General features: G+C 34.4%; 4 protein-coding genes across 8 annotated transcripts in view; all 4 read left to right on the forward strand.

Annotated features, from left to right (window-relative positions):
* Positions 1–2,548: 2,548 nt before the first annotated feature.
* Positions 2,549–22,765, forward strand: LOC110101427 (electron transfer flavoprotein subunit alpha, mitochondrial). The gene is made up of 6 exons (XM_028699683.1): positions 2,549–2,790; positions 4,664–4,836; positions 5,680–5,838; positions 21,255–21,307; positions 22,412–22,552; positions 22,652–22,765. The coding sequence occupies exons 1-6, from the start codon at positions 2,570–2,572 to the stop codon at positions 22,763–22,765; spliced, it is 861 nt and encodes a 286-aa protein (XP_028555516.1). The 5' UTR covers positions 2,549–2,569.
* Positions 22,766–29,512: 6,747 nt separating this feature from the next.
* Positions 29,513–36,510, forward strand: LOC110101424. The gene is made up of 6 exons (XM_020829317.2): positions 29,513–30,261; positions 34,433–34,650; positions 34,816–34,992; positions 35,067–35,222; positions 35,601–35,877; positions 36,209–36,510. Exons 1-6 carry the CDS (start codon positions 29,916–29,918, stop codon positions 36,442–36,444), a joined length of 1,410 nt encoding a protein of 469 aa, XP_020684976.2. The 5' UTR covers positions 29,513–29,915; the 3' UTR covers positions 36,445–36,510.
* Positions 36,511–42,924: 6,414 nt separating this feature from the next.
* On the forward strand, positions 42,925–64,195 carry LOC110101430 (ubiquitin fusion degradation protein 1 homolog). Of its 3 annotated transcripts, none has more exons than XM_020829331.2 (11): positions 42,925–43,108; positions 43,368–43,560; positions 46,794–46,832; positions 54,879–54,956; positions 57,078–57,102; positions 57,203–57,235; positions 57,345–57,466; positions 57,567–57,697; positions 57,835–58,052; positions 63,391–63,644; positions 63,995–64,195. In XM_020829331.2, exons 3-11 carry the CDS (start codon positions 46,830–46,832, stop codon positions 64,076–64,078), a joined length of 948 nt encoding a protein of 315 aa, XP_020684990.1. In that variant the 5' UTR covers positions 42,925–43,108; positions 43,368–43,560; positions 46,794–46,829; the 3' UTR covers positions 64,079–64,195. The 3 variants fall into 3 exon arrangements, with proteins under 3 accessions (XP_020684990.1, XP_020684991.1, XP_028555524.1); XM_020829332.2 differs by having other exon boundaries at positions 42,928–43,108; positions 46,794–46,869; positions 57,835–58,058; XM_028699691.1 differs by having other exon boundaries at positions 42,928–43,108; positions 57,835–58,058.
* Positions 64,196–68,919: 4,724 nt separating this feature from the next.
* Positions 68,920–72,089, forward strand: part of LOC110101429 (protein LOW PSII ACCUMULATION 1, chloroplastic) — a 56,083-nt gene continuing 52,913 nt past the window's right edge. The window contains exon 1 of one of the 3 annotated variants that reach the window (XM_028699692.1): positions 68,920–69,226. In XM_028699692.1, coding sequence (XP_028555525.1) covers positions 68,963–69,226 — 264 coding nt within the window. In that variant the 5' untranslated portion in view covers positions 68,920–68,962. The remainder of the gene's footprint in view (positions 69,227–72,089) is intronic. The other 2 variants (XM_028699693.1, XM_028699694.1) reach the window with 2 other exon arrangements.

The raw sequence follows: 72,089 nt of genomic DNA on the forward strand, positions 1-72,089 counted from the left end.
TGCCGAACACAAAAAACGTCTTCTCAAATCTCACGGCAAGTTAAATTATCCTTTTTTCACTTTTTGATGTAAATTCCGGATTTAAAAATCTTGTACTTTGGTGGATTTACGTAATTTTGGTTGAAGAAGTGCGTGAACGGGGAGAAAGATGGTTATCTTTGTAGTGAGCTCCCGTTGTTGATAATCGTCGAACCGTCGTGATTTCTGATCTGACAGGAAGGGAGCATCGTTGAAGGAGGTGAAGAAGCTTTTAACGACTCTTTCAAAACTCTATCTCAGATTCTCACCTGAAGCAAATAAAGTCAAACAACAATGAAGAAATGGAGAAGAGGAAAAGCAAATCCTAGATAGGCTTAAGGCTACAGAAAGAGAAGATAAATAATTGAAATAGCTCTTTGATGTAAATCAATGTAAGAATTGCGATTGGGAATTAAAATGAGAATTATTCAAGCGTTGTCAAAACAAATTTTATTACCAATAAAATGAAGGATTAATTTGTTCTAGGTAATTGACTTGCTTAGGCGAAGATTTGTTTTGAGATAACCAAACAATTCATAACACTTCCAAAACAAAAAGATATACTTAATTGCTCATAACAAAATCCACAATTAATAATAAAGAAGTTCACCTTGAGTACCCTCTCTTTCTCTCTCGTTCACTCTTGGGCTTTAGCGGAGAAGAAAGAACCATGCGAGGATGAGGAGCACCACTACGATGAAGGCGACGAAAGACTTTGTTACCGGAGAGGTATTCACCGGAGAAGGTGGTGGCGGATGGCGTCCAATGATCGTCCAAGTGTAACCACGAAATTGTCGGTCGAAAATACTTGCGAGGATCGGGACGACTCGCTCCAAGTACTCTTCGATTGTGGCGTCGTCTTCAAATCCTACATCGAAGCAAGGAGAGCGTAGGATATCAATGCTCCCGTCGGCGTGGAATACTAATCCCCACTCAAGCTCCGGATCCGCCATTCAACATTGAGGAAGGGCGGGGAGATGACAAGGGAAAGTGGGTTGGGCCGAGAGCTAGAGAAGAACAAGAGGAAAATCTGAATTTGAATTTGAGATTTTCCTTTGGTTGGAGGGAGATTAATTGCAATGGAAACCTCCCAAAATTTGAATTAGGAGGGGCGGGTATTAGGGGAGAATTAAGAGGGGAATTAGTGGTTGCTTATGTGGCAAGTAGAGAGAGAATAAGAGAGATGGATGGCCGGCCAAGCAAGGGAGGGAGAGAAGGGGATTTGATTAATTAGTGGGGCCCATGGGATTAATTAAAACCTAATTTGAATTTCAGGTTTTAATCAATTAAAAGGAATTCAAAATTTGAAATCAAAACTGATAAGATTTTATTTAATCTCTCCCTAAATATAAGGCATTAATTTAGGAAGGATTAATGAGGGAATCAATGCAAGGAATTTGAATTTCCCTGGGCTAGGCGGCGGGATTTCCTGGACAGAGGAGGGGGACGGGCTAAGGGGGGCGGGATGCGGTGGCTGGATGGGGCCGGTGGCTGGCACAGCCGGCGGTAGAGGAATGGGGAGGGGCTGAGGCGGCGGGATTCTATGGGGAAGGCTGCAGGGAGGTGAGGAGGCGGGTTGGGCCGGTGGCTGAATCAGCCGGCGGAAGGGAGGAGGACGGCCTCCTATGCCGACGGGCTGAGGGAATTTTGGACAGGGTGGGTTGCAGGGAGGTGGGGAGGTGGACAGTAGGAAGGGTCGGGTACGGAGATTTAGCGGGGGAGAAGAAAACAACGAACTAATTCAAGAGAACCAAGAGCTCACCGGCATGGGCTGTTGGGTAATTCGGGTGGAACCTCTCCTAGGTCTCCTCTCTCTCTTTCTCTCAAGCTCCCAAGCAAGAAGACAAAGACAAGTTTCAGAAATTTTATTAATCATTCATCAAGCTCATACAATAAGAGGAGATCCCTTTATAAAGATCTCAAAGCATGAAACAAAAAGACTCACATGCCCCTTGGGCTACAATAAACACTACGCCTACATAAGGGCGAAATCGTCACTAGTACATGAAATAAAAGATACACAAAATAAAATAACATAAAAACGACATGATAACATCAAAAATATAAACTCCCGATCGTAGCCGTCGATCTACGATTCCTTCGCCGATAAACCTGCCTAAAATGTCTGCGATGACTTCATCACTCTTCTTACTAGGATTTAATCTAATTAGCTTCATTGATATAATTAGAAATATAAATAATTCTTTAAATTAATTGATAATCAAATTAGATTCTATATATATTATTTATAGTTATTAGTTATTGATGATAATTAAAATTGAAAATAGTATTTAACTCTTATATAATTAAGAATATAATCATGGCTGTTAAAATTTTGATAAGATTTAATTTTAATACTCATCAGCATATTATAGTTATGAATACATCTTTCTTGCCAAATATTTTTCAGGATTTAACAACCATAGGATTTAGTAAATCCAAATTTACAGGATTTATTCAATCCTACTGGAATCTAAACAACCCTTATTGTAATGATTGATCTAGTATTGTTTTCCCTCTGAATCATAGGTTGGTTATTCAAAGTTACTTGATGTTGCAGGTGCTGGTGGCAGATGCTAACATATTAATGCATCCTTTGGCTGAACCTTGGGCGGATCTTGTTCATTTGCTTCAGAAGAAGGGTGCTTACTCATATATAATTTCTGCCTCGAGTTCATTTGGAAAGAATGTGTTACCACGGGCTGCTGCTATTCTTGATGTTTCTCCCATAACTGATGTCATTGAAATATCTGAGCCCTATTTGTTTGTCAGGTTTAGTTCAAACAAATTTTGTTCGAAATTCTTTAATTTTAGGCTCATTAATTAGTAGATTTTATGGTATACTTCTTTCAAGGTCAAGATTAGATATTCATTGCTATGAGATTTTTATCTTCTTTTATTCTCATGGATCATGTTCTACTAAATTCTACTAATAATTATTTATAAAATGTATAACACATTATATTCAGTAAAAGAAATTGTTATAAAATTTTCTGGTATTAGTATATCTTATTTTAGCATTTTGCAAATATTCTTTTAAAGAAAGAAATATATCAAAACTTGCTACATCTTTGGCTGCTTTCGAAGTTTCTACGGTGGGGTTGGGGTTGGTATAGAATCTATAGATTAAATTACGATGGATCCCTCAATTTTTACTCCTATGTCTAGAAGATTTTTCGTAATGGAAATTCCCTATCTAAATCGCTCTGTGTGTCTTAAAGTCTAGATGAGATATTTATTGAGAATTGAAAAGTCATGAGGAATATTACAGTGACTTGGTTAATATATATTTTCAATAAAATTTTGAAGAATAAGAGGTCGTTAAATGATTGGAGAAGAGAATTTTAGTAGTAATATTTAAGAATGAATATAATGTTCAAGATTATGCCAGTTATAGAGTCAAACTTTTGAGTTATATAATGAAAGAGAGTAATGGCTTTATAGGAAACCTCAAAAGAGATGAACTAGCTTCTATAGAATCATTTTGTGCTCCATGAGTACTCGTGTAAGTAGTTAGACAACTTATTGATTTATTTGGCTGAAATTTCTCTGAGTTAAATTTTGTCCAAAAATATTGTGCATAATTGCTTTAGAATTCGAATAACTCAGGATCAATAGGATGCTTAGCGAACCTAATAATATTTTGATCAGTTCTTTTAAATAAGGTAGTCAATATTCGAAGAATTAAACCAAGTTCAACAACATAACCTTTGTATGAAGTTAAACTTGACGAAACAATCATTGTTAGAGTTGGAGACCTTGGTGGCATGCTCATGTGTATTCTTGGTGTTAGTAGGAAGAACTTTACAACAGTGTGTTGGGAGGTCCTCGCGGTTGAGTGGGGGAGCTTCTTGGTGCAAATATTGGATATTCATTATGAGATCAAAATACATTATATTCTTCAATCCAAGAATATACTAGAAACTGATTCTTTCTAACATATGAAATTCATATTATTTCTTCCCTCAAATGATCTGAATTCCATGTTATATTCTGGTATTTGAATTTCTCAATGATTAAAAGAGCTCTATTTCATCAAAAGATTGTAGCGGCATTAGCACTGGTCTGTTCAATTATTATTAAAGTTTAGTGAAGTAGCATTATTTTATTCATTTAACGTTATTCAATTTAATCATTATCATGGTCACCCGCATCTACATTATTCTATCAAAACATTATAGTTGCCCAACGTCATCAGTGATATAAAATTTTCAATAAATATATTTCAGCTTCAGTAACCTTGCTTTACTCTAAAGTGTTTTGGCATCATTATCTAATGGAGATTAGCCAGTTTATATAAAAGAGTTCTATCCCTTAACTGAAATTTAATTCTATTCAAACTATATGAGTTTCCAGCATCCATTAATTCTTGATTGGAAGCCAGACATCATTAATTCTTGATTTCGCAAGGACTGGTATTGTTCCTTTCCTAACTTGGGCATTTCTATATCGTCAAAATCAACATGAGCTCATCCAAATTAATGATGATTTTTTCGAGTAATTCTGAGAAATAAAATATCTAGTTGCAAGAAGGCTAAAAACGTGAGGAAACTGATTACAATTTTCCTTGCAAAAATGATTCTTCTTTTTGCTCAGTGACTAAGGTTGATGCCTATTTTATAATGGAGTATGACATCTTTGCCAGGCCTATTTATGCTGGAAATGCTTTATGTACTGTTCGTTATACGGGCTTAGAACCTTGTATGGTGACCATTCGATCCACATCATTTCCCCCACCATCTATACCAACTGCTGTGGAGTCTAGTGCAGGCTGTGCAGCACCTATCTCCCAGGTTGACCTCTCAACTTTTTACAAAGGTATTTTTTGTTCATTCACCTTTTATTATTCAACAAGATTGCACAATTTTTGAAATTGAAACAACGATTGTTATTCTTAGATCTTTTCATTATGGTTATTTATTGCTTGTTTCTTCTTAGATACATTAATCAATTGTGCTTCTACTTTTTTTAACCAGTTATGAAATTTAGTTTAATAACCATTAATTTGAAAAGTCCGCCAATTATTCATCTGGCATTTAAGAGATGTTTGTGCTTCACTGCGGGTAAACCTCAGAATGGGCATGGTTAGCATCATTCATACTTATTATCCAAACTATACATGTGAGCATCGTTATTCCTTCTTTCATCACCACTGGTTCCATATAAGGTTGCATTTATTTTCTGGGCTGCTGTAGTTCATAATACAATGGCTATTATCAATAAATTTAGAATTTTTAGATTGTGTTATCTAAAATACTTTTAACATACTACCCATATTTCCTTTGTGATTGTGTAGAGCAACGAGATATTATATCTAGATTCAAAATGGAGTTTGTTCTGCACAGACTATTCAGAACTTTAGACATTGTTCATGGTATCCATAGTGAAGTTTTGACTTGATGATTTTGTTTTCTGCAAACTATTTCTGATGCAGTTCCCATGGAGTAAATTCTTCCTTTCAGTCTTTATTGTGGTGCCCATTTAAAATGATAAAATCTAAACACTTTATTTATATCTTTGTTTTTCCGTTCCTCTTAACCATCTTGATGTCTAATGCCCGTTTCCCATTCTCTTGTTAAGATTCTAAGCTTAATTGATTCCGCTGAACTTTTGTTATGAGTTAAAGAAATCCAATGCATGTTTACACTTCTTTGAATGCAGAAACAGGGGGAAAGTCCCGGTGGTTAAAGCTTACCTCTCAAGAAACTGACCGTCCAGATCTTGGAAATGCACGTATTATTGTTACAGGGGGACGAGGGTTGAAAAGTGCAGAGAACTTCAAGTTATTGGATAAACTTGCTGAAAAGCTTGGCGCAGCAGGTAATTTTGTATGTACATGAAAAAAATAGCAATAGTAGCTGTTAGAATTCTATTTTTATACCAGGGAAGTTGTCTTATTATGGCTTGCAGTACTTGTAATTTGATGGTCCTTTGGGACAATATATTTTTTTCTCCTATTATAAATAGAAGATCCTCCTTTGAATAAAGGCAAATCTTTGTTACTATTAATATGATACTAGAGGGCAAAAAATATCCCCCAAGTAATTCTCTATTATATTTCATGCCATGGCCTAACAAATCGCTTGCATTCTCTATCTTCCCCCACATCCTTTCTACACGCTTTGTCACTAGGAATGGATGTTCAGACGAATATTTAAAATTTTGCTTATTAACTTTATTAATAGCGAACTACTTCCACATATTGGAAGAGCCTATAAAACTCTAAATTCATGATGCATTTTTACGTAAATAATTTCATTTGCATTTTCCATTATCATTTCATATCTTTGTATGTTGAGCATTATCTGATTTATGATAAATGATTGAAATATGTTAGAAAATTCATGTCAATTTAACATGACCAATCATTTATAACAGAGATAAATCATAAATAATTTGTAATAATAATGAGTGAAATCATTACAATTTACTTCTAACTATCAATAATAAATGATGCATCAAATTTAGAAAAAATAAAATCATTACTATAAATTAGAAATATGAATATCCACTGCAAGTTTATAATTTATGTCTTTTTATTCACTCCTTGAGCCTTGCCTTCTTTGTTTTAATACCTATAAAAACATATGATCTTTTTATTTATTAATATATATTCCTAATAAAAGAATTAATCTTTAATTTAATACTTAACATATCATTTATTTTACTCTTTTAGATTTCTTTAAAACTATAACCTATGTATGTAATTATATTTAATTTTTTTTAATATAACATAAAATCTCTTAATTTAAGTATACTCTTACTTAAACATAAAAATTGTTACCGTTTGAACAAAAATAATATTTGAATGATAATTTAAATTTTATATTTCATTAACTCAAAATAAATTATAAATTTTCTAACTTAAATGCATATCTTGATACACCTCTTAATTTGTTATGTGCTCTTTCTCCCCTTCACAATCACTCAAAATCCTACTAAATTTATAGCTTTAAAAATCATTAAACCTAATAAATCATGTTGTACGAAAAAAATAAAAATCTTGGTTTCTGGTAAAAGAAATCTAATTTAAAAAAAATTTATCCTAAAACTTTGAAGAAGAAAACTCTTACTTGCTCAAGCTCAAATTTGTGCACTCTCCAAGATCACCAATCTCATTTATAATTCTAACTTAGAACGTAGGCCAACAAATGTACACAACATCCAACTCAAAGCCTAGCAAATTTCATTCGAACCACCCAAATTCCCCACATGAGTTACAAGTTCGTGCAACTGAGGTTGGCAGCTGTTAGACCAATCCACGCGGGACTGGCCCGAGCACGAACGAGGCAAACTGCTTCTGCCTCTTTTTTGCGACCTACCGCACCGCAAGCACCGGAGGATCATTTTAGGAAGGATTTTTTAGGGATTTGGGAGGGAAATTTGAATGTAGGGACTGTTTAGGGATTTCCTTTTGATTTGTATGCATTAAATACTTTGTTTTCCTAGGGTTAGCACATCTTAAATTTGGCTGAAATTTGAGATCTCCTAGATTTAGGTTTTTTTTTGGGCTCTAGCGACGTCTAGAGATTTGGGAGAGTTCGATCCTCCTCTCGAATAGAGGATCAATTATATCTTGCTATTTTCCGTTTTCGTTTCAAATAATACAAATTATTTACTGTTTTTGTGATTCTGTGCGGATTTTTGCGGAGAACTCTCGTGGTTCACGAAGACTGATAGGAAATACTTGAGATCTACAAGTGTTTCCTATTAAATTAGTATCAGAGCAAGCCTTGGGTAAGTTCGTGGGTTGATTTTGGCGAAGTTTGGTGGCTGATTTTTGGTCGGGAAGGGACGGAGTTGCTGTTTTTGTAATCCAAATCCGAAATTTTTGGATTTACAAAAGTTCGGATCGAGATGGCGGCCAAGAAAGTTGATGCGCTAGAAGAAATGCTTAGAAGGGGAGATGAACAAAATCTAGACAACGATGGAGGAAAGAATTTCCTCCATGGAAGGATAAGTAGCCGATCTCCGGGACATGTGAAAAAAATGTTGGAAATTCACAACCAAACGGCGGCTTCTGTGGCTAAAGGGGAGGAAGAAAAAAATATGAATTCTGAAATTCGTAGGAAGGAAGATGAGGTGGACATCGTGGAGGGGGAAAGAAGAAAATCCTATATGGAGCCTTTCCAGAGGGAGGCTAGAGGAGGTAGGTACGGGGAAAGGCATGGGTATGGAGGGACGGAGCAAAGGGGTGCTAATTGGGAATGCCGAGAGGGACATTATGGTCGCCGAGGTGCTGAGTTTGAAGGAAGAATAGGGGAGTTCGAAGGGGGTTTGGGCTATGGCAGGGCAAGGGAAGACCGGAAGACGTGGGGTGGGCCGAGCACTTGGGAGAGGGAAAACTATGGAGGAATAAGGGGGAATGGTGGAGATCAGAAGGTGAGGAAGTTGAAGATGTCTATCTTCGAGGGGGAGAATGCGTATGGGTGGATCTATAAGGTGGAGATGTACTTTGTAATTAATGGGCTAATAAAGGAGGAGAAGCTGACATCAGTAGGCCTATGTTTGGAGAGGAAGGCACTGTCATGGTACCAATGGAGAGAATAGAGGAGATCTATCAGGTACTGGAGGGAATTTAAGGACTGCATAATAGAACGTTTCTAAATTGACCGAGGAGGAGATTTCTATGAGCAGTTTTTTGCTTTGGCACAGGAGGGATCAGTAGCAGACTACCGAGAGCAGTTTGAGCACATAGCTAGTAGGGTGGAGCGATTATCAGATACGGTCAATGTTTAAAATTGCGTATTCGGGTGTTGAGGCGTTTTTCATTCGTGAGGCGAGGCGTAAGCCTTAAGGCGTTTTGAGGCGTAAGTCTCAAAATCAAAAGATTGCTTAAACATAAAATGATAATTTTTTTATATACTAATGAGTGAATAATATAAAACATAAAAAAGCATAAGATATGAAGTGAAATCAAAATATCCCAATAATAAGACAACATGAAATATAGTTCAACTCAAAATTCTATCTTTCCTAAATCCCAGTATTCTTTTTATTAACATATAATTCAAATTTCCAAAAATAAATAGCAATGACATATCACATAAGAACCCATAAGTCATTAGCACTGTCATCACTAAGGGGTTCTTCATTTGAATCATCATTATGATGAACTGCTCTCTCCCCTTCCTCCTCTTTTATAGAGTCCAATGTCGGGCATTTACTTCAAGATTTATGTAAGTTTTAATATATATAGCGTGAAGCGTAAGCTTCATGCCAGTGAGGCAAGGCGGGCCTCAACCAAGTTGAGGCGCAAGCCTCATAAAAAAAACTCGAGGCGTAAGCATCGAGGCGTTTTTTACTGGAATTGAGCAAAGGCGGGCCTCAAGGCGAGCCTCATATTGCGCAATTTTAAACCATGGATATGGTATTGGAGGGGAACTTCATGAAGGGGTTGAAGGTAGAGATCCGAGCAGTAGTGAAGGTTTTGATGCCTCGTGACTTAGGGGAGGCCATGAAGTTGGCACAGTTGGTGGAAAATCAGAAGAATCTAGAGAAGGGAGCTAGGAGCAATAGCCAGGAGGCTCTTACAAGATGACGACCACACTTCTAGCACTTAAGGGGCCTGCATCTGGCAACATTAATAAGACAACCAAGGAGAAGCCAGTAGGAGGGAGTGGGGAAAATTTCAAGAGGCTGACAGAGAAGATGCAGGAGAGGAGGGAAAAGGGGTTGTGTTTCAGGTGCGAGGAGAAGTATACGCCAGGACATCGGTGCAAGGACCGAACTCTTCAGGTTCTCACCGTCTGTGATGATGAGGAAACTGAGGAGGCGGGTGAGGGGGAGTTAGAGGAAGAGAGTGAGGAGAAGTTGCATTTGGATTTGGCCGAGGTTTCCTTGAATTCAGTAGTAGGGTTCACCTCGAATCATATGATGAAGGTGAAGGGGGAGATAGCAGGCATGGAGGTAGTTATTTTAATTGATAGTGAGGCTGCTCATAATTTCATTTCCACTCAGGTTGTCAACCAACTAGGAGTGAAATTGGTGGACATCGATTAGGAGTGGTGTTGACCATCTATGGGATTCAAGAGAGGAATTTCTCCCACTAGAGTTAGGAAGTACTGATGTCATCCTGGGGATGAAGTGGTTGCAAACCTTGGGGGAAACCAAGGACAATTGAGGAGCACTCACAATGGAATTAATGGTGGATGGGAGAAAGATAGTTATAAGGGGAGATGCAGGGATATCCAAAGTCATGACATCACTTAAGATCATGGTTAGGGACATACAAGAGGTGGGGGAAGATTATCTGGTGGGACTACACGAGTTGGATGTGATCATTTATAATTCTATCTAACTCAGAACAGTAGGCCAACAATTGTACGCAACATCCAACTCAAAGCTTAGCAAATTTCATTCGAACCACCCAAATTCCCCACATGAGTTATAAGTTCGTGCGACTGAGGTTGGCAGCTATTAGACCGGTCCAACCGGTCCATGCGGGACCGACCCGAGCACGAACGAGGCAAACTGCCTCTGCCTCTTTTCCGCGACCGACCACACCGTAAGCACCGGAGGATCATTTTAGGAAGGATTTTTTAGGGATTTTGGAGGGAAATGTGAATGTAGGGACTGTTTAGGGATTTCCTTTTGATTTGTATGCACTAAATACTTTGTTTTCCTAGGGTTAGCACATCTTGAATTTGGCTGAAATTTGAGATCTCCTAGATTTAGGTTTTTTTTTTGGCCTCTAGCAGCATCTAGAGATTTGGGAGAGATTGATCCTCCTCTCGAATAGAGAATCAATTGTATCTTGCTATTTTCCGTTTCCCTTTCATCAAATAGTACAAATTATCTAATGTTTTTTAGGAGAACTCTCATGGTTCACGAAGATTGATAGGAAATACTTGAGATCTACAAGTTTTTCTTATCAGCAGCACACCACTTCCTCAACGATTACATCTCCTTATTTCTCTGACATTGTGCTCGTTCACCTTTTTCCATCTTTGTGCTCGCTTTGAAGTTTCTCAATCAATTACTCTCTGAATCGAACAGGAGTAGTATAGATACTTACAAAGACGCCTTTTCTTTCTTCCTCTTATACTGGCTTGTTGTTGACCTCATTTTTGTATGAGGTCATTAAGGATCCATCCAGATCCCAGATCAATCCAGACCTCAAATCAATCCTGACACCAATTCAAACCTGATCTCAATTCAATCCAACCCTTAATCAAAATCCAGACTTCAGTCTTGTTCAGAATCCAGACTTCAGCCTATATCATACCTTTGATCTAACATCAATCCTATCCAATCAATTATGATCATTTAAATGATCATGAAGGATTTAGATAATTCAAATCCAATCAATCAAGCTCAAAATCCAGACCAAATCCAAAAATCCAGACTCAAAACCTAAGTCCAAGGGCCTTGTCCTAAAGGCCTTTTCCAGGGATTTTTCAAACACTTCAAAACCCTATCAAATGACTCTGATTCAGGTCTGTCAGTTGCATACGATGGACATGTCTCTGGAGGCAACCCTCCAAATTTGATGCCCATTCTGATGGTCTAACCCAGAAACTTAATCAAAATCCAAAGGCTGCAAAAACCTTAAATGATTCACATAGCCTATTCATAGAAGATTATGATCTAGAGCTTTCTCCAAAGCCTCTAGTCACCTCCAGACCCTTGATTATGATCATTGAACATTAAACTGCATTTTTCTAGACCATTTTGACCCCTAGTTGACCATGGGGTCAAAATGACCAAATACCCCTATGGGTTCAAATAGGGATTTCAAACCAATGAACTCCAAATTAAATGCAACCACCTCCAATCAGTTTCAAATGTCATTTCAAACCTGTCGGACCCATCCCTAACCCCTGGGTCAACCTCGTTGACCAAGTCAACAGGTTTGACCCAAGAGGCCTCTTTAAGGGTCCAAACACAGTGTTTTGACCCAAATGACCATTTAAAACCTGGAACCACCTCTACAGACTTCAATATTGTATCAAACCTGCCCAGCCTACACCACATCTTGGGTCAACCTGGTTGACCCAGTCACCCCATATTATGTTTTGACCAAATCAACCCTTAAGCCTTTTCCACTTTGAATTAAATCCCAAATGCACCAGGTCTTTGTCAAACTTCTCCAGGCTTTTTAATTAATCCCTAAATGACCTTGGCTGCCACCTCACCTTTTGTTGATCAGTTAACTGGTCAACATGTGTCAACAAGCCTATATAAGAGGCTTAAATCTCAAACATGGGCTTGACCAAGCTACCATCCTAATATTAAATAATTCAAACATTCCAAAATACTTCTCACATGCCACCTCAGCACCCTTGAACCCATTCACTGGTCAAACAGTCAATGGGTGGTCAAATGAGCTCTTAAAAGCCTTAATTGACTCTCTTAAAATTTAATTTCACCTAATCTAAACCTTTACAGCTGTTAAGACATCTTCTAGAAGCTTCCTAGAACTCCTCTTAGCCTTTGGATGGAGATCTAATGGCTCTTGATCAAGCCATGTGTCCAAAGGGGCAAAAAGGAGATTTAACACCTCATGCCACCTCTTGTCCTTTGATCCTTGATCCATCAATTCCATGGACACTTGGCAACCATCAAAGAGCTCATGCAGTAGATCTAACCATCCAAATGCACTAAGATGGCTTGCATAGGGAATATTTTGATGACATGCAAAAGGAGACCACCTAGCTCTCTCACTCAATTCCTTTTGCTCCATAGCATTCCAGCCCCCAAACCTTCAGAAAAATATTCTCCAAGCATTTCCGCTCCAGTCTTCCCCACAAGATCAAGCCTTCAAAAACTCTCATTGGTGAAGAGAGATAGTTTAAGAGAGAGAATCAGAAAATTTTGAATAACTCCAGATCTCAGCAAGATCTAGCTCTTGGGGTCTTCACCAAAGTTGAAGAGGACATCTTCAGCTTTCCAACAAGACCAAGAACTCAAAAATCCGACGGTTGGATTGTAAGTTATTTCCTTTTAAGTTTAAATTAATTTGAAACTTAGCAAATCTACAATGCATGGAGCCTCCAAACTTCAGGCATTGTTTGATTATGTTGCCCTCTAGCTACAGTTCAAATTTCATCCAATTTCGTTGAGTATTTTGAAAGTTATGGGAATTTAAAAAATTTCCCTAGATCCCAGAAACGGCCACGTCGCCCTTCCAAACGCGCCATCTCCCTTGGATTCGAACCCGCGCCGTTTCAAACGCGGGTGATGGACTGGCGCAATCTGGGCGTCTATCCCCCCGCGGCTGATCGACGACTGATCTAGCGTCACGTGGTATAGTGGCGGACACCAGCCCTGCCACGTGGCGCGCTGCCACTGGGCGCCGCTCGATCCGGTCCAATATTGGCGCGGCGGTCAATTTGACCAAAAATGGTCAAAATAATTCAGAAAAATGTCCAGATTTTCCAAAATTCATAGAAAATCGAATCTTTCACCAAATTGAACGTTCTTGAGCTCGTTGGAAAGGTAATTGAAGTAGTATTTACTAAAATTAAAATCAAATTTATTTGGTTTCTGTATTGTGAGATATTTACAGTTGTTTAATTAAGTTTTTTGCAATTTTCTCACAATCCAGGTATCAATTGGAGGCCCAAATTTTGGTGGAAGATTATTGGGTATCTTAGGCATGTTCACTGATTTTTCTAGGGTCAGATACCCAATGAATTTTTGATGTGAATTTTCCAAGGTAAAGGGTCCATTTTGGACTCTAAATTTGGAAAAATTCATAACTCCTTAAATTCTTAGTATTTTGCTGCTGATTTTCTGTGGTGTGAATGCATTTGCATAAGAGTTAGACACACCAAATTTCAAGCCCATTTGAACAGTAGAGAAAACCTAGGGAAAATATTTAAGAAAATGTCTATTTAACTTAGAAAATATAGGAAAATTATAAACACACCCAATAGGGGTGAACTTGAACATAGTAAACCATAGTGACATTTGACACCTTAGGTTCAAATTTCATCCAATTTGGATTCATTAGGTCAGATAATTAGACAAGTCAAAGTTAACCCTTTAATTGAGCTTTAAAATTTCCAAAAATTCAATAAATCAAATTTAAATCTAAAAAATACAAAAAGAACCTCTAACTGACTAGAATCAGGTCCTTAATCAATGAAATTAAATTCCATCTATCAGACCTCAAATCAAATCTTAATTTAATTTAATTGAAAACCAATATTTAATTAAAATAAATAATTAATAATAATTAAAAAATTCCCAAACACTTGATAATCTCTTCTTGGGTTATTCCTGACACTTTGGAGTTGATTTCAAGAGTTTGGAATTCATTTGGAGCAAAATCAAGAAAACCTTCTAATTAAACAATTAAATAGATTTCCATTAATATCATAAAACTTCAAAAAATCATAACTAACTCTAGAAAACTCCAAATTGACCAAACTCAAAAGCATTCACTCAAAATCAAGTCTAGTATTTATCAAAAATTTCAAACCTTCAAAATCAGTCAAAGTCAAAAAGTCAACATTGGTTAAACCTAGGTCAATCAGGTCAAACTTCGAAACCTTCGTAAACAATTGTAGAAAATCCTGATTTCAGTGTACTTACCTTCTAACTGATCGTATTTAAGGTCTAGTATTTTAATAAAAATATTAACTTCTAGAAAACACTCATAATTGAAAGTCAACCCTTGATTAAGTGATTAGAATAATCCAGAAGATTCCCAAAATTCGAAATCACTCTATCTAACTTAAAACCTTAAATTAGCAATCAACCATAGTTAAAATCAATCTTAAATTCATTAATACTTGAACTCAAATTTAAATCTTTCCCTAAGCCTTTCAACCAACCAGACTTCAGACAACTTAACAATTTTGCCTCCTTAGGACATATCAAAACCACACGGCCTATCTCACACACTTTAGATGGTTTGCTAGGACAACCAACTCTAGTTTTAGGATAGGCCGGTATTTACTTTTTTGTTGTGTGCCGGGTTTTCGAGCTTTTACTGCATGCTGGTTGTTAGCTTAGAATTGATTGAATGCTCTGTTATTTATTTACTGTACTCGTGTGTTGTGAGAATTGAGCATTTTAAATTTCAAATATTAACTGCTTGGGATTGATTATATCTGCTTGAGATTAAATATTAACTGCTTGGGATTATTTATATAACTGCTGATTATTAGGATAACCCTGCAGGATCGAGTCTAGACTTTTCAATTTCGATTAATATATATTGATATATTTGAGTTGTATTTAAAGTGATTTGAGTTGGGATGTTTAGATCCAACTTGAATTCCAAAGAGGAGAAGACATCCCTAAAGGGGAGAGTTTTCGTCCTGGGAAGATAAGTTTGGATGCTTTCGCCTTATCCAAAGAGAAAAGATAACACCCTTCAAGGGGGAGTTTCTTTTCATTTGGATATCCAGAACCGACGATCAAGATGTTTGTGAGAAGACGAAGAAATGGACGACGAGAAGAATCCCAAATCTCAAAGTCACTTGAGTCCTAGGTTTAGAACCCGGGTTGTTGTCAGTGGTGCCCGGCCACTTTACTTTCGGCAGACCCTGGTTTGTAATAAGCAAGGCAATTTGCCTATGGACTTTCAATTTGATATTAATTATTAATATTTGTTGATGTTTGATGTGATTGCAGTATAGAATTTACCTGCTTTTCGTAGTTTTTTGGCGTTTGTGTGCCGCTTTTGTTTTGCTGGACTCGTGAGACTCGTGAGGGTGTGAAAATTTTATACTATAATTTTAAAGTTTAATATTTTAGCGAGTCTGAGCAAATAAAAAGAATAATGCATTTTAGGGATTAGCCGGGGATCGACCCGGGTCGCATTGCATATTTCTGCACTTCTTCTTCTCCTTGCTTTAGACCCTTCCCGCTGCGGGTAGAGTCCGGATAGTCTGACCTATTAGGACGAGGTGCCGAGACCTGGGGAAGTCCAGTCTTCTAAAAAATTATTTTCTAAGCCTGTTTTTTAACTTTCAAGCAATTTGATTTGGAGTTGTTAACTAGCAGTGCATTGCATTAGAAACAGATTTAAAAGTCAAAATTTTAATTGCATTAGTCTTAGCATTTTGCACAGCATAAGTCAAGGGGTCAAGTTAGAAAAATCTCTAGATGTCGGCCCCAACTCTCCAAAACTTTAAATAAAACGTCCCTACCACTCTTTCATAAAAGACTGGATTCATTTATTTTAAATCGATTAGGTGATCAGCTGGCTCCCAATCCAGGCCGGGGTAAGTCCAGATTTGCACTGCATTAGCTAGGTTCGGGTCACTTTTTAGTACCCAATATCAGACTTAGGTTCTGAGGCAAGCTCGGGCTATAAGACCTCAACTTCGGAATTGAGTCCCAATTTTCTAATAAAATTGGCCATTTAACTTAAAAATCTCTTTCAATCAAATTCAAGCCTAACACGTAGGATAGGCTGAGGCGTTTCTGAAGTAATTCATAATCCTAAAACACCTCCTACTTTCTCCTCCTTTGATTCAAAAATTAGTGTTCAAACATCGAACCAATCCCTATTGAAAATTCCTACCCTTTTTCTCCTTTGATATCGATCTTTGAAAATCTAAAATAAAATTTCTACCGCTATTTAATCGAGAGTTTTCGTAGAAACTTTTATTTCCTACGATGTAATTAACTACGAGGGCTTGCGCTCGTAGGAGATTTAAAAAAAACCCAGAACTGATTTTCAAAATCAACTTTTCAAAACCTCAATTAAATTCTCTTGGGAAAATCAAATACAACGATCATTATCGTCATTTTCGAGCGATCGATAATAATTGATACCTTCTTTCTTTGGATAGATATATCAATTATTATTGTAGTTTTGATTATGAGATTAATGGTCTTCTATCCGAATTATCATAGCAGACAATTGATTGAACTTCATTATGATCTTTCGAGATCATATGTTGTTTTCCCCTTGAGTCTGACTATAATAATTAGTTAAATTTAAAATTCTAAATTTGAACCCATTAGGGAATGATATGATCGCCTTCCCAAGGCGATTTACCGTTCATAATGATGATGTTTCAATTTTAAAATATCAAAATTTAATATTCCCAAAGATAATTAAATATTTTTCAAAACTATATAATTTAAATATATTTTTCAATCAAACACTATGTTCTCCAAATTTTTCTCTATGTCTGACTTTGTCTTTGTTCATCTGATTTTCTCTCGTCATTTAAATATACGAACCCATTTGTCCCCCTTCTACCTTTCTCTCTCATGACCTCCTATGATTTAAATGGAGACAGCTACAGTTAGCTCAATTGAACCGCAATAGTCAATTAATTTTTCAGCGGTATTACTAGGGCTGCAAATGACTGAGCCGAGCGAGCTTCGGCCTATTCAAGTTCAAGCTTGTTGCAAAACCGTGCCAAAAGCTCAACTCGAAGCTCGCCGAGCTTCTTGGACAGCTATTCGACTGTTTAAAACTCCCACGTTCAAAGCTCGCTTGTGTTCATGTTTGAGCTTGTTTAATTTCAAGCTTGTCAGCCTCTATCGAACAGCTCGTTTAAATGAGCCGAGCCAAATAAAATTTCACAAAATACTTTTATTAAAAGAAACCGAGCAACTCGTTGAGATCCTGCCCGAAAAACCACTCACCCGCCAGCTGCCCCTGTTCGCAAATGGCCTTCAGCTATATTTGTTTTTATATAGAAAATCACTCTCTCCAGCAGTGTGGACTAAACCCCCATTGTTTTTTTTTTAGTTTGTTGATGCCATGAAGGAAGTATATATATATATAATATATATATATTTATATATAGAGAGAGAGAAGAGAGAGAGAGAGGCAGGATAATGAAAACAATGCGAAATATACGGAGAGAGAGGGAGGGCGGGTCTGACGAGTGTTTAAAAAACGATATATTTTTTTCCTGAGTGGGAATTGAGGCGGGAGAGGAAAAGGTAGAATGGAGAAAATTTTTAATAAAAGATTTATTAAAATATTTCTAATTAATTAGATTAGTAGATTTAATAATATTTATTTTTAAAACTCTAATTGAGCTCTAATCGAGCTTCTTAGTCGAGCTCTAATCGAGCTTCTTAGCGAGCTTAAAGGATTCTGTTCATGAACATAAATGAACCGAATGACTAGCTGTTCAAGCTTGTTTATTTAACTATCGAGTATTTATCAAGAGTGTTCAAGCTTGTTTGTTTATGTTATCAAACGAACATGAACGAACTCTTATCGAGCCAAGCCACGAGCAGCTCGTCGAACGCTCGGTTCATTTGCAGCCCTAGGTATTGCACATTTGCTTATGCCCACAACGTGCTACTAGCATACTTGGCCGTTGCTACGCTAACCCACTTTACACATCCATGTTGCTTGCTTCTTGCTAATCACACTTTCTGTTCGCATCATGCTACCTTGGCTCACTTCACTTGTTTCTTGCTGTCTTCACCCTTTCACTGTTGTCCTCTATATTGACCTAGCCTTCCTTACCCCTTGCACCTTGCTATCTTTGGCCCTTTCACTCGCTCTCCTCATTTCCTCCTCTTTTTTCGAGCTGCTTATCTAACATCCAATTTGCCCCAAATTTTAAATTCTCATGCTTCTTCACACATTACATGTAAATATGTAATAAGTGATTGGATATTCTCTCTTGGCCTATCTCCTCTCCTACTTGGCTTAATTGTTGATGGTTTTTCCTTTAATGTTTCTAGCAAAGGCATCCAAAATTTACCACTCCGGAGTGTTATTTGTCCCTAAATTTTATATGAATTATTATCCATTCATTATCTCACTAAAACTCATAATTGTTCTTTAACCATTAATCTTTTTCATTATGTTTTTAAGGATTTCAGTATGAGGAAAATATTTTATAGCATCATTGAGCTAGAAATCTATTACCTGATGAACATAATCCCTTCTACATTCTTCTCCACCATTACTATATAGTAGTAGCATTTCCATATAGTTCATCCTCCACCACTATGGCTTCTAGATTTTGTTAGTGTTCCATCTTTCCTATCTAAGTTCGATTGTAATGGTTGTGGGCCTTGTGGCCAAATATCATTGAGTTTTTTTGCCCTTAACTAATTCTTCGAGTCACAATAGTGTCCTATTTGAGTTGGTTAATTATAATATTTGGGGTTTTGTCCTGGTCCTTTTCTTATTCATTTAAATTTAGATACTTTTTCATGTTATTAATGATCATTCTTTTGTTACTTAGGCATACTTACTAATATACATGTTTGAGTTTTTGTCAATTTCACTTCTTATGAAGGAAAAAAGTTCAATTTTTTACTTTGATTAAAATTCTTCACATTGATAATGCCCTTGGATACATGCAATCTTTATTTTACTGTGTTGACAATGTCATTGTTCATCTAACATCTTGTCCTTAAATGTACCAACTTAATGGGGTTATTGAATGTAGACATCGATGTTGCTTATACTCTATTGTATCATGCGAATGTTGTCCGTCATTTTTGGGGTGATGCTATTTTAGCTACATATTATCCTATAAATTCTCTCCTTGTTCTTGACTATATCTCTCATTTTTCATTCTCTATCCCGGTGGATTTTCTTTTTCTCTCCATGCACTACTTTCATACAAGGAAATAAATTCTTACCTAGGCTATTTGGTTAATTTTTAAGGTTACTGTTGTTCTTAGAATGACTATCAATTGTGTCACGAATCGGCCAAGAGACTAGAATTAACAAGACGGAAACGAATGGTCGGACGGTAAATGCATTTTTTTTTCCACAATTACATATAGCTATAATGACTAATATTCCTCAAACACCAAAGAGCCACTGACACTACTTATACATTGAATATGCATTTAAACATAAACACATTTTACCTGCTTTCATTTGAGCACTGTTTTCTGTAGACATTCCTCTCCTCTTTCAGTCATTTTTATTTTGCAGGAGGTTTACTTGAAATTTTAATTTAATAGGTTGAGTTTACATGAGTAATTATGCTAGTAACATAGAAATTTTGTATACATAAAAATGAATATGTTCCTTTGGCTTTCTCTTTCTTTTGCATTTACATGCATATATAAGTTTTATATATATATATATATATATATACACATACATATATACACATACTTGTTCTTTGTCTTTCTTACACATAAATTACTTTTCATTATTTTCCATTTCTCCATTTCCATTATACATTTATTCCATTTTCATTTCCATTAGTATAAGAGCACCGTCTAAATATATCAAAAAAGTACAACAATTTTTTTTTTCTCTTAACGTGCACGGGTACATTGCTTCCCTAGTCAGTACTATACGGGGATGAATTCCTGTAATTTGCATGCACATATATTTTCCTTTTACATTTATCCTTTCATTTACATATTACAAGTCTTTTCTTTTATCTCATTGTTCCTTACATATATATTTATATGTACTTTAAATAATATATGTATACTTTCCACCATATACACTTTCAATTTCACTTTCTTTTTCTTTTGCTTGTGTTTTAAATTGACATCTTTCACATATTCATATAAATTTAAATTCATACTTTCATATTCTTTCTGAAATGGTATCTCTGAATTGTGGAGATACAAGATATTTCATCGACACCATGCCACCAGATTAGAGTATGAGTTTTTTCTTGGATCTCTCCATCTTCCTTTTTATGCATTACTCATCATCATCATTGGCCTTAACCCAACTATCTGGGTCGGCTTATGTATGACTGCACTTATTTAGAACACGGAGCTCATAAGTTATATGATGGGCTGGACTATGATGTCCCATAATATCAACTGTCCAAGCCCTTTTTAATTTTCCTTTCACGATGTGATTTAAGCTGAAAATCTTTTCTGTGGGTGTTGCTATTATGCAACTATTTACTAAGTACCTATCTCATGTGATAATCAAACTTGGAAATGAAACATCATTTATAGCTCTCATCGAACATTTAGTGTGCGGACTTAGATATGTAGCTCTAAAATTTGACTCCTTTATTTCCGTTTAACTTTTTAAAGCACTTTCATCTAATATTTTCATGACCTGGTGGGTTGTCGTGATTTATTTGTGCAAGTGAGCTTGTACCGTGATTTCAAAATATGTTCAATATGAGTACCCTAAAATTTTCTGTTTAAGTTTTGTTGGATCGTCCCTACAGGAGCCTGAAATCTGCCAGACTCCATTGGTAGCATCTAATGGCGGGCATGCTCGTTTTTTTTTTCCTAGAAAAACTGGCCCGCACTGGAGCCCTAGGTTGATTTTCAGGGCTTGAACATCAATATCATATCTTAGTTTTTTAATGGCATTTGTTACTAGTAATTCCTTGTTTATGTTATAGTTGGAGCCACACGAGCTGCAGTTGATGCCAACTTCGTACCAAATGACCTCCAGGTAACTCTGTTGAAAATTTCATAGGAGAATGTTAATTCTAGTGGTACAAATCTCTCAGATATTATTCTTAAATTATGGTATTCCTGTGGACGATCGCATTATGAACTCTTTTCTTGATATACTTTCATTATTAGTGCTTGGCCTCTATAATTATAGCCTGTTACAGTGATTGTCACTGCGCCATAATTTTTGTAGTAACTAGTTGTTCACATTGCTGTTACAAGTTATGATTTTGGCTATTTATGCGTGCGAATAACTCGTTAAATAAGTTTAGGCTGTTAGACTTGTTACATAACTTCATTGATTCACGTTTCCTTATTTTCTTTTAATTTGCTTGAGGTTTCTAGGGTGGTTAGTGATTACCCAGTGGTAGCATGTAGGATATTGATAGGAAACACTTGAGTTCCCAAGTGTTTCTCACCAAAACTGAAGTTGAAGCGATGGAAACTGCTGTCCACAGCAGAAATACAGCAGAAATCTGCTGTTTACCGCAGAAATCTGCTGTTTACAGCAGAAAAACAGCAAAACCACAAGGAAATCTGAGAGAAAACTCAAAGAAAAGCTTGTATTCCACTAGTCGATGAATAAAATAGCAAGATACAATTGATCCTCAATTCGAGAGGAGGATTGATCTCTCCCAAATCTTTTTATTATGTCATATAATGCATTATTTCAACGTAAGAGTGACAAATTCTAGTTTTGTACCAGTACAAGGCTTTGAATGCCAACCAAGTGCAAGCACAAAGTTGGCACATAGACCCATTTTGGAATATATATATATATATATATATATATATAAAAAACATCAAAGAATTGCAAATTGCCGGATTAGAAAGCAGCATTTATCTTTGCATGCGTAAGTTATGCTAAAAGATTATGTAACAAAACTTTGCAATTTATTAATTTCTAGTATTCATGATTTTTTTTTGTATGACATTGTAACAATCCTCTGATGTTATTACTCTTCATTTTTTCCTATCTAGCTTTGCATGCTCTAGTTACACTAAAGCTTCTGTAAATAAGGTTGTAATTTATTCTTTTTAAGCCTTAATGATTTTGTCATCTTTATGAAAATCTTATGTTATTACCATGTACATCTTTCAGGTTGGTCAAACTGGAAAAATTGTTGCTCCTGAACTTTACATGGCTTTTGGAGTTTCAGGAGCCATCCAACACTTGGCTGGCATGAGGGATTCGAAGGTCATTGTGGCTGTAAATAAAGATCCCGATGCACCTATATTTCAGGTGATGGAAGTTCGTTTTTTTTTATATTTCAGTATCTTCAGGATATTATTGTTGAAATTTTTTTAAAGTTTTCATATCGCATATTATTATTATACACAGATTTGCACTTATGCTTCATGCCCTACTAGTAGAAAATTTGATGTGGCAAATGGTTCTCTTGCTATAGTTATAGGGTTAGGAGATATCTATGTGACAAACGTCTCCTACCCTTAAAATGCTTATGTACCAAAGTTGTCAACAACCCTTATTTCGATTCAAAAATCACAAAAGAGTGTTTTATAATTTTTCATCATTATTATGTTTTCAAGAGCAAGTTTTTGGGAGGAAGTTTGGACTTGCTAACTAAAGGGATTAACTTTAATATTTTGAAGCATCGAACACTTCAAATAGAGTCAAGAGTAGCTTGCTTTATCTCTTCTTATCTTGTCAAATACAGATGCATTTGGCTCCATTACTTCCGTCTTGGTCACTAATCACTCCTAGTTATTCAATGGATGTTTTATTTACTTTTCAAAGGATTAAACACATATATTTTCAATGTGATGTGTGTCAACCAGCAGAACATACTCTTGTATCCCTTTTTATTAGTAATAAAATAAACTCTTATTCATTTGAATTAATTTATGGTGATACATGAGGACCATCCATCATCCCAAACATTTAAGGAGCTTGATGACTTGCCTCCTTATTATCCGGATATTCTTATAATAACAATATCAACAACAACAACATCAAGCTTTTGTCCCACTATGTGGGCTCGGCTACATGAATCCTTTTTCTCCATTGTGTCCTGTTAAAAGTCAATTTCTCGTTTAAATCTAATAAGGAAAGATCATTTCTAATATTCTCTAACCAAGTCTTTTTAGGTCTACCTATACCTTTATTAAAATAAGTTAAATCTAATACTCTACTTTCCAAACTGGGTCATCGGAATGCCGTCGTTTTATGTGACCAAACCATCTAAGACAACTCTCTCTAATCTTATCTTCCACTGGAGCTACTCCAACTTTTTCACAAATATGCTCATTATGTATCATATCTCTAAGAGTAAAGCCACTCATCCACCTGAGCATCCTCATCTCTGCAACACTTAACTTAGTATTATGCTTCTCTTTTAATGGCCAACATTCGACGCCATAAAGCATTGCAGGTCTCAACACCATCTTATAGAATTTTCCCTATGTTTGATGGGGACTTTTCTATCACACAACAAGCCCAATGCATTCCTCCACTTCAACCAACCAACTTTAATTCTGCTGATAATATTCTCATATATTTTACCATCACTCTGAACAATAGATCCAATATATCTAAAATGTGTACTCTTATTAATGACTTGATCGCACAAAGTGACAATCCCCTCACTAGGTCTATTACTACTAAAATTACACTCCATATCTTCAGTTTTAGATCTACTCAAGCGAAAACCTTTAGACTTCAAGGTTGACCTCCATAATTCAAGTTTACCTTCAACTCCCTCTCTAGTCATATCAACAAGAAGAATATCATCAGCAAAAAGCATACACCAAGTTACATCCTCTTGCAAATGTCCAGTGAGAACATCCATGACTAAACCAAAAAGATACGGGCTTAAGGCTGATCCTTGATGTAATCCAACTGAAATAGGAAAATACTTGGTCAAACCACCTTGTGTTTGAACACATGTAATAGCTCCTACTCTCCAAAGCACTTCTCTTGAAACTTTATCATTTGCTTTCTCTAAATCGATAAATATCATATGTAGATCCTCCTTATTCTCTCTATATTTCTCCATCAAACCTCTCAATAAATGTATGGATTCCATAGTAGACCTACCCAGCATGAATCCAAATTGATTTTGAGAAACATTAGTATCACGCCGCAACCTACGCTCTATAACTCGCTCTCATAGTTTTGAAGTATGACAGATTAACTTAATTCCTTTATAATTCGCACAATCTTGATTTGATTGCCACAAACTACCCATGGTGAGCACCTGTTGAGGGAAATTTCAAGTGCGATTATGTTAGTGATGATCCTTAATTCTCATGAGTCTTTAATTGAATCTATCTATATGATCTACTTGTTCGCATGAGTTTTTTTCCCTTAAAACTAAACTAAGGAAGGTGGAATAAAACAGGATATTAACTGAGCTGTCGTTGTTGATCGTAATCCTTCTTATCATTAAAGTTGGGATCCCCAATCTCGGTGTTGACGACCAAGGAGTCAAATTTCAAGTGTACTCCTTTAAATCGTCAACAGTGATAGAGCAGCTAGGACAGAACTTTTTCAATGCTAGTTTCTTGGGGGTGCTAATAGGATTTTTATTTAATAATAGTGACCCTCCGGTGATAGTAGTAACCTCACCAACCAATTAGTGATCTTCTGGTGACTACCTTTCTTAATGTTACTCCCCTTCTTAATGTTACTACCCAATTTGTAGATATTTTAGAGGCCAACAAATTAGTTTCTATTAATGTAGTTCTATCTGTTGGTTGGAAAAGCTTTTAATATTTGGGCATAAATAATTCATTATTTAAAATGAATTCTATAGGAAGAAATTCATATCTATATTCCAATTTAAGTTTTGAGACTTTAAAAAGATTGACATATCTCAATGAGAGACTTAAATTAGGAAAAGTATTGAAATAAATTGGTTCATGATATATTGACTAGTTTCCATAACATCACATAAGAGATTATGCCCAATTCAGACATAAATCATTTTTCAGACAAGAAAGAATGGAACCATTTAAACCTAGAAAGGGCTAGAGGTTTAAAAAACTATCTGGTTTAATCCTATATGAATATATTTATATTTAGTCATATATCGCTGTAAATCTTCTTGAGATAATAATGGATTAATTTTTTCAATTCTATCCATAGTTATAGATTATTCTACAATTTTGATTGAGACTTTTCCTTTGAAATCAGATGTTCAAATTTTTGTTTGTTTATATCTAAGAAGATTTTTGTGTGAAGTGTGAACCACATGCCTATAGTAAAAGAGAAGCATAATACTAAGTTAAGTGTTACAGAGATGAGGATGCTTAGGTGGATGAGTGGCTTTACCCTTAGAGATAGGATACAAAATGAGCATATACGTGAAAAGGTTGGAGTAGCTCCAGTGGAAGATAAGATTAGAGAGAGTCACTTTAGATGATTTGGTCACCAATTAACGGAGGCCTGGATGGAACCCGCTTAGAGTTGAGGTTTTAGAATTTGACTTATGTAAAAAAGGTAGGAGAGCCTATAAAAAAAAAGTCTTACTTGGTTGGTTAGAAACATATTAAGAAATCGATTTTTTTTGTGTAGATATTATATAGAATTTAACTTCTAACATGACAACAATGGCGAGAAAGGACTTATGTAGCCGACCCCACACAGTGACAGATGCCTTTGATGTTGTTGTGTTGTATATCTAGAATATGTATTTTAACAGTTGACTATAAGTAAGTAATACCTCATCTTATGAAGGTCAAAAGCCTCCAATTTGTTGTAAGTGTACATAAGATATTATACATACTAAATATAATATTATTAAATAGTTAGATAGAATATTATATATATATGAGTGTGCATATTTTTATTTATATGTTAATGTAGCCTAAGTTAGTATGGAAGCCAAACCATGAGCACAATAACACCTTATTTGTGTTTAACTTATGAATATATTTTATCTATTAACAGTAATCAAACTCAAGCTAATTATCAGTTGAAACACCTAAGACAAGAACGAGCAATTTTGACAGACTACTGATATATATATATATTATAATTAAATATATATATATGTGTGTGCACTTGAATTTGTTAAAAATTCAGGTTACCAAGAACATAATGAGCAGCTTTCTCATTTCCTTTTGCAGTCGCAGATTACATGGACTTGTTGCGGTATTGTTTGAGGCTATACCCAGAGTTGATAGAAAATGCCCAAAAAAGAAAACGCTGGCTGGACAGCATTGAATTTTTGCCCAGAATTTCCAATTGATGGCCACTTTTATTAAACTAGCATGTACATAACAAAGTGAGCAGCAATTTCATATAAAAATCTTGCTGATTATTGCTGTTCGGTCATGTATTATTTTCCCACATTCCAGCTTAGCAGAACTAATCTGGGACAACTAGAGCCTGCGAGAATTGACTATGTTTTGGTGTTATAGCTGTAATTACCTAATAAAGTTCGATGCTTCATTGATAGCACCGAATTTGAGTTAAAACGCAAAATCTATGTTAAATTATATTAATGTTTGGTTGTAAGACTGTAACTATGGGCCTGTATGTAAGTTTAGGTTGATTATGACTTTGTTTGGAATGCTTGGCTCTATGTCCCCGGACTTTTTTATACTTCTATCTAAAGCTAGATTTAGTATAAAACTTCTAAAGATATGAATCAATCGACTTTGGACACATGAATCTGAAGAAGTAGTCAGCGGCAACCGGAGGTCGAACCTGCGATCACATAATATGCAATGAATTGTCTGTATTAATGCACCAATCACAGCTTATATTTACGTATGAAACTGACAATATATTAGAACACTTAGGCCGTCACCAATATTGAACCTAAGTTCACAACTTATTTTTGTATGGACGAATATTGGTGATTGTAGGCTCCATGATAGCAGATAGGTTTTTACCAGGCAGGTCCATCCCAAGGTCTATATGACATAAAGAGAAACCATTTCATTGGCTTGTTAGTTCGCCAATTGGAGTGATTACCCAAATCACAGCATAGAAATATATGGCAATGTTAGGAGTTAAGCAAGGCACATCAAGCCTTAAGCCACAGCAAAAAGCTTTTATTGACGCTCAACACTGACAGACCAGTTCTCAAGTTGATCAACATTCTAAAAAGGGTAGCTTCATCTTCTTACAGCCTAATGCAAAGTGTCATTTGTAGACTCAAGTACTATTTGATGATACAAGTATGTCAATTTTGTTCATCGAGCCTTCAAGACATGGCACCTCTGAATTAGCACATGTCATCATTGGATTGGCCCTCTATCATAACAATTTTGCCATTGTGCAGGCAAGCATGGTGATCAAAGAAGATTTAAGGAGGGCAATTCCATTATTAGTTAGGCGATGAGTTTATGAAATAAATTCTTTTCAAATAGGACGAATGCACTCTCTTATCAGAATATATTTATTATGCGGGATCTGAACACAGAGAAACCGTTGGTTTTGTGATTGATGAATTGTAAAAAAATGCAATGATGAATAGTAGCTTCAACAGTCACAAAAGAACGGTTCTCTGTATCTGAGACTTCACACGTAATAATCTCTTCCTCATCATCAACCAACACTGAAGTAAGGTTTATCACTTGGGATTAATGACCTGAGATCATATCAACACTACAATGATCCATGTAATTCTGGTAATTGAAAAGGTACGATACATACATCAGAGATATAATCATCATCATATATATTTCTCATTCAAATAAAAGTTTTATTTGGAATAATTTCTTACTGTTTTTAAAATAAATTTTTAATATAAAAATTTCTTAAAATTTAAAAATTTTCATACTAACAATACTACTTTAAAAAATTAATATAAAGCTGTCCCAAAATGAAACCAAAATATCTAAAATTCAAAATTATGCATTGAAATATTGTATACATATTTACAACAAACCAAAGCCTATTGATAAACACCTTTCAGTTATTTCTTTCACTTTTGAAGATCGAGAGCTCCAGAGGGTTCCAATTATTCCCCATCGCAGAAGCAAATAGATTATGAAGAGAGAACCCAAAACCCTTACGGCTTGTTGGCAATTGAGTAGAGTAATTTCATGTAATATTAGTAAATCTTAAGGATGTTCAATACTAAAATTGTTTGATTAAAAAATATTAAGTACTGATAATAAACCTTGTGAATAATATTGGCAATGTAATCTAGGCGATTTTTATAAGAAAACTCATATTAATGTGTCAAATTTAATTTATAATTTTAAATATAAATTATTATTTATTTAAATTTAATTATCATCAATTAAGTATAATTTATAAATAATATAATTAAAAGTTATTAAAATTGTCAAATAATTTAACTAATTATTTAATTGTTAGTCATAATACTAATTAATAATTAATTATTATGTATTATTTTAATAAATACTTAATTATTATTTATATGATATTATCTAATTAATATTATATTTAATTATTATTACAAATAACTAATTATTTAATATTATTTATATAACGGTCACTCTAATCTCGTCGTGTGCTTACCTATATCCCTATTGAGGCTTTGACCACAATCGCTCACATATTATAGTCCGTCTAACAGCTGTCCCCCACCGACTACGGTCCCTCTAACCTCTGTCTCTCGTCAACTATGGTCCCTTCAACATCCATTGCCCGCCCACTATAGCCCCTCCAACCACTGTCGCCCCCCGACCACGCTCCCTCAAACATTCGTCGCCTGCTAATAACGATCCCTCTGACCTCCACCGTCCTGCTAACCAAATGACCGGGCCAACGTTCTCTTGAGAATAACTTACTTATCATTGAATTCTTCCAACCCTAACTATGTAATGTGCTCTATATGATACTTTGAGCTAACATCTTCCCCTGAGGAAGGGCACAATTTATAATCGACTACAAACACTAATGAAATCATTTTAAGTTCAGGCCCTATGATATGTACTTTTTTCAAGATTTTTCACATAAAAATACTAGCGTCTCTTATGACTCTCGCACCTCTCTTTTTTTATTTATGTGTGTTTGATCTTCATTCAAAACTAGGACGTCAAGCTCCTTATCTCTCTACTATCTCAATGTTCTGGTCCATAACAATACTAATTATTTAATTGTTATTTGAATAAATTATTAATTATTTATTATTAATAATGATTTTATTGCTATTCAATTAACATTTATATTATTAATAATTTAATTAATTATTTATATTTAAAATCATATTAATTAAGCTAATTAGATTAGCTTTTAATTTAGGACACGATAGGCCAGTGTAGGATTTGCTTTTTCCCGTTCTCAAAGTACGCCGTCGCCGTTCGGCCCTCGTCTGCTTCGCTTTTTTCTTCGCCGTTCGGCCTTCGCCTGTTTCGCCGGAAGCAGATTTTGAAAGAGTCGCTTCTTCGCCTCCTTCGACGACGTTCCCTTCCTGTGGGATCGGAAGTCACACAGTTCGGCGGCATTCTTCGGGGCTTGCTCGCTGCGGAGGTGACCATCTTGCTCCCGTTTCGCGCGCTTCTTCGGCCAAATCCTGTAAATCGGCAAAGAAGAGGGAAACGGAGGATTTATTTTTCCATGAGATTTAAGATGTGTTCAAATCCCGTTTGCCAGAATTTTGCATAAATCCTGCATCCAAACGGCCCCTTAACACTAGATTCCTGCTCCACCATCGGTTCCAATGTCCTCTTCAGTGCTTAACAGCATCTCATTCTCCGTCTCCGATGATGAATCGAACGAGCCGGTTGGGAAGATGAAGGTCCATGGCCACCGAAAGCGAAAGAAGCAGTTCCTACGCTCGAACAGGGGCTTCCTCGACCGAGCCTTAAGGTTGTTGGCGAGGTGGTGGCCGCTGATGATTTTCATTCCGCCGATGCTATTGCTTGCGTTCGAGGCCTCGAAGCTCGGGCGGAAACAAAGCGAGAAGGTCGAGGTGGAAAAGCGGCAACTGGAGGGTTCTCAGGTTCAAAGAACGAACTTGAATCACCTGGATCCCACCACCAGAGTTGTCAATGGCGTGAGAGAGGGTAAGATGCTTCAAATAAAATGCTGTTTTCTTATTTCTCTGAGCGTCATGTGGTTACTGCTGAGCTTTATTGGTTGTTTGTTTGTTGGTATTTGCATAAAATTAATGAATGTTGTGTTGTTTTTACTAATATTATAAGCTCTTGATCTACTATCATGAAGTTGTCAAATGCAACATGGCTGTCGTTTAAGCAACCCTTTCAATCTATCCAGATAATATTATATTGTTAAGCAACATAATATTGAATAAAACATACTATATTGGATACAACAATCTTCATGTGATTGAACCAAATAACCCTAAGCCTATTCTTCATTACCTTTTTAATTATAGATGGTATCCTCAACTTACTTCATATATTCAAATGTTCCTTATTCTACATATCCATCATATTTTTCTCACACATTCATCTTAATTATATTATTTTATCACACATCCGAGATAGGATTATCAAGCATTATCATCCTTCTTCTTTCATCGACTTTTATAATTGAGAAGACTTCATTCATAGATGGTAAGTTTTTTCTTCTTAAGATCTGAACACAAATTTGGTTGAATTCATCATTGAGTTATGTGTCCAAACCATCTAAGACTACTGTCTCTAATCTTATCTGTCACTGGAGCTATTCCAACCTTTTTGCATTCCGTCTCTAACAGTAAAGTCATGCATCCACTTGAGCATCTTCATCTCTGCAACACTTAACTTAATTTTATGCTTCTCTTTTAATGGAAAACATTCTACGTCATAAAGCATTATAGGTCTCACTAACATTTTATAGAATTATTCCCTAAGTTTGAGGGGTACTTTTCTGTCACACAATAGACCCGATGCATTCTTCCACTTCAACCATCCAACTTGAATTCTACTAATAATATCCTTATCTGTAGACCCGAGATATCTAAAATTTGTAATCTTATTAATGACTTGATCGCCCAAAGTCACAATCTCCGCACTAGTTCTATTACTACTAAAATTACACTCAATGTATTCGGTTTTAGATTTACTCAAATGAAAACCTTTAGACTTCACAGTTGACCTCCATAATTCAAGTTCTTCAACTCCCTCTCTAGTCTTATCAATAAGGAGAATATCATGAGCAATAAACATAAATCAGAGTCTTGCAAATGTCTGGTAAGAACATTTATGACTAGAGAAAAAAAATATGGGCTTAAAGTTGATCCTTAATGTGATACAACTGAAATAGGAAAGTACTTGGTCAAACTACCTTGTGTTTTGAACACAATTAACAGCTCATGCATCCATATCCTTAATGACTTGATTATAAGTATTACTAACTCCTTTCTTTCCTAAACTCTCCACAGTACTTCTCTTAGAACTTTATCATATGCTTTTTTCTAAATCAATAAATATCATATGTAGATTCTCTCTATACTTCTCCATCAAGCCTCTCTATAAATGTATAGCTTCCATAGTAGACCTACTTGGCATGAATCCAAATTAATTTTGAGAAACATTAGTATCACATAGTAACCTAAGCTCAATAACTCTCTCCCATAATTTTAATATATGACATATTAACTTAATTCCTCTATAATTTGCATACTCTTGTGCATCACCTTTTTTCTTAAAAATAGGAATCAACACACTCTTTCTCCACTCATATGACATCTTTTTAGCCTTCAAAGTAATATTGAAAAGTTTCATATACCAAGATATTTCATCTCCTAAAAATAGGTTAATTCTTTAGTTTTATTGCTTTTATTTTGGCAGATTTTACATTGAAGCCTTTGTTGTTCCTTCTTCATTTGCCTGGGCTTTTGAAGCATGTAAAAAAATAGAAAAAAACCAAACCAGCTTTAAAGATCATGCACACACTCAAAGAAGGCTCCGGATTATTAAAAAAAAAACCACAATACTTGATAGTTATGCACACACTTTAAGCTGGTTTGGCTTTTTTTATTCTTTATATATGATATGAAACCATCTATGCTAATTTCTTTTAGTATATCTATTAGTGATGATGCGGGACTGAATGATCAACTCCTGCAAAGAGAGATTGCTTGCTAGAATTAATTAAAACACAACAATATAAACTTTGCAAAACAGTAAGAACGGTAGGTTATTTGAATTAGAAACAAGTGAAGTTACTTGAACACTAGCATGTAATGGCTTGACATTGCAAAGGATAAGATAATTGAGACAGAACTCATGTGAACCGGCACAAGCACAACATTCAATAAAGGACAATGCAAATGAGGTCCTTTCTCTCAAATTTAAGTAGAACTAAGAGTGGATAAAATAACAAACTTGCAACGATGTTACCAAGAAGGAAGTCTAACCAAGTATCTGACTAAGAGGAGAATCGTTTAGATACTTAGCTTAATAATAACGTAGTTGGGCTCCTTGATGGCTATCTTTATATATTTGCTTCTCTTGCAAAATGCCCTCATATTTCTATGAGATTTCTCCTTGATGTTGGCTGAATTTAAATTTGAAGGCTCACTGTTTTCTCCTTTGAGTGTAGCTGATATGGGAGAGAAAAGTAGTCACGTGGAGAAGAAATGAAGAGAAAGAGGGAAGGGGAAGGGGTCGGCCAGCTTGGGAAAGGGGAAGGTAGTCAAGGCGATATTAAGTGGAGCTTAGGGAATTGCTTGGGAATTAATGGCAGCACATGGGAAGAGGAATGAGTAGGCTAGGGATTAGAGAAAAGTAATTAAGAGAAGTTTGACTAATTAATTACAAGCTTTGAATTGTAATTTATTGTGCATGGGTAAATGGGGGAATTAATGTTTGGCTTTGGAAGGGGAAAATTTGAAACTTAATGAGGGTTGTTTGGCAAGATAGAAATGTGGTTTGAAAATCCCACAAATTAAATGAAAATCCGAATTGATTTCTACATTAATTATGCTTGGGAATACCAAGGGTTCAAGCGCATTTAATGTTGGAATAATAATGGTCACAAGAGAAGATGAAAGGGCATTTGTTGTTGGTGGTGAGGCAGAATATTGTGGACTGTAGGGGCTGCCAGTGGAGGTGGGAGACGCTCGGCTGGCGCAGGATGGGGGTTGGGCGTTCGGCTAGATAAAAAACAAGAGTCCAAAGGCTGTTGGGTGATGCTTTGCCTTCTCCAAGGACTTCTCACGCTCACACTGTCAATTCTCCAAGAGAACAAGATCACACAAAATCAGAATTTTATAACATAAACATCAAAAACATTACATGAGGGGTGGAGCCATATATATTGGCCCAAACAAGGGGAAAAACCAAAATACAACAATACCCTTGACACATCACATAAGTAGAGGGTAAAATATGAAATAAATAAAAGACAACAATACCCCTCAATAACAACCAAAACATAGACAACTAAGAGGGGCAAAACATGGAACAAACTAATAACATAAATAAGTCTCATACAAACAATAAAAACTAGAAATATAACGACTCAATTACAGCCGTAGATCGTCGGCCTTTCGTACGGTAGACTCTTTATGGTCCGATGTCCTCATCAAGTGATGCTCACATATTTGAGCTATACTGCTTTTCAGTGAAGTGCCTAAGCTGATGAGTAGTTGCTTGTGTTATTGGTTTGGTGCCATTTGGATCGTTTCATATTTATTTGGTATTTTCTTTTCATTGAATTGTTTGCATGTTCATTAGAAATTTCTTTAGCATCACATACTTTTATACATTGCATGTCATTTCAAGGCATTCGATCACCTAGGAAATCCTAGACCCTAGATTGTCTGGCATCAGTACTTATATTTTCATCATTGAAAACCATTATTACTAAGTATCACAAAGGGACTTATCAAATCTGTGTTTGCAACCTGAAATCGTTCACATGTAATGAGTACTTTATTTCTTTCTATCTAATCATTAAGCTCTTAAAAACAGACTTCTAAATGGTTGGCTTGCCCAATGTTGAGAAGGATCGAGTAAACTTGCAAGCCATCCTTGAAGCTTTCAATTTATGGCTAGACTTCTTGACACTTTGTTTTAGTATTATGTTAGCCTTCAATATTATGCATTCTAAATAAATTAATTATTTTTTCCTTTTCTCTGTGTTGTATGGCTTCATAGATCTTGCATAATCTTAAATGTTCTCCTGATCAAATGCTTTTCTTTTTTTCACTTGCATCCTAGTCAGCATCTTACATAATTTTGTTTAATACTTTGTGCTTGCATATCTAACTATTGATTCATCCAGTTTGCCTAAAGATGCTTAAAGAAGAAGATCTGAACAAGCTGGAATTTCCCGATAATGTCGTTCATAGTTCTCCAGTCAAGAGTGTGACATACAAAACCGATTCTGGCCAGTATCCTGTTGAAGGTAACACCACAATGTTAAGGCACCAAAATGGAACTGCTAGATTTAACTTATTCAGTGGATATCAAACACTTGAAGAAAGAGAAGATAGCTTCAATGTAATATCCTATATTCAAATGCCTTGGCTGTTTTTTCTTAATTTGGTTTATTTATAGTTGCATCTGATATGGTTTTTACAAGATGGGTAATTTATTTTAATATGTGGGCTGTGCTATTTTGTTTTCATTTGAGGCACGTTTATCAAAGTTTATGGCTTTTTTCAGGTAAAGAACAATGCTGAGGTGCATTGTGGTTTTTACAGTGATGCTGGAGGATTTAAATTTTCTGATGAAGATAAACAATACATGAAGGATTGCAAAGTAGTGGTATGTACATGTGCATTTGGAGGGGGAGATGATCTTTATCAACCGATTGGGATGAGTGAAGCTTCTTTAAATAAGGTAATATGATGCGTTCATAATTACACTTGTACTCACTGTTATACCTCCTTTGAATTGAATGGTATTTATGGCAGGTTTGCTATGTGGCATTTTGGGATGAATTAACTCTTGCTGCGCAGGAGGCAGAAGGAAATACAATTGGTGATGATAGCATGATTGGTAGATGGCGTATTGTTGTTGTTAGGGATCTACCTTTCTCAGATCAACGCTTGAATGGAAAGATTCCTAAGGTAGTTTAGAGTCTGTCTTGATTTTTTTCTTTTAGCAATTGTTGCTAGAGAAATGGAGGTAAAACTTAGCAGATAATGAATTTAGGATTAATGAAATGAAGTATGTAAATGATAAGTTATTTTAATATCTGAAAATATCAATGATTAGTTAATGATGATATGCATTTGTATATGTGGTAGTTTTTGATGTTTTTGATCTATTATTTAGACTATATGGATATAGATTAGGATATAATTAGAGTCAAAGCTTGGTCATTAAAATACGGTGCCCTTTGGGGTATTGTACATTAAAAGAATATCAATTATGTTGTATTATTTTGTTTAAATCATTGACATATTTTGGACTTAAAACTGAGCTTTAATAATTTAATGCTTCAGATGCTGGGCCACAGATTATTTCCTCAAGCTAGATATTCAATTTGGGTGGATTCAAAGTCACAGCTCCGAAGAGATCCATTAGGAGTGCTGGAGGCACTTCTCTGGCGTACGAATTCTGTATTTGCCATTTCAGAGCACGGTGCCCGTAGCAACCTGTATGACGAGGCAAAGGCCATTGTTAGGAAGCACAAAGCGACCCCTGAAGAAGTGGACGTGCAGATCAAGCAGTACCGTTATGATGGCATTCCTGCTGATAGTAGGCTTCATGGGAAAAAAGGTAAAGAAATTAGATTAAGCTCTTCCAGAACTATTTTTATTGTTCTCAAGCCTTTATGAAAAAGTTTGCAAGTTTGCAAGTTAGGCTTCATTTGAGACAACTTTCTTTCTGCTTCTTAAAGCAACTTTTTAGTATAATTTTTTTAATTTTTGTATTAAAAAGCTGCTTCACGAAGCAGTAATAAAGCCGTCCCAAACGAAGCATTATTGTTAGGCAAACAAATAAACATAAAATTTTGTGTCAAATTCATAAAATAAATTCAAAATTGAGGAAAAAAAAAAATTCAGTTTGTGATTAAACTGATTTTTTGGCATCGCTTTGGCTATTCAAGCTCTGGCAGAAGCATCTATCATTGTAAGGGAGCACACGCCGCTGACAAATCTTTTCACATGCCTGTGGTTCAATGAAGTTGTTCGATTTACATCTAGAGATCAGCTCAGCTTCCCCTATGTTCTCAGGCGACTTTGGATCCCTAATATGAACATGTTTCCAGTGTGTACCAGAAGGGATCTTGTCAACAGTATAGGCCATAGACACAAGGTAAAACCTCTTGAAAAGCTTATGTAGTTAAATGAGAGATGTATTTAGATGCTCATTTATTCATTTCCAGGAATGCTATTTGATTCATTTATGGAAATTTTACATGCATACCACTTTATACCATTCTATTTACATATTTAACATCCAAAATTTTAATATTACATACATACCACCCTATATTATTTTAATATCAAATATACCACTCATATTAACTTCCTACCACTCATATTTAATATGAAAATGAACCATGGGTGGTATATATGTAATATTAAAGTTTTAGGTGTTAAATATGTAAATAGAATAGTATAGGGTGGTATGTATGTAAATCTCCCTTAATTTATTTAGAAGGCCCTTCTTAATCATCCATCATTAGTTGCTTAGCTTGTTGAGTGGTGAATTTTTGGATTTTTTTACTGCCCCTTTCTTGGGAGAGATTATTTTGTGCAAACACCGGACGGGAGAACCATCCGTTTTACGCTTAGGTATTGAGCGGTACCGAGCCGCAGTACCGCTCGGTACCAAACGTGACACATTTTTATTGGGGTCTGGACTCCGCACAGAATAAATTTTCCTTTCTTCTTGGAGATGGCATACTTTGGTGTATTAAAGCTATTCCTCTTTAGGCTATAATGATAGTTTTGGCTTGGCTTCCACATCCATCATTGATGTCCTCTTTAAGATATTTGTCATAGCAAACTTGCAGCAAGGTCTACACTGTAGTTTTAGCTAGCAAGGCTTGTGCAATAACTATCTCTATCGCATATGAACCATAATTATTTGCCACTAGTGTTGCAATTAAGACCTTTTCTAGTAATGTGTAGGCCCTGCCATTGTATACATTTTTATTGATTGACATTCTCTAATTGTTCAAGTGAGACCCTTTACTATGTTTGTTCAATTACATAGAGTTGGGCCACCTTTCTATTGGCTTTTAACATATTGTGCATATCATCCAAAAATGTTGGCAAAAATAAAATCAATATCATCCAACTTTTGAACAATCATAACAATATAATCGGGGTTCAAGAATCATTATATTAAGATTTCATTTGGGATAATTTTTTTATTGTTTTTTAAAGGAGTTTTTTAATTAAAAATTTTTATGAACTATAATTTTTTGTGTTATAAAAATGTTTTAGAAAGCAATAAGCTGTCCCAAATGAAGTTTAAGAGTGATCTACACGATTGTTAGATATTGAAATATAGAAGCCATGGATTCATATACAAGAAATGAAAGAAAAACCATAGATTGCTCACTTGGTATCAACTTAAATAGATCAAACTATGGACAGACAAGTCCTAGGATTATTTATTTTTTATGTTTGTTATTGTTATTAGTTGTTTTCTTTTTTTTCTTTTATGTAGGTTTGTGTATAAATATTGATTAAGGTTTTATTTGAGACGACTTTCTTACACCTTGAAGTATCTGTCTAATAAAAAAATAAAAAAATTTGTACTTGAAAATTGCTTTAAGAAAGAGCAAAAAAGCTCTTCCAAACGAAGCCTAAGAGATTGAACAATTTAAGCTTTCATTCACTTTTTTTTCATATGGTATCAGAGCAAATTGAGGGTTGTTTTTTCTACTTTTTATTCTTTCTTACTTCATCGATATATCTGATTTCTTCGACTTCCTCTCAATGAGTTAATTATCATGAATAGCGAAAATTGGGTTAAACATGAGTTCCATAGGCTACATGTCTCAATATTTTTTGAATGGAGGAAATTACTTAAATGATCCCAAATTATGATGATCTTTATTAAGGAAAATGAAAAAAAAAAAAATCATTATCTAATAGATCTTTCTCTAGAGTTGAAAAATCTAATTTGCTCTTTTGGATGAAATAGATTTTGTGATTGTAACATGATAATGAAATACTATATTAAATGTAATTAGTGGGTCATACATATTCATAGCAACTGCAATAGATGTTTGGGATGTCATCAAATAAATGAATTCAAAAGCTAAAAATATTGTTTTTATGTACGAGATCAAAATTAAGATTTCAACAATTCATTAAAGTAAGTTTCATGTCATTAAATATTTTAATACAATTGAGTTTTGTTAAGATCTTAAAATAAAGTATAGCAATGGTGTGGTGATTCTCAAATAGTTCTATTTTAAATAATATACAATTAAAACTTATAATATGGAACACTTATGCTCCTTAACATGTGTTTTCAAGACTAAGGGTGTGTTTGGGGAATAATTATTAGGTTAGGTGACCGGACGTAGCTCTACATCAAGACGCCAATAACGCGCCGCCACGTGCTCTTGCTCTTTACCGCGCGGCCGGACGACTCGACTCGGACCGCAACCCGGGATTGCTATGTTCGCGTATTTCTCGGTATTGCTAGGTATTACTTGGCAATAACGAGAAATACCGATTTGTGAAGACCAATATCGAGCAATACCGAGTAATATCGAGAAAAACTCGGTAATGCTCGGTATTGGTGTTCACAAAGCGGTATTTCTCGTTATTGCCGAGCAAATTCGACTAATACCTAGCAATACCGAGTAATACTGAGCAATACTCGAACATAGCAATCCCGGGTCCATTCTGGGACGGTTTATCGGGCCGCGCGGTAAATAGTGAGCACACGTGGCACTATTTTACTGGCGTCCGAACGTGGAACTACGTAAGGTGACCAAACCTAATAAAAGTTTGTGTTTGGGACGGCTGCAGTTGTCAGGAAAGTAGGTTATGAAATTCTTGTACATAAAGTTGCTTTTTGAAATTGCTATACGTCAAGCAATTTATTTTTGCTTCATTTGTGATAACTTTCTCAATATTTTCTAAATCAATTTTCTAATACAAAAATTTAAAACTAAAAATATTTGTACTAGAAAGTTACTTTAAAAAACAACAAAAAAGTCATCCCAACGAAGCTTAAATTTAACAATGAGATGCTAGTGATCTACACGATTGTTAGATAATGAAAAATAGAAGCCATGGATTCATTATCTACAAGGAAATATATTTTTTATGGATTCATATACAAGAAATGAAGGAAAAGCCGCAATTGCTCACTTGGTATCAACTTAAATGGATCAAAAGATGGACAGAAGTCCTAGGATTATTTATTTTTATGTTTGTTATTGTTATTATTTGTTTTCTTTTTGTCTCTTATGTAGCTTTGTGTATAAATACTGATTAATGCCTCATTTGGGATGACTTTCTTACACCTTAAAGTATCTTTCTAGTATAAAATTTAAAAATTTTGTACTTGAAAATTGCTTTAAAAAAGAGCAAAAAAGCTCTCCCAAATGAAGCCGAAAAGATTGAACAATTTAAGCTTTCATCCACTTCTTTTTCATATGGTATCAGAGCAAATTGATGGTTATTTTTTCTACTTCGTATTCTTTCTGACTTCTTCCATATATCTGATTTCTTTGACTTCCCTCTTAATGAGTCAATTATCATGAATAGCGAAAATCGGGTTAAACATGAGTTCCATAGGCTACATGTCTCAATATTTTTTGAATGGAGGAAATTACTTAAATGATCCCAAATTATGATGATCTTTATTAAGGAAAATGAAAAAAAAAAAAAAAAATCATTATCTAATGGATCTTTCTCTAGAGTTGAAAAATCTAATTTGCTCTTTTGGATGAAATAGATTTTATGATTGTAACATGATCATGAAATACTATATTAAATGCAATTAGTGGTTCATGCATATTCATAGCAACTACAATAGATGTTTGGGATGTCATCAAATAAATGAATTCAAAAGTTAAAAATATTGTTTTTATCTATGAGATCAAAATTAAGATTTTAACAATTCAGTAAAAATAACCTTCATGTCATTAAATATTTTAATACAATTGAGTTTTGCTAAGATCTTAAAATAAAGTATAGCAATGGTGTGGTGATTCTCAAATAGTTCTATTTTAAAGAATATACAGTTAAAACTTATAATATGGAACACTTATGCTCCTTAACATGTGTTTTCAAGACTAAGGGTGTGTTTGGGGAATAATTATTAGGTTAGGTGACCAGACGTAGCTCTACATCAAGATGCCAATAACGTGTCGCCACGTGCTCTTGCTCTTTACTGTGCGGCCTGACGACCCGACCCGGACCGGAACCCGAGATTGCTATGTTCGTGTATTTCTCGGCATTGCTAGGTATTACTTGGCAATAACGAGAAATACTGCTCTGTGAAAATCAATATCGAGCAATACCGAATAATACCGAGAAAAACTTGGTAATGCTCGGTATTGGTGTTCACAAAGCGGTATTTCTCGTTATTGCCGAGCAAAATCGATCAATACCTAGCAATACGCGAACATAGCAATCCCGGGTCCGTTCCGGGACGGTTTATCGAGCCGCGAGGTAAATAGTGAGCATACGTGGCACTATTTTACTGGCGTCCGAACGTGGAGCTACGTAAGGTGACCAAACCTAATAAAAGTTTGTGTTTGGGATGGCTGCAATTATCAGGAAAGTAGGTTATGAAATTATTGTACAGAAAGTTGCTTTTTGAAATTGCTATACATCAAGCAATTTATTTTTGCTTCGTTTGTGATAACTTTCTTAATGTTTTCTAAATCAATTTTCTAATACAAAAATTTAAAACTAAAAATATTTGTACTAGAAAGTTACTTTAAAAAACAACAAAAAAGTCATCCCAACGAAGCTTAAATTTAAAACGAGATGCTAATTCTCAAATGATCATATTCTAAATAATATAAAATTCAAAGTAATATATATGGAAACTTTCTGCTCAATATTCTCTTTCAATGCTGCAATAATCCTTAATTAGTATTCTAAATGCAAAGATTGTTTACACATTTTCTTTCTCAATATTTGTGCAAAAATATCAAGCATCATCTTGCGTATCATGCTGTGTATAAGGTTGAGCACTTCTGGTAAAAATATCTTACACATAGAAAGAATATTTTAATAACTTTTTCTTGTAACAAAAAAATCATAACTAAAACACTCGATAATACATGAAAATGTCTCTTGTTGAGGTGCATTTAATCAAAATAAAATAGAGCACAATAAATTTGTTTTTCAAATAAAATATCTTTATCTATTAGTTGCAGATAGGCCTATCTGTTGACCTCACTTTTGGTGAGGTTGACAATACTTTTCCTCTAGGTTTTCTCTTGAACCTAGTCATCTTTTCACCATCCGATCCAGAGACTCGAATTAATGGGTAGGAACAGACGATCGGACGATTAATTAAATTTTTGTTTATTAAAACTATTCCTAATAAAAAACTTGAAAGAGCCACTAAAATCTCAAAATAATTTGAAATAAAATTCTATAAATACTTTTCATTTGGCGTGACTTGCGTATGGTGAACTCAGGCTTCAAATGGTCTCACATTTAATTTTGGAATTTGTCAATTAGAATATAGCTCAAGATTCGTGCTCAATCGAAGCAATTTTTGGTAGTAGGATTTCATAAATCCACTAAATATGGATTTAAGAGATCTTGAGAGGGTTAAATCCTAAGAATTGGTTGGTACAAAATGTGTTATAACATGACAAATATTGTGTGAGTCTATTTGACAATCCTATTCAAGATTTAAAGCAATTAATTCAGGTGGCATTTGTGTTTTAAATATGATTTATTAATTAATTTAATTTAATTTATATTAATAAATTATAATTATGAATCTATAATTAGGATCTTATTTTAATAACTAATTTAATTGTCAATTTGATGTTAATTATAATGATAAATATTTAATTAATTATTAATTATAATTAAAAATAATTAATCATTTAATTACTATTTACACTAATTATTTCATTACTTTTTTGTATATTATTTTAATAATTTTTAATTACAATTTACTTAGAATAACCAATTAATCCATTAATTAATTTATTACTAACTAATTATTTAATTAATGTTTTTTTTTGAAAGAAATCATTCTTTCAAAAAAAATTTAATTAATGTTTACACAACTAATAATCTAACTAAATATTTATATTTTAAATTATATCAATTAAGCCAATTAAATAAATGTATAATTAAGAAACTAAGGGGCTGTTTGGCCACAAGTGGAATTTAACTTTAGTGGGATTTAGTAAATCTTGTAAATCCGGATTTAGTAAATCTTGAGGACGTTAAATTCTGAAAACTATTTAGTATGACAAATATTAAATTCTATTTAATTTTAAGAAACTGTTTGGTAATAAATTTTAGAATTTATGACATTTAGGGATTTAAATGTGAAAAAATAATTATAAATTTATTATATATTTATAATTAAAAAATATTGATTATATTATGAATTTAATAAAAAATATTAAGAATAAGTTATTCATTAATTATTATTTATACTATTAATTATATATTTAATAATATATATTTTAAGTTATATTAATTAAGAAAATTACATTAATATTTAATTACTAATTATATTATTAATCATTTAGTAAGTTAAATTAGATAATTAATTTATTCACTAATTATTTAATTACTTTACTTAATTATTAATAATTAAATTATATTAATTAAGTTAATCAATAATAACTTAGAGGCGTCTAGGGTTTGCCTTTCATCTTCTCTTTTCGTCGTTCGGCTTCGTTGCTTCGCAGGAGCTTGCACGCGTCGATTCTTCGGCTCCTTCTTGGCTATTGGACTTCGCTCCTTCGACGATCATCCCTTCCTGTCGGATCGGAAGTTACGACATTTTGATCGGAAGCAACAACGGGAGCTCTGTGAAGGTAACTTTCTACCTTTCGCGCGCTTCTTTCGGCCAAATCCCATAAATCCGCCGAACCGAGGGATTTAGTAAATCCGGGATTTAAGCCGTAAGCCGTAAATCTTTAATCCAGGATTTAGCCATCGCCGGGAGTTAACGCGCGCACAAAAGCCGTTTGGCTGGATTTAGCATAAATCCAACGTAAATCCCGATGTAAATCCGATACCAAATAGCCCCTAAGAATTAATCTAATCCTGGTTAGCTTTCCTTTTTGGTTTCAGGTTTCTTGGTTGCCGTTTGCGTGAGAGCTTCCCTCGCTTGCCATTGCCTATCGAGGGTTTGCTTTTCCTCTTCTGCATTTAATCGTTGCTGTCCTGCTTCGCGTGAAGTAGAGTTCTGAAAGAGTCAAAGCTTCTCCGCCTCCTCCTCCGACGTTGTTCCTGTCGGATCGGAAGTCGCGCCGGGAGCTCGAAGGTAACGATATTTCTCCCCCTTTCGCGCTCGCTTCTTTGGTCGGATTTACGAAATCCGGGATTTAGGGCAAAAATGGCGAAAACGCCGTGAAGTATAGATTGGACTTACGATTTACCTTTGTATTTTATTGGCGTTTGGCAGGATTTAGCTCAAATCTTGCCTAAATTCTGGCCTAAATCCTGCATCCAAAGTGGCCCGAATTACTCTCTCTATCTATAGCTTTCCGAAAACTCGCGCTCGTTTTTTCAGCACTTGTGATTTGTCTCTTCAAACGGAGTTAGACGGAAGTGTAATTTCAGACCCGTGTCCTTTCGCCAAGTTTTTTGTCTTCTTTTTTCTCTTCCTATGTTTTTCTTTGGTAGGTTTTCCTGGAATTAGGGACTTCGGGCTGAAAACATAAAGTTCAGGGCTGAGAAAAACATTTGATTTTGATATCAGGATCAGACTCGAAGCGCCTAGTTTGTTCTATAATTTGATTGGTAATTTAAAGTATCAATTTTGATGAGGCATGTTATCATCTTAAACTTAGGTTAAGTTTACCTAAAGGGAGATTTGCTAAGAAGGGGATGGATATTTTGATAAATAAAAATGGTTAAATACATACTTAAAGGCAATTTATGGGTTACATAGATGCAGGAAGATAAGTTTAACTTAGAGGAAGAAAGGCTATTTGATAATGACTATTTGATTAAGAATTGTGCATTATAGATGTCATGACTGATTATTAGTTTTATTTTTTTTTTGGGTAACCGTTATAGATGTCAAGATGTGAAAAACCTGCACGTTTTCATTCAAGTTATGGTCGAATGACCACACCTAACCTCAGGATTTACCATAGGCGAAGGTGTTGAACACAAGATGAATGTATTGCATGCAAGATAAGGGCATTGAACACAAGTCCAATGACTTGGCCCTTCACTAACACCCTCTTTTGGCTCTCACATGAGAGAAAATTGTGGGAAATCGCCGGATTCCTGCAACTTCACTAAGTGTACAGCGGACATGTGGGTTTTCTTGTGATTTTAGAAAACTAGGTGCATGGTTTCTAGGGACCTAAGGGTTTGGAAACGTCAATTACACAACCGATGGCTTAGAGACCTAGGGATTTCCTAAGTTTGAAGGATTTTACCTCGTCGGGTCAAGTCACGTCGCTACCGGGTATCCGCTCATCTAGCAAAGGCGACAAAGCGCAAGGAGAAAGGGCATGATTGCTTTCCAAGCCTCTCCAGATGTTGCCTTTACTGTCTTAATGCTTCCGGAAGGCACCTCCGTTGTCATGAACTTGCCGGAGCTGATATAAAAGGTGGAAGAAACCTCTGGATCTCTCTTGAGTACAGGAAGGGAGGGAAGACATCAAGCCTTGCTTTACTCTTGCCTTGGAAGACCCCAAGTGGTTGAAGGAAGGAGAAAACCCAACTACAGGTGCTGGTTCCCTATTAGAATTGCACACCAGTAGCAGTCAGAATGGACGAACCTCACGCGAACAAGCACAAGAAATGAAAGTCTTTGTTTCAGCCTCAAACACGCACACATGGCTTCTACAGGCGGTCAAACTAGAAGAATCGCATACAGAAGCTCCCAATCTCCCTCTCTTGACTTTCACTCATGAACCCCTACCCCTCCCTCAGATCGCAGGTACGCACGCAAGGATCTGCTTTGCTCGACCTCCTTTCACGCACGTTTAGTCTTTGCCGATCTCTCCCTTTCTCGGTTGGAAGAATCACACGCAAGGAGGCTCTCATTGAATGAATTCTCTTCGTCGCAACTAGATAGATTCACGAATGACCGAGAGTGTTGAATAGAATACCCAAGCTTTCTCTTGTTCCTGCTATGCTTGAAATGTGGAATGTTCTACCTAATATGATCTTCTGCGCTCAAATCCATGCTGCACCCGCACAAATTAGAGGGAAAAGACCTATAGCAGCTGTCAGTTCTGTTGGATTCAATTTCCTGATTTGGGAAAGTCAAATAAGCTCAGATTTGATCAATAGGGCTGATTTGGGTTGAAATTGAGCCCAAATCGAACTCGTTTCAAATCCGATTGGGTTTGATTGAGTCAATTTTATAAAATTGGTCTTGAATCGGTGCCAAATTGAGCCGAATTTGGTTCGACGGAGCTCGATTTGGCTCTATCAACTCAATTTGATGAAATTGAGCTAGAATCAACACTGATTTGGGTCAAATTTGGTTCAACGGGGCTCTATTGAGTGGGTCGGGTCGATTCAAACCCAATTGGATCTGATTCGGCTCGATTTAACTCGACTTGACATGAAAAATGTGTCAATACTCAGGATGACATTTGATATCTTTCTTAATTTCGGAATATTATCAATGTACGAAGTTTATGAGAATGCTCTCATATAATTAATAAAAGATAATTTGAAAATACTGAAATTACTGAAACTTCTGTTCATTTTAGTAGTTCAATAATTCAGAAAAAGGAATGATAAAAATTTTAAAATATATTTAATATTGTATGATTTAAAAATAATAGTATGGATTCCTTTTCTATACAAAAATTAAATGAGGTGCTTGAATTCTTTTTTTTAGAATATGAATCCTTTTTTTATTGTATTTATATAAAATTACACCTAGTGCTTTATGAAGTACTGTTTGATGATTTCGGCTGCCTTCTTTTTGGTTTTACTTTGTCTCATGTTTCTGATCTCTTTCCTTTCCCTTCTCTCTTCTCTATGAATCCTTCCCTCTCATGCAGATTTTTGCATTTTCGATCCCTTCTCTAACCCTCTGGTCTCTCGATTGTCTATAGTTCTATGATTCTCAAAATTTTAATCTTCTTGCTCCATGACCTAAGCCACACCTATTCCTGTTGCTGGAAATTCTTGAACAACCTTGAAGGTGTAATTTGAAACAAAATCTCATTATATTATTGTTATTGGAGTCTTTCCCTGCTTCCCGCACATCACTTCACTTGTGATTTGTTTTTGCCTTCCAAAGAATATTATTTTTTTGTAATGAAAGGCAAACATCATATGCCTTTTTGTAGGATATGATGAGCAGATGGTGTCATGTCTATATAAGGAAATAAGGTAGGCCTATGGTGTTCAGGATTTTTGGTTGCTTGTTTGGATTTTGTTGTTTTTTTAGGCTAATTTTGTTGCTTCAGTTTTATCTGTACATCTGTTATGTTTAAACTTTGCTTATGGATGATTAGAATACTCATTGAAATGGTTTTGTTCATTAATTTGATTATTCTCTTTGTTGTTATGTAGGTTGTTCAAGGTTTAAGCGCTGTGATTTGAGGAAAAATGGTGCGTTATGTTGCAAACAAATTACTTTTAGCATACAGTATGACTTTATCATCTTATTTCTCCTTAAATTGATTTTGTAAATTTGTTTGATGCATGAAGCTTGTCTCTTAGGATTGTCACAAGCTGCCTTGAGTTGGAGTTTCTGATATCTAGTTTGGATGCATCCTCAATCTGCAAATGAGAGCAATATTTTCTTATTGTTGTAATGAACCTTTAATTAACACTTTGTTTAATCAACCATAAGGATTGTTCACTTCCTGTTTTTTTATAAATTTTGATGCTACTAATTAAATTGTATTATATGAAATAGCTAAATGATGATGTCATCCAATGGGTCATTGCCAAGTATAAGGGCACAAACATACACTTAAAGCAGTTAACTTTATTTTGGGTCAATAAAAATGTATCAATTAGGAGTTATGTATGGTTATGGCGTATTATTAAATAAATTGTTTGCATGTATGCCGACCAATGGCTCATCATTTTTGTCTGAATGAGGGAGAGTATTGGAGAATTACACTCTTTTTAATTGTGCTTTATGCAAGCATATATATGAGCAAAAGAAAATAACCAAAAAAGTTACAAAAAATCTTCAATACTGAAAAAAAAAATCATAGTAATAACTATTAAATAGCCTTGTTATTTTTGTTTCACATGTGATAAGATAGATATGGTAAAAATACCTAGAAAAGTCATGAATGTATAGAAAATATGAACTTGTATTTGGAAGCAATGATGGCCAGAGATACATGGTAGTTGGTTTGTTGCCTGAAAGTTGCAAGTTTAGCTGGAGCGGGATGAATACTTGCAGGATTCATGTTAGAGAGGTTAATGTAAATTGAACACAAAGAGTCAATCGTATCACATGAGATTCATATCAAAGAAGGCATTGATAAGGTTCTCAAATAGAGGATGAATAATGTCACATCGACTGCTGAAGACCTACTATGAGGGTAGAGTAAGGGTGTTGATAAAAGGCTTTGTGTTTATCAATGGATGTATTAACAAAGGTGTTAATGGAGAGCATTTATGGAGGCATTGACGGATGTATCAACATAGGGCATTGATGAAGAGCGCTTATAGAGCATTGATGAGAGCATTGATGGAGAGCGACAAATGAGTGTGTTGATTAAAAAAGTGTTGATAAAGCTATTAGTAGAGTGTGTCGATGGACATTTTTGAAGGAGGGCATTGAAGGAGTTATGAAAAAGGATGGTAGCATAAGAGATGCTTAAAAGAGTAGGCAAGGTAGTGATAAGGTGTCTGTTAGAAGAGGACTAATGCTAACGTTCCTTTGGGGAGATGTATTAGTAGAGGTTTCCTATGAGGAGAGATTCAAGAGTAGAGGCATTGTTGTTGGATGAGTGTGAATGACCTAACAAGGCAAGCAAAATGATGGAGTCATGGATGAAGTTGCAATGGCGGTGCCGAGCAATGAGGATTATGCATCACAGTGGCGTTTTATCACCATAAAGCATCAGCAAGAGGGAGGGTGTTATGGAAATATGGTAAATGCAGCCAATGAGCAACCAAATATATTGCAAAGATTCGAGTTGTAGGGGATTCAAGCTTTTAATGGGGACCTGCCATCTATGAATTGTGACGATGACAAAGAGACGTCAAATGCAAGGTATGACTACGAAGGCATCACGAGAGAGCTAGACGTCGAGAGCTAGAGGTCAAGGATTTATATTGCGTTAGTGATGCCATAGGCTTTGAAGACATCATCGATATCAATGATCTCGCAAAAAAATAGAGTTCAAGGGCACACTAAAGTTGAAGGTGCCAATGGAAAGGCTGTTGATGATGAAACAAAGGAAGGTTTATAGCAAGGAGAGGTTCATAGCAATAGTTGCAGGGAGATGTGCATTGGGTTTGTGGACATTCACAATGAGGGGATTTTGATATATACATCCAAGGTTGGTGCATGTTAGAAAGAGGGAAATGAAGCTGAGGTCTATGATAAGCAGAGGGATGCAACAGTTTATAAAGTTTGAAACAGAAGAGATGGAGTTGCAATATTAGTGTTTCTAAGAAAATTGTGGAGGTCGGCGAGAACAAGTTTTAGGAACATGTGGCGAGCTCACAAACATTAGATGTTTGTGAATAATAGATGATTAGAAGTAATATAGCTCTTGTAACTTGTTAGAGAGAATATGAGAGAATTACATCTCATTTCAAATTTTTTAGTGCAAGCATATACATATATAAACAAAAGAAATAAACAAGAAAGGAATATAAAATTTCCTCGAAAAGAAACAAATAACACAATAATAAACAATAAAGATTCTTGCTATATATTGTTTCACATATCATCATATGATAATAATTTGACCCAACTTGGCCTGAAAACTAAAGTAATTGTAAGTCTAAAAGTACAAGCTATGTCCTAGTTGGCTCACAAACTTTAAATTTTAAGCTAAGGAATTCGGTTTCTATATATAAGCAAAATAAATGAACAAGAAAGGAATACAAAATTTCCTAAAAAATGTGCAAGTATTACGATAATAATTAATGAAGATCCTTTTTATATATATTTTTTGTAATCATCAAATAATAATTTTACTTGACTTGAAAACTAATGCAATTATAAGTCCAAAAGTGCAAGCTTAGGTCCTAGTTGGCTCACGAACTTAATATTTCAAGCCAAGGAATTTTATGATTGAATGACTACATTTTATTGCTTGAATATGACTAAAGGGTTATTTGGTTTGAAGGGTTTTTGGTGTTAAGTATTTCAAATGTAGAGTTTTAAAAATGTAGGTATTTGGTTTGATAAAAAATAATTTCAATGTAAAATTTTTAGGAATTTGAAACTCACCTCTTTGTTCATTTTTTGTGTATTCCAAAATATGTTATTTTTAACTGATTTTCGACCGCACCACACATCTTCCACACTCATTGTTGCAAGATACTACTATCAATGCCACCTTCGACTGCCACTGGCTGCTGGCCACCACCAGTCGTTGTCGGCCCCATCTACGCTCGCCGCCACCGTGAACACCGCCAATCACCTTCGTTGGGCTTTTTGTGAAATTCTTTTTTTTTTTCAAACCAAACACAAAAAATAATCTCATCTATTTGTTTTACACTAAACCAAAAAGTCAAATTTTTTCAAATGCACTTCATATATTTATAATTTGTATTCATTTTTCAGCAAACTAAATATCCCCTAACTTTACAGAGCCAATCAATGTGGTGTTTATGAGCTTTTGCATGCTTGATTGATGGATTTAATGGCATCAAAAAATTATTTCAGCAATAAGATATGGATCGACTCAATTTAGTTCCGCCTAGGACTTGTATTTCTCGTTCAGGATCATGCAGAACTTTTCAAGTCAATGAATCTTTTTATATCTTTGGGGCATTTGAAAAATTAACTGTTATCTATCTTCAATAAGTTTATACTTTATATGATATCATTTTTGGTAGTTAAATCAGAATTTGAGGGTTTTATCAAATTAGGCTCAGCAAATCCTTTACTATACTTTTTGAACTCTAGGAATGCCTTTATTACAAATCTCTAAACCTCTCTCCATCTTTGACGAAGTTATGAATAAAGTGATACTAGAGAAATTGCAGTTATTCATTTGGCATGGTGTTTGCTTATTTATTGGTTACATATCAAAGTGGAAAAAGTAATCAAAAGACAAAGTTGCTCTGGTGTTAATGTAATGTGCTTAAATGGTAAGTTAGATGTACTTCAAGAGAGGTTATTAAAATAACAACAACAAGAAGAAGCCTTTATCCCACTGTGGGGTCGGTTACATGAATCCTTTTTCTCCATTGTGTCATATTAAAAGTCAAATTCTCATCTAAATCTAATAAAGAAAAGTCATTTCTAATATTTTCTAACCGAGTCTTTTTAGGTCTACCTCCTCATTTCTTAACATAAGTTAAATATACATCTACTTTCCTAACCGGGTCATCAGAAGGCCACCATTTTATGTGATCAAACCATCTAAGGCGACTCTCTCTAATTTTATCTTCCACTGAAGCTACTACAACCTTTTCACGTATATGCTCATTTCGTATCATCTCTAAGAGTAAAGCCACTCATCCACCTGAGCATCCTCATCTCTGCAGCACTTAATTATTTTAATGGCTTACATTATGCACCATAAAGCATTGCAGGTCTCACTACCATCTTATAGAATTTTCTCTTAAGTTTGAGAGAGACTTTTCTATCACACAACAAGCCCGATGCATTCCTCCACTTCAACCATCCAACTTGAATTCTACTAATAATATCTCCATCTATTTCACCGCACTCTGAACAATAGACCCTATATATCTAAAACGTGTACTCTTATTAATGACTTGATCGCTCAAAGTCACAAACCCCCACTAGATCTTTTACTACTAAAATTACACTTCATGTATTCGGTTTTAGATCTACTCAAATGAAAACCTTTAGACTCTAAGATTGACCTCCATAATTCAAGTTTACCTTCAACTCCCTCTTTATTCTTATGAATAATAAGAATATTGTCAGCAAAAAGCTTACACCAGGGAACATCCTCTTTCATATCTATGGTAAGAACATCCATGACTAATTAAAAAATATATGGGCTTAAGGCTGATCCTTGATGATGTGATCCACCTGAAATAGGAAAATATTTGGTCAAACCACCTTGTGTTTGAACACGTAACAACTCCTGCATATGTATCCTTAATGACATGAATATAAGCATCATTAAACCCTTTCTTATGTAGAACTCTCAATAGCACTTCTCTTGAAACTTTATCATATACTTTCACTAAATCAATAAAAATCATAAGTAGATCCTCTTTATTCTCTCTATACTTCTCCATCAAACCTCTCAATAGATGTATAACTTCCATTGTAGACCTACCCGGCATGAATCCAAATTGATTTTGAGAAACATTATTGTCACGTTGCAACCTATGCTTCATAACTCTCTCCCATAGTTTTAAAGTATGACACATTAACTTAATTCCTCTATAATTTGCACAAATCTTGTTCATCACCTTTATTCTTAAAAATAGGAATCACTACTCTCATTCGCCACTCATCTGGCATCTTTTTAGTCTTCAAAATAATATTAAAAAGTTTATTAAGCCAAGAAATTCCTTTTATCTCCTATGCATTTCCACATCTCTATTGGAATATCATCAGGTCCAACAGCTTTTCCACACTTCATTTTCTTTAAAACCTCTTTAATTTTGGTTTTGCTAATATGCCGATAAAAAAATATTTATTTTCATTTAGGGTGCTAAGGTCACTAAAGCCAATCGCATTCTCATAATCTTCATTGAAAAGTTTAGCAAAATACCTCATCTATCTTTGTTGAATAACCTCTTCTAATACAAGCACTTTTTGATCTTCATCCTTAATATACTTCACTTTTACTAAATCCTTACTACTCCTATCTCTTTGTTTAGCTAATTTATGTGTATATCTTTCGCCCTCCTTAGCATATAATCTTTTGATTAGATAAAATGTTTTGGTACATTTTTAAGCTTCACATAGAAGTTCTGAAAAAAACTAGAATTAGAACATGATTTTGTGGAGCGATGAAATAGAGAATATTTCTAAGAAAATGAAATCTATTTTTAAGGATGGCAAGCACCATTGAGACAACATTAATTATAAGGAAGCTAAAGTTTCTTCAATGAGGATTATAAGCAACTTAAAAGTTACATTTCATAATTCTTTCTTATATATGCTAGGTTCTTAAATGAGAAGAAGTGTATTAAATAAAGCAGAAGAAAAACAAAATTTACGGACATCAATCAAATTTGATGCGGTTAAATTGGGTTATAATTATCTCAAAAGTTTAAAACTCACTTGATATTCTTTGAAATTTTAATTTCCTTGAAATCTATTTGCTCCAATCTGAAGATGGCTTGGACATATACATATATACATGCATATATTTGTAATCATATAACACAAAAACAATATATTCGTGTACATATAATTACATATTTCATAATATAATTATCTAAATAAACATTACATACATATACTGATATGAAATAGATGCAGAACTTGAAGAAAACCTTGGCTGAATATTCAATTTCAGCAAAGCAGAAATTGGTAACAAGTAAACAATGAAGAAGATAACTCATGAACATTTTTATCGGATTTTAATGAGGGAAAAGATAATATACATGTAATCAATGATTAGAGAGGTAGATCCGCTCTCCCATTCAACCTAAATGCCGCTAGGAAGCCCTCAAAGAAAAGAACTACAACTATAAAACTCAGCAATGGCATACCCTAAACCATAGACAAACTTCCCCTTAAATAACCCTAGAATAAAAATAAATAAATAAATAACCCTAGAATACAAGAACACAATTAAAACCTTCATAATCAGCATAAACATAATTTAGGAAACCTTTCTAAATAAATAGAACCTTCCTAATCAACATAAACATAATTTAAAAAATCTTTCTAAATAAATAGAACTTTCATATCCTCCCTCATTAAATCCTTCCTAATAAACATATTTTGAACCTTCCTAATTTAAAACTTCCTGAAAAAAAAAAAACCTTTCTTAAACACCTCTCCCTTAATTACTCCTCTTTGCATAACAGCTCTCCTAGTCCCCACAAAGCCGGTTGAATTTCCCCTCTAGCTTGCCTCCTGCTTCCACTCAGCACTTGCCTGGTCCGGCCTACTGGATTGGCCGCGGCTAGGTTGGGCCAGGCCTTCTCTTGGTGCTGCTGCTCTCTTGCTGCCGCTCCTGCTACTGTTGCCCCTTCTGTTGCCTGTGCTGGGCCGGCTAGGTGCTCCCCCCTGTTGGCGTATCGTATACATATCTTAATTTGATTTTTTAAAATATTTAATTAAATTATAAACCCGACTTGAATCAACATGTGGTTTTTATTTTTCATGAGTGATATATATTTAATTATGTAGCATATGAATTGATCCAGTGGGCTTAAGGTGGGGAAATGTGTGCCAAAGTTATGGAATTTATTAATGATATGTATTAATGACTAGTAACTAGCATTAATAGTAGTTGTGGGGTAGCCAAAGAAAATTTTAATTTCATTACAACATTCGTATTGCAACAATGCTTCACATAGATTTTATATCTTTTTGTATTGAATGTGGAGATTTAAAAAAAAAAGTATTCATTATGAGATTCCTTGGTATATATTATGTGTAGCTTATATAGGTTTGATAGTTGATGCAATTTTTGAAGAAAAAAATTAGAACACGAGCAACATTTATAGAGATATGCGGCTTACAAGTAAAGAGAACTAGATGACTTGAAAATTTTCTTTATGTGAAATTGATAATTATCCTATTGATGGTAGACCAAATGATTCTTAGGTGGGATGTTTTTAAGCATTGTGAATATGCTATATCAAAGAAGTTGGAATTTGGAAATGTATTGTCAGTCTGAATTGATGGAATAAAGATAATGATGATAGGTTGGTTGTTAATGGTTGTCTCTAGAATTGGTATCGACTGGAAGTTGGCATTACTATTGTGGCACAACTTGCCTCGCATTCCCATGTTTGATATTTACTGGCGTATGCTGATTAATTAGTGGCTTCATGGGCCGACAGTTGCTCCTAACTTATGATTTTTTTGCTCTTAATATTCATTTATCTTGATAACTGATTGGTTAATGGGCATCCATCGGTCAGGCAGCCATTGGAATTGATGAACTTGTACCTATTACTGAGGTATTTATTCAAGTTTCATTCATTGAAATATTACTTGGTACAAAATGCTGAGGTCGAAAGATAAGCTGGTTCTTGTTTTATTTCTATACAGTTACATCATCATTATTAATTTCATTAATATCTGCATCATCGTCAGCCCTCCAATCATTTGTTTTTGGCCTTGTGAATTCATAGCCATGCATTTCTGTTAAGAATGACTTGTGTTACTTATTCTTATTCTTTTCTCCAGAACCTTACCATATTTTATTGGCTGTGCTCTTACATGTTAGTGTAGTCTACTGTTTTTTACTCTTGAAGTTTATTGATTTTTTTCATGAATAACATTTTAATTTATTTATTTTTTCTTCAAATACTAACTTATCTTTGCACTGTCAGTACTTTGACAGATATGATTATCTTGGAAATTCTTTTGAGCAGACTTATCGCTGCTATCCTACATCCTTTATTGATAAGGTATGAGGTGCCTTTTACTGTATTTTAAGTGAATATTTCATTTTCTATTTTGTAACAAGATTAGATATTTACTATCTTCATGCTTTATTTTAAGATACCCTATATACCATGCAAATAGTATTTATCGTTGTTACTCCCCATTATATAATTGTTTGCCAAATGAAGGTATTAAACAATTTCACCGAATTCATTCATCATCTTCGAAACTATCTTGAAGAAAGTGCTGCATTTGTAAATTAGGGATTTTTTTCTTTATTTGGATTGTCATATCGATATTCTTGTTAAATTTTCCAGAAATTGTTATTGTGCGTATTTTGGTTTTGTTGTAGCATTCAATTACTTTTTTTATTGGTAGAAACCTGGCGCTCGCCCCCTCACTAAAAATCATTTCCCGCATAATTCCTGTTACACTAAATTCTTGTCTTTGTCATCCCAACGATTTGGGGTCAACTGCATAAATTCTCATTCACTCATATTTTCCCATTGAATGCTACATGAGATGTTAAACTAATTTTACCCTAAATTCTTTGAAAATATAGATAGTGTTAAAGGTATGTTAAAGTTATGAATAAGGTTTAAAATTGCACAATTGGATATTGAGGCATTTTTTGTTTATGAGGCGAGGTGTGAGCCTCACAATCAAAAGGTTATATAAAGGTAAAATGAAAGTAAGAAGTAATATATTAACATCATAACCAATTATTATATTACAAAATGATAAATTAACATTTCAATATTATATATATATATATATAATCAACCGGTCAAAGCAACATAAGATATCAAACAAAAGTAATATAATATAAAAAAATCAAAATAAGACATCAAATAAATTTATCACAATTAGTTTCTCTACTTCACTCATACTATCCAACATGGCAACTTCGAAAGTTTCAATAATCAAATTAATAATATAACAAGTAATCAAAAGTCCTTAGCACTCTCAATATTCAGGGGGTCTTTATTGGATTTGTCATCATAGTGCATAGTTTCTTCCCCGCCTCTTCTTCTTCAATCTATCATATTTATCATCCCTGGTCACTAATAATTAATAAGAAATTGAGAATATTAATTTAAATTTAAGACAATTTCAAATAATTATTTTTTCTTAATTACCTTTTCTTCTTGTTTCTTATTATCATTGGCTTGTGTTAAATGTGCCTGTCTTATTTCTATTCCCATCGAAGAAATCAACATTCAAATCTTATTATTGTAAATCAGATGATGTGATCTCATTACCTTTATCCATAAACTATACATCATCTGATGACATATAATCATGTTGTGGGCATCCTCCTCATCCTTCAAATCCATTTTTTTAATTATTATGATTCAATCTCTTGTTGTATATGATGTACATCAAGAGGTTATCCTTAAGATTATCAAACAGTTTTTATATTTTGTGTGAACTTAATTATTTGTCCAGTTGGACTTATATCTAAATGGCGAGCATGTAGGTCATGGTATCTTAACAATAAAATGTTGTAGCTATGAAATGTCTCCTTCTATGTGAGCTCTTAACTCCTTAGCTTTTTCCATTGCATTGTAAAGGAAGCCCATAGATGACTATTTTTATGCTTCTACCATCTTATAAATTTAAACCAACAGTTGTTGTTAATGCATATGTGGCAATCAACTCATATGTGGCTGTAATATTTAAGAACATTTGAAAAAAGAAGTTTTAGTCAAATCCAAAGCTATCTTTTTTGTCAAGCAAGACAGTGAGGACTCGTAATCTGGATAACATTTTGGGCTTGAATGTGTGACAAGTGTTACGGAGGGCCTTTTATAGCCAGTTGCTTTCAAACATTTGTATGCATTCTAAATAAAAAATATCACAACTCTTGCTTTAAGATATTTCATAAATGCTGCTTAAGGGACCTACTGCATCATTCAACTCAATAGGAGATGGCAGCCTCAGATGATTATATTTTCTTGATATCACTTGGAGTCACTCTTTTTTTTTTTTTAAGTTTTCTAATACCCCGAGTGTGTGTAATCGTGTTTCTAATTTATGATTGTTAATTTTGTTAGGTAACACCCCTTACGTAACTTGTTCTGAATTTAGGTTGGAATTTCTGTTATTTATTGTTTGTTTGTTTTTTTTTTTCCATCTTGCAGCCACAGCTGGAAGGTGGTGACAAAAGTATGTTGCGTGAACTCTTGCAATCTTTTTTTTTTTTACATATTTTATTCATTTATACTTTCTTGGACACGTTTACTGAATTGTCTTCTTCTTATTGCAGTTATAATGCCTCCCTCAGCCCTAGACCGCCTTGGTATGTGATAAACGTTTTTCTATTTCCCCAAAGCATCATATTTGCTTGACTCTATTATGACATAGGTTGGTGATTGCAAGAAGCTAACAATTTGGAAATTCCCCTACAGCATCGTTGCATATTGAATACCCCATGTTATTTGAACTGCGTAATGCGGCAACTAAGAGAAGTTCTCATTGTGGTGTGCTGGAGTTCATTGCTGAGGAAGGGATGGTTTACATGCCATATTGGGTATTTGCATCTATATATGATTTTGTCACTCAATTGTTTTCATTTTCTTCTTGTCTAAATGATTTCCCATGCTAATTTGGATTTCTTCACATGTTTACAGATGATGCAAAATTTACTTTTACAAGAGGGCGATATTGTGCAAATCAAGAATGTTACTCTCCCGAAGGGATCATATGTCAAGTTGCAGCCACATACAAAAGACTTCTTAGATATTTCAAATCCCAAGGCCATGTAAGTTTGGCTTCTTCTTGGCTTATTTGATATTTCTACAAACTGTTATTTATGTCCGGTCCATTCTTTATAGCATCTAAAATTCTGCTTGGGATCATGCACATGGACTAGTGACCTATATTTCTTTGAACTCACAGTTTGGAAACCACATTGAGGAACTACTCTTGCTTGACTACGGGTGACAGTATCATGGTTCCATATAATAATAAAAAGTATTACATAGATATTGTGGAAACAAAGCCCACTTCTGCAATTAGCATTATTGAGACAGACTGTGAGGTTGATTTTGCACCCCCACTAGATTATAAAGAACCTGAACGATCCCAACCGTCTGGTCTATCCAACAAAGCACAAGGTCAAGGTACTTAATCTCATTTCCTTTTTTGTACCATCTGTTTTGCGTTTTTGTAACTGACTACTCTGTTAGTTGGTTGTTTGATAATGCGATTGCTGTTGATAAATCTAAAACTCCACAAACAGATTATATTGACAATCTAAAACCAAGACAGAGTAAACTTACAGCAGCCATAGATGTGTGTTGTATATTTTCATCTACACTTACCAGAAAAATACAGGGGCTTATATATATATATATATACTCTATGAAAAGGAAATAAAGGAGATGCCAAAACAGTGGCTGAGATCAAAAGCGTTAGGAATCAACGATGATAGAGAAAGGCATAAAGGTAAGGTAGTGCTGCTGCAGAGGAACTGGAAACATATTCAGAATAGTTTAACACTTTAACTACTTATCTCAATAAGGTGGCTTGCTTATCACCGCTCCGCAACAAGTTAATGATATTTTCCAACATCGGTAACTTGTTTCGTAGCTGTAAAAATTTCGTTATTGGCAAGGCTTTTGTGAAGATGTTAGTTAGCAAGTTGATCTTTGGAGTGAACATGATGAATGCGAAGAACCTTGTTTTTAATGCAATCCGGCACAAAATGAAAATTTATTTCAATATGTTTAGTGCAAGCATGAAAAATGAGATTTTTGGCAAGAGTAATTGCAGGCACATTATCACGATAGAGAGAGGTAGAATCCGGAGGCTCGAGTTGAAATTCTTGCAAAAACTGGTAGCCAAATTAAGTTAGTAGAAGCAGTTGCAAGAGCACGATATTCAGATTTAGTAGAAGAATGAGCGATAGTCTTTTGCTTCTTAGATTGCCAAGAGATTAAGATATTACCTAGATAAACACCATATCCAGAGGTGGCTCGGATCACCTGCCTAATCCGAATTAGAATAGGCAGAAAGTGTAAGATTGCTTGGCAGAATTGGCAAACCAAAGTGCAAAGTACCTTTAATATGAAGTCGTTTTAGAAGTTTGTAATGCCCTTCCATTGTTTGATGCATATATTGGCTAAGTTTATTTGTAATAGTTAAATATTGCAACGAACATACAAGATGATGATACAAGATGATGATATTGATCCGGAGTTGAATTTTGTAAGGTTACTGTGTCCTCTGTTAACAATTTAATAGAATAGGAGTGGAAATGGGTTTGCAACCTATCATTCCAGCACGGTTCAAAGAGTCAAGTGCAGATTGGGTTTGAGAAAGGTGTAAACTAGTAGGAGTGGAGGTCACATGCATTCCAAGAAAGAAAGAGATAGTACCAAGGTTCTTCATACTGAAAGTTTTGTGTAATTCTAAAAGCAAGTGCTGAATCTAAACTTCATCATTACCGGTAAGCTGAATGTCCTCCACATAGATCAAAATATAAATGGTTAGGAAGGGTCTGCGGTGCTATGTTGAAAACCAAAGTTCAGTAAATAAGTGGAGAAAGTTTCAAACTATTGTCAAGGTGATTGTTTTTAGCCATAGATAGACTTTTTAAGCAAACACAATACTTGGATACATTGGATCCTAATAACCTGGAAGCTGAGACATGTAGACAGTTTCATTTAATTTGCCATGTAAAAAAGCATTGGATACATTAGTATGCATAACTTCTAAGAGATCACAAGCACGAGAATGCAAAATAGTAAACGCTGATTTGTAACACTTAGCAAGAGCACAAGAAGTACAATGAAAAGTTCTTGTGCTGGAATTTGAAAGTTGCTTATGAATTTGAGAAGAAAGCATGATAGATGGATGCCCAAGTCGGTGATGCCACAATTGAGCCGTAGATGAGTAGGCAAGAAAGGTTGGAGCGTAAGAGGCCTTCAAGTTGTTGGAGTTAATTTGATAAAGCTCTCGACGACAGGAATCTTGGAGAATTGTGCAATGACTCTTTAGATCCTTTATGTGGTAGCTATTAGTATTAAAAAAAAATGGAGCAAAGATTGTCAGAAGTTAATTTATTTATGGAGAGAAGATTGTGAGAGAGTTTTAGAACATAGAATACAGGATTTAGAATGAGCTTACGTGTTGGAGTAGGCAAAATTCCAAGTCCCCATTGCCAATTAGAACTTGTCGGTTTCCTGTATATGGCTCTAAACTACAAAGATGATTGGAATCTAAAGTGAGATGTGAGGTAGCTCCAGAATCGAGAATCTAATCAGTAGTCACATGAGCCGTTTCAGCAGTCAAAGCATTAGTAAGCTGATAAGTGAGATCTGCTCGATACCATCATTTTATTGTGAAATGACCAGCTTTGACACAAATTTGTCATTCAATGTACAAGGAAGCCCTTCGACCACCACAAGAGGAACTGTGCATACCACGATTGGGTTTCGATGAATTTCGATGAATGGGACTGGTTACGACCCCAATTGAAACCACCCTGGAGCGCGACCTCTAATGGCTATTAAGGCAAGTGAAGAGTCAGGGGAAATGCATGTTAAATCACGAGCAGCCTCAGCTGCTAGGTTCAGCTCTTCACTGTATAAGAGCGCAAAAAAATAATCTAAATTAAGTGGTTGGAGGTTGGTTTGTATGGCTTTTTTAAAAGCTTGATAAGTTGGTGGGAATCCATCTAGCGTATAAAGTATAATATCTTCAGCAGCAAAATCAGAACAGGAGGCGGTTATAACATCAAATTTGCCCTTGATATCAGATAAGTATTATATCATGGTATCTTTGATCGAGTTATGATGCAACTCATTTTTAAGTTGAAGAATGCGAGATCTATTGGTGGATTGTAAACGGCGTTCAATAATATTCCAGATTTCATGGTAGGAATCCAGATTAAGCACATAATGTAGATAGGTTTGTGAAATGGTAGAGTATAAGACTGCTGCCAAATTCTAGTCTACAAGAATCCAGGTGTGATAACTGATATTTGGTTTAATCTCTCCGACTTCATTTAGCTTCTGTTTTGGTGGTTTAGATGTGGAACTGTTTCAGAATTTGAGATTTTCAAAGAGGATAATTATCTGCTGTCAACTGAATGTTGAAACCAGATTTCACATTTGTCATTAAAAAATTGAGCTGTGTTGGGATTGAAATATCAGTCATTTTGATGAGTGTGTCCTGTTGAAGGGAGGTTGAAGAGGTAGAAGATGATGCCATGACAAGGCAAACCAGGATTAACAAATTTATGAACCTTTATAAAATATGGAATATTTAATAGATGAGTTAAAACTTTATATAGAATAGAGAAATAATGAAATGTGCATATCTAACATGATGACAAAGCAAATTGAAAAATATAACAATTTTTATTATGCATAGGAATTAACAAACATTTAAAAGCTAAAAACTTGTATAGTGCTTTACTGTAAAGATTAAAAAATTAAAGATGGAAATAAAAACAATTTAATTCATAATAAATGCTCAATTTAAATGCATAATCCTTGAGTTTCATAAAGCTGACTAAAGGGAATTCGGTAGTTATCATTCTCTCTTTCATTCACATAATTTATTTCTCCTTTAGGTAGAATTTCTTCAATCTTCAAAGTCTTCCTCTTCCCCTACTTCAACAATAAAAGTGTATGGAGGTCGAGATGAACTAGCCCATTGTGGATGAATCCCCTTTAATTTTTAGTCTACTAAATATTACATACCACCTTCGATCATCTTCTTCTAGTACCTTTCTAATTTATCTCTATGGAGTTTAATTTTAGTAGCAATAGACCTAGTGAGGGGATTGTGACTTTGGACAATCAAGTCATTAATAAAGGCAAATGTTTTAGATATCTTGGATCTATTGTTCAGGGTGATGGTGAAATTGATGGGGATATTATCAGCAGAATTCAAGTTGGATGGTTGAAGTTGAGGAATGCTTCGGGCTTATTGTGTGATAGAAAAGTCTCCCTCAAACATAAGGGAAAATTATATAAGATGGTGGTGAGACCTGCAATGCTTTGTGGTGTCGAATGTTGGCCGCATAATACTAAGTTAAGTGTTGCAGAGATGAGGGTGCTTAGGTGGGTGAGTGGCTTGACCCTTAGAGATAAGATACAAAATGAACATATACATGATACGGTTGGATTAGCTTCAGTGGAAGATAAGATTAGAGAGAGTCGCCTTAGATGGTTTGGTCACATTAAACGGAGGCCTTCTGATGACCCGATTAGGCAAGTTGAGGTATTAGATTTGACTTATGTTAAGAACGGTAGAGGTAGACCTAAAAAGACTTTGTTAGAGAATATTAGAAATGATCTTTCTTTATTAGATTTAAATGAGAATTTGACTTTTAACCGGACACAATGGCGCAAAAGGATTCATGTAGCCGACCTCACATAGTGGGGCATAGGCTTGATGTTATTGTTGTTGTTGTGAGATCTTTTTCACTAAACCATTGCTCACCTTCATTGACTCAATTAACCACTCACAACTTTCATCATTAAAAACCAAACTGTCTGAATCAATCACATCTCTCAAACTGAATCTTTTTTTTCAAAATTTGAGTTTACTTAATGATCATTAAATCTCTTAAGCACTTTTATTCTAATCAATTTTTCTTTTTTATATTTGACCTATACAAAAAATCATAATGAAATGCATAGAATATATGATTTATTTAGTATATTTAAAATTAATAAATTATTAACTTGCTTGACGACTCAAGTTTCTCTCACATCTAATAATACTGCAAGTCAAACTTAAAATTTTAATGTTTGAGGCTAATTCAACATACATCTCCCACCCGCTCTGCCATATTGAAAATTAAAAATTATAATATCAATTCTAAAAAGTTTAAACAAAAAAGAAAATTAAATTGATGTAGAAGTTTCAGTTGAGTATAAATAGAGATCTTTTTATTTATATTACGGATGATAAATTAGATTTCAAATAGGCCAAAAGCATGATTATAAATACAAAGTTCTCCATACATGATCATTCGCCCATTAATTGATCAATAAATGCATATAAGCCTTAAATCAATTGTTCATCTAATTGTATTGTAGACTTATTCTTATATATATATATATATATATATATATATAGAAAGAAAAAGTAAAATGAGTGATGCTCAAACCAATCAATTCTGCACCACTTGTATATTTTCTCAACATATTAAGAACAATTTCATATATATATATATATATATATATATATATAACTTATTTGCCTGCTAAAACATAAGTAGGGTGGTTATTTGTTTGGGACAGCTCTCTTATTATTTCTTAAAGCAGCTTTTTAGTACAAAAATTTCATACTAAAAAGATACTTTAAAAAAATAGTAAAAAAACAGACCCAAATGAAACCTAAATTATCCAAAGCATTTAGTTTGTTAAGACTTGTTATCTTGTACGTTAGAACATATTATTGTATTTAAGCTGCTGTCTGATTTGAAATTTTCAGTTGAAGATGCTCTCGCTGAACCTGTGGCTGATGAACAGAAGTACAATCCTTTCAGTGGTTCGGCAAGGCGGTTGGATGGAAAGCCTTCAACTTATGCTCCCAATGTTCCTAACCTTGAGAAGTGCAGCCAGCCAGAAGTCGCCGGCTCAAAGAGTTCTACCACGAGCACATCACAGAGCTCTGCTTCACGCAAAACCTCAGGGAAGCTAGTCTTTGGTTCAAATGCAGGCCATGCTACCAAAGAAGCTCAGAGGGTATTAAAAAACTTATTATACCATACTGAGGCTTTGTTTGGAACGGCTTTCTTCCTGCTTCTTAAAGTAGCTTTTTAGTAGAAAGTTGCTTTCAGAAGCAGTAAGAAAGTCGTCCCAAACAAAGCCTCTGAATTTCAGTTCTCAACTCTTGCCATCAGCATTTCCATCATTTCTTTTCTGAGAATATTAAGAATCAAGTGTAGGAAATTGAGAATAATTAATTGAAGAATGATTATTTTAGAGGACTATAAAAATATCATTGATAGCTTTTTTATATTAGATGGAAACTTTTCTTATAGTTTTAAGGTAGATTTGTATTTAAGAGTACTTTGATTGGGTTCTGGTTTCAGGTACCGCCCAAGGAAGAACCTCCAAAGAAAGAAGAGCCCAAGTTTGAGGCATTCACAGGGAAGAAGTACTCACTGAAGGGCTGAAAGAGCTGATAAGCTTGTAGCAATGTTTTATCAATGTTATCAATGACTAGAAGTGTTAATATTTGGTAAATAATTTATCAACTTGTACAGCCATGCTGCAGTATTATAAGGATAAATTACTCTGCATTCTTTTTTATGTTATTTAAATGTTTAAGTGTTATATGTATGTTAAGCTCTTTCACTTTTTTTAAAAAAATAACTTTGTAAAAGAATATTTAAGAACATAAAGACTGGTCATTAGAGTGACATAGATGTAAGGATTGGTTGCATTCTTAGTGTAGAACATTAGAAGTAAACCTAGCGGTTATGAAAATTAGAGTGTTTACAATACATTTTAGGAGTGTATTTGAAAATCATTCTTCAGTTCAAAAATCATTTTGATTGTAATGTCACTGACTATTGCTATTGTCATGTTCTTTCGTTGCCAATCAAACCAACTAGCCATCGCCACCTACCTCCGACCACCTTCGACATCGCCTATTGTTAATTGTCGCCGCCCTTCACCGACTGCTACTGTTGTTCACTGTCCTCACCATCATCAATCTTTTATCCCCCTTTTGTTTCAATTCCTCGACTATTTTAATTTGCATTCTTGTAATTCAAAAAAAAATTAAAAAAAAAAAGTCATTTGTATCATACTCGAACAAACAACTCAAAAGTATTTTTAAATACATTATTTTTATTTTATAATACATTTCTTCTACTCAGCATTATATTGGCTATATTTTTCCTCTCATAGCATAGTTTTACATTTAGATAATTTTCAACCGAACTACATTTCATTGTATGACATACACGAATCACATTCGAACCCCAAATCTCATTCCAAAAAATTGGTAGGTGAACATTATGATGTCAATATTGGCGTCGGATTGTTCACCTATGTCCAAAAAAGCGATTACCTTCGCACTCTGCTTAGCTTCGCAGGAAGCGTGCGAAACAGGAGAGAGATGATTACCTTCACAAAGAAGCGTGTGAAAAAAGAAAAATTGAGTTTCATTGGAGATAAATTATCACATTTTGAAGTTTTAAGGTATTTTAGAGTGAAAATGGGGTTTTCTGTTGGAGATGCCCTTAGGAAACGATCTAAACAGTCTCATAATCAGAAAATTAAATATTTTACTTCGGCTGGATATTTGATTAGGATAGCTGTAGGTTCAAACTATCGATCCCTTCATATAGTCTACTGAAATATGAGTACAGGGCCTACAGGCTTTTTTTTTTCTGTCTATATATTTTCCTCAAATCAAAATTTTATATGCTATACTGCTGTAACAAATCCAGTTTCAAGCCCTGCTTGATTCGAATTGGGCCAAAAATTTCATTTGATTTTTTTATTACTTCTAAGATAACTCAATGTATGAAGCTCTCTATAATACTGGACTTACCTGGCTGACTGGATTGGCAAGGTTTTTTTTTTTTTTGTAAGATTTACATACATATAATAAAACTCTTTTATCTAATACCTAAATTTTTATATTTATTTATATGATATTCAAATGTCACTATTTCATCAAAGTACAACAACAATAACATAAGACCTTTACCCTACTATATGAGAACAATTATTAAGACAAGTGACCTGACGTAGCTCTACGTTCGGATGTCAATAACATATCGCCACGTGGTTGTACTCGATACCGCGCGGCCTGACGACTTGACCTGGGGTTGCTATGTTCGCGTATTGCTCGGTATTGCTCGGTATTGCTAGGTATTGCTCGGTATTGCTTGGCATTGCTTGACAATAATGAAAAATATCGCTCTGTGAAGACCAATACCGAGAAATATCGAGCAATATCGGTATTTCTCGGTATTGGTCTTCACAGAATGATATTTCTCGTTATTGCCGAGCAAAATCGACCAATACCGAGCAAATACCGAGCAATACCTAGCAACACACGAACATAGCAATCCCGTCTCCGTTCCGAGTCGAGGATGTCGGGCCGCGTGGTAAATAGTGAGAACATGTGGCACTATTTTACTGACGTCCGAACGTAGAGCTACATCAGGTGACCGGACCAAATAAAAGTTCCCTATATGGGGCCGGTCACAAGAAACATTTTTTAACCTATGTTATGCTAAAAGTCAAAATCTCATTTAAATCTAATAAAAATATTATTTCTAATACTTTAAAATCAAATCTTTTTACGATTAAAAAAATAGAGATTTGCATTAGGTAATAAATAGTAAAATTTGTTCAATAATCATGAATTTTTTAATATATTACATCAATGTGTATATACTATATATAGAAAAATATTTTTTAATTTAAATATTTGAATTTTATTCAAATAATTATAAAAATTTAAATACAGATACATAAAAAAATTATATTAGTTCTATTTTTTTTTTTCAACAAAACATCAATATATTGGTAACTCGGTATCTGCAGTCACTATTTATCATGGTTTTGGATGTCAGAAACATCATAAAGCATGTCTAAGAAGTAAGAAGGCATGGAGTAAATATGCAGATTTTTATTTTAATTTAGGTATCTAATTGATGCTAAGAGTTGATGAATGATAGTTGACACAAGAGTGTAATAACTCAAATATGTGAAATAAATTTTCTTGAAAAATATGAAAACTCATATACTAGTATTTTTCATAGGCATGTCATATGTGAAGTAGAGCACTTTGGCGCTAAACTGGTGAGTGCTGCGGTGTCAGGACATGAATATATATATATTTCATATACTAATATTTTTCATATGCATGTCATATAGTACCAATGCATCCATATCATATTTCTATCAAATACAATGTATCATATATATCATGTATTTCATATATATCATATGCTCTTGTATTAGTCTTATCATTCTTGTCATATATTTTTATCAGTAATACTCGATATCATGTTCATATAATATAGGCAATTTATCATTATATATGCTCATATGATATACATTTGTAAGCAAGATATGACATCTAACTACTTATAGAATTTTTTATATATCAAGCCCTACAGTCCTTTTATATCAAATAGGAATCAATCTCAATTATATCAATCATGTTATCAGGAATCACTCTTATATCTTATATCATAAGTCATATAGCTTTTATATAAAAAGTCACTACTCCTGTCTATCTGCATATCATGTCATATCAATCAGTCTCCTTATACACTCTTTTAAGTTCCTTGTACATCCCAACATAATGAAATAGTTGAAAGAAATAATAAAACCTTAAGTTGTTCAATCTATGTTAAATGAAAATAAATTACTTGTTTTAATACAAGGCATAAACATAGCTTATTATGTACTAAATTGAGTAATTATTAGCATGTATTAAATAAAATATCATATAAATTAATTAAGTGTGGAACATTAAATTTATCTCATCTTAATGCATTTAGGTGTAAATAGTTATATTAAATAATGGAAAATGCAACTTTAGAAATTTTGATGCAAAATCTAATGAACCAATATTCTTAAGATATTTATTCATAAGCTAAACATTTAAAATATTCAATGAGTGAAGCATGATTATTGAGGAGTTTATACATTTAATATTCGATGAAAATAAATTTTTTAACTTAAATATAAACATAATATTATTTCTTCGAAAATCAGGTTCTAATTTATTTGTAGTTCAAATCTTAGATGGATTTTTATTTGGATAGACTAGTGATTTTATATGTGATGGAAATCATGAGCAAAAAAAAATTGATATGGTCATAATAGAAGGATTAAATAGTTCTTAAGCTTATAAGTTAACTTAGAAAAGAATGATCTCAACACTATTACAAAATTTGTTCCTATGTTAAATAAAATACAATGAAAAATTACTTATGAAATTTTACACTTATTAAATTTATATCACAATTAAAATAATCCCAACCTCAATTTTCACAATTTTTTCTCATAACCAATAGAAACCATATAAATTATATCATTTTAATTACATGCCAAGAATATTTTTTAAATATTAAAATACTTGTATATTTCAAAGTCTATTTAAAATACTTTATTTCAACAACACCATCATGTTCTTCATTCTTACTAAAAGAAGAAACATCACAATAAAAGGATGAAAAATCAGCAAAGTCTATAAGATGAAATATTAGAATGTGTACAATGAAGCATTAAAGTTATAAAAATTGTTTGAGCAGAATATGATTTGATGAAAATATATTCATTTTCATTTTAAGAGTTTTTATGGTAAAATGACTTTAAGGGATATTTTTTTAAATAGCTATAGAAGGCAGATATTTGATCAAAAATGTGTATTATGAGGCATAAAAAGTTAAATTCTCTTATAAAATTGTAACAATAAGTTAAATTTATTTATTTTTTCTCTTGTTTTCATCATAGATCATAATTAAATTTTATTTCATTTATTGTGGTATGGTGTTTTTACACAATAAATCAGCTTTTATTTTTATAAAGAGGATTATTTTATTTATAATTATTGAATCACAACAAAATAATTTACAATGTTATACATTGTATTACACATTTTCAATTCACTAATCAAAATAGGCTTTATTTTATAAAATAATTTTCGAGTGTATCAAACAAATTGCTAGTTCAATTTGGTCAAAAATAATTTTTTTTCCAATGAGAAGTAAATATATTTTAGAAAATAATTAGTTAATGTATCTTATTTCTTTTATATTTAATATGTGATAAAAGGACGAATTGAAGTTATCTTGAATTTATTTTTTAAAATGAATTTTAAAGTGTGTGAAAAGCATTTATTTTTTAAAATAAACAAAACATTTTATTTAAACTTTGCTAGCCTAGAAAAAATTTATGCCAAATTATTTTAATAAAAAAATTATATATATATATATACACACAATTATTTCACTTTAATCCCCTCCTAAACTAATATAGATAGGGAATTGGTGGAACGAGACGGGCGCTCTCTCGAAGTCGCAATGGCGATGACACCTCCTGCTCTAACACTCGATCTCCTCCGTTGCCCCATGCCAGGAGCGGCACCTCCTGCTCTCACACTCGATCTCCTCCGCTGCCCCATGCCAAGCTCCTGGCATGGGAGAAAAACACGTCTCAGCTTTAACAAGGGTGGTCTCTACCTCAAGATTGCCTCCTCTTCTCAGTCTTCCACCCCTTCAGAAGTTAGCGCCGAGACTGCAGAATCTTGTGTCAACTTGGGCCTCTCCCTCTTCTCTAAAGGAAGGGTATCATCTCCAACTCTTCAAGTTCTTCTTTTTCTCTCTGTATTTCCAATGGAGATTCCCAGATGTTAGATAAGCTTCTATTCTCTTTATGGAAGTAATTTGTACGATTAGTTGGAGTGAGACAATTCTTTTTCATGAAGCCCATTTACAGTTGATAGTTTATTTAAACTCCTGTAAATGACCACTGTAGTGCATGCTGTCTGTTCTTAGTAATTGGAGAATACGTGATTAAATAAAAGTTACTTACCTCAATGTGAGTGGGATGAAACCCCATGTTTAATTGAGATACAATCAGTTACATTAGGTGAAAAATCAACTCGAAGGTTCTGCACATATGAACCCTAAATTAATATTTAATTTGTAATAAGCAATTAAAATGCATAATATTGTGAGACCTAATCTAACTTGAAACTAATTACATGAAATGATTGTTTGATTTGCTAAAAAGAAATGCAAAGAAAAAGAGTAAAGTATAAAATAAATTTATTGTATTTAAAATACTTTATAATTATTTGGTTGAATGTAAAACAAATGCATGGGATCATATATTTGTGTTTGGTCTGAAGTAAAATAAATTCTTTGTAAAGCCCAACCACGGTGCCTATGGTGGTAGCGACGACGAGTGATGGTTGCAGTTAGTGGTGATTAGCATAACAGGTGGCTGCAACAACTTGCAGCAACAAGTGACAAAGAATTTGTAGCATATTTGAAAATTGACCATATTGACTGATTTTGAAATACATAAAAAAAGAATTAGAGTGAATCTCAAATTGATGAATGAATTACATTGCATTTGAAATGTAGCCTACCAAACTAACAAAATTTCAAAATGAATGCATTTGATTTACATTACGTCATTTATGTAGCAAACCAAATAGCTCCTAAGCCTTAATTGAAGGCGTTAAGAGTTATTAGATAAACCTAATCAATATAAGTTATTTTAAAATCAACATAGTCTATTTGTTATTATTGCAACTTACAATAGCAAATATACAGTTTTAAATTAATTTATAATCTTCCCTAAATCCGTTATGTGAAAAAACAAAAGAAATTTAATGATTTAACAAAATCCACAATAATCTAATCTTAACCTAAATCGGAGATTACAATTGAAACGATTAATCTAAAATAGAGTTGATTAAGGCTAATTTTTCCTACCAATTTGAGCGTGGAGTTCGAGGTGGATGAAACATTGTTGGTGGCTAGGGAGGAAGAAATGAGAGGGTGAAGGCTTGTGGAAGGCTGCTCGACTGAAGGAGCAAGGTGGACAAGTGGCTAACTCACGATTGTGGAGAAAGGAAAAGGGGTTTATTGTTGGTAGCTCTCGATCAAGAAGTAACGTGAGAAGGGGATTCACTATCGTTGGTTGTGAGGGAGAGAAATAGAAGAGGGAGCTGAAATGGGAGAGGGTGTGGCGGCTATGATGGGGAGAAATGTATGTGATGCTCAAGCCTTCGCTTATTTTAAATTGTGACAAAGGCTGAGAGGGATGCACAATCTTTGTGTTGATTAAAGTAGGGATGGCATTGAGTTGTTGGGGAAGGAGATTGGTTGAGGCTTTGGAAATTTGGGATCCGGCAAATTTGTAGGGGTTTAGTTCCCTAGCGCTTGATGATCCACTATGCAACCATTTTGGTTTTTGGCTAAAGTTGTGCGAGAGTAGTAGGAACAACATTATCAGTCATAATCTTGCTTGGGAGATTTAGTCTAGTGATCAACCATATATCTTGTGTTTGTGTTGCATCCACACGAGCAACAAGAAGTGAGTTAGAAGATTAATCAATGCTTGGCTAGGAACATCAATTCTATTTGGAGATTATTATTTAAAAATTGTTATCCTCCATAACACAATGTTCTTTTACTATTTTTCCAAGTGAAAGAAACATATGTGAATGTTAGGAATTAAGCACTTGAAATTCATTAATATTAAATACATGTTGAGAGATACTTTGAATGTTATATAGTCAATGTGGTAGAGAATCATAAAATTCAATCAAAGAACATATAAATACAAATATATGCTGACATACTCTTGTTGACCTTCATCCCTTATGGCAATTGTAAGAAATATTTCACTTTCCTCAAGAATAAAGTATAAAGATTGTTTTTGAATTTGAAGGAGAAGAAGAATAAGACAGCTTAGGCTATAGTTTCTAATCTCACGAGGAACATGCAAGATGAAGAAAATATGTTTGCATGTAGCTGGAAGAAAATCCTATCAATTCCCTCAATTATGGATTTTATCTAGAGGAGGCACTTAGAAAATCTACATTGTTGCATTCCTTAATGACCAGTCATTTCTCTTCTTAAGTAATGGAGATTTGAGAATGTTTGTGCCATTATATAGAATTACTATCTAGTAACAAATGTCTTGGTGGCTATCTAGTACGAATGGACATATTGTTTATAAAGACTTAAAACTTAGGTTGCAACTTGACATAGTTGGCTAACTATCTAGTTTTGGCTTGCTAGGTAGGCCACAAACTATTTGGGTACTTTTGGCTAACTTGGTATGCTCGATTGGATTTTGATAGATCAGTCGTGGATGTAGTGGGCTGACCAAACCATATTAGGCCTAGATCTTGGTAACCGTCTAGGTATGATCGACCATCAGGTGTAACACAACAATTTGTAATTGGCCAACCAAAGTTATGACTAAGGTCATTGTCATAGTGGTTGGCAGTACCATAATTAATTGATTAACCTGAAACATACCGCTAATAGATAACCTAGTAAACATGGAAGATTGGCTGAATAATGCTAGAACAACATAACCATTATACATTCAAAACTGTCAAATTGCCGACCTTGCATGCTATAATGTATTAGCAGGCAAACATGGTAAAGGCGAGCAGGGGGTTTG

The sequence above is a fragment of the Dendrobium catenatum genome, unplaced genomic scaffold (genome assembly GCF_001605985.2).
Source record: "Dendrobium catenatum unplaced genomic scaffold, ASM160598v2 fragScaff_scaffold_1365, whole genome shotgun sequence".
NCBI classification, from domain to species: domain Eukaryota; kingdom Viridiplantae; phylum Streptophyta; class Magnoliopsida; order Asparagales; family Orchidaceae; genus Dendrobium; species Dendrobium catenatum.

Bases quoted from the DNA above. Each gene is read 5' to 3' on its own strand.
- LOC110101427 (XM_028699683.1), top strand. From the start codon at position 2,570: ATGTTGCAGGTGCTGGTGGCAGATGCTAACATATTAATGCATCCTTTG. The intron at 2,791-4,663 runs GTTTAGTTCAAA...CATCTTTGCCAG, and splicing joins GAGCCCTATTTGTTTGTCAG to GCCTATTTATGCTGGAAATG. The intron at 22,553-22,651 runs GTGATGGAAGTT...TATTATACACAG, and splicing joins CCGATGCACCTATATTTCAG to ATTTGCACTTATGCTTCATG.
- LOC110101430 (XM_028699691.1), top strand. The intron at 54,957-57,077 runs GTATGAGGTGCC...TCCATCTTGCAG, and splicing joins CTACATCCTTTATTGATAAG to CCACAGCTGGAAGGTGGTGA. The intron at 63,645-63,994 runs GTATTAAAAAAC...TTCTGGTTTCAG, and splicing joins CTACCAAAGAAGCTCAGAGG to GTACCGCCCAAGGAAGAACC.
- LOC110101424 (XM_020829317.2), top strand. From the start codon at position 29,916: ATGTCCTCTTCAGTGCTTAACAGCATCTCATTCTCCGTCTCCGATGAT. The intron at 34,651-34,815 runs GTAATATCCTAT...GGCTTTTTTCAG, and splicing joins AAAGAGAAGATAGCTTCAAT to GTAAAGAACAATGCTGAGGT. The intron at 34,993-35,066 runs GTAATATGATGC...TATTTATGGCAG, and splicing joins GTGAAGCTTCTTTAAATAAG to GTTTGCTATGTGGCATTTTG.